This window comes from Elephas maximus, chromosome 7, assembly GCF_024166365.1.
Source record: "Elephas maximus indicus isolate mEleMax1 chromosome 7, mEleMax1 primary haplotype, whole genome shotgun sequence".
NCBI lineage: Eukaryota > Metazoa > Chordata > Mammalia > Proboscidea > Elephantidae > Elephas > Elephas maximus.
This window is the reverse complement of record NC_064825.1, coordinates 122411617-122483705: the sequence shown is the minus strand read 5'-3', so window position 1 is coordinate 122483705 and position 72089 is coordinate 122411617. Positions and strand designations below refer to the sequence as shown.

Sequence of the window (72089 nt, the reverse complement as noted above, 5' to 3'; positions counted from 1 at the left end):
GGTGACATCTTTGCTTTTTAACACTTTAAAGAGATCTTTTGCATCAGATTTGCCAAATACAGTATGACTAACTGACAGACACATGGTAGTATCAGCTAGTAGCTTGTATTTAAAGTCAAACTAAAACAGATCACCTGGGGAAAAAAATAAATGGAAAAGAGGACCTAGGGCCAAGATGCAGCTTGGGTAGAAGTTGGGAAAAGACAAGGAGCAGGAAAATAGACTAAGAAGGAACATCAGAGAGAGAGAGAAGTAAAACTAGGAGAAAATAATTTCCCAGAAACAAAGACAGCAGGGGTTATTGCTAGATGGTAGAAAACAATAATGCCATATATGAAATTTTTCTTCTTTAAAATATTATTTCTAGATAAATCAAATTAAAACTATAATTTTTCTTTCTCCCAACTCATCTCATCACTGAAGTCATCAACAAGTTACTAAAAGATATTCCCTAGGGAAGATGTACCAATGGAATCATCACGATGCAATTTTACTCTTAGGGGCACCATCTTCAGTCATTGTACTTTATGCGTCCCAAGAAGATCTCAGTCATCTCATGGGACAAAGAATGACTCTCTAGCCAGATTAGTTATGAACGTCTCTATTTAATGAAAACTTTAAGTCTGAATACCAGGGGAACTTCAAGGGTGAGTTCTAGGCTATAGAGATGTGATAAGCAAAGCCCAAATGTTACCTTGGCAAAGAAGAAAGAGGTAGGATGGAATATACCCTCAGTCTCACAGTTGATCTGATGAGAATCAGGTCTGGCCTGAGAAGTGTTTCAACATAGTGCCCTGAATCTGCAAGATATATGAATCTAGAATTGGTCAGCATGCCAGCCCAGGGCTCTTCTGAGGACAGATGGACCTTGAGGTAGGTCCCTGGAGTCTCAGTGTTTAGCAAAGAATCCAAGTAAATCTGCAAAGGCTTGCAGTCCACATAAGCAAAAAGCAAGAATCTCCTCCCAGACCCCAAATTTTGGATTAGTCTTTTGCACGTAAGTAAACCAAGCCTTGGGGTGGACGTTAGTCTGGGCATACAGGCTAAGTATGAAGCTTTTTACAGGAAGTGTCATAGTCCAGTCCCTCCACAGAACCAGTGCTTTACACCAAATAGCTTAAGGGGATCTCAAGAATAGACACTGATGGGAACCTTAAAAGATTGTGAGCAGCCATCTAAGATACAGCTATTGGTCTCATCCTGGCTGGAGCAAAGAAGAGTGGATGAAACTGAGGACTCGAAGGAGTAATTAGTCTAAAGGACTGATAGACCACATGAACCACAGCTTACATGATCCTAAGACTAGAAGAGCTAGATGGTGCCCAGCTACCACTACCAACCACTCTGGCTGGGATCACAATAAAGGGTCCCAGGCAGAGCAGGAGAAAGATATAGAACAAAAATCAAATCCATTAAAAACAAAAAACAGATTTACTAGTCTGGTAGAAATCGGAGGAGCCCCCATGACTGGCTTTAAGACACCATTCTAACATGTAACTGAAGCCATTCCCAGAGACCACTTTCCAGTCAAACAATAGAGAGGCCTACAAAATAAACGACACCTAAGAGGAACGAGCTCCTTAGAACAGTTAATTATATGAGACCATACAGGCAAAATCTACCCAAAATCAAAGATGAGAAGGCAGGAAGAGGTAGGAAAACTGAACGAAAGATAATGGGGAACCCAGGGAGGAAATGGGGAGAGTGCTGACACATAGAGGGGACTGTGGCCAATATCTTGGAATATTTTATGTACAAATTGTTGAGTGGGAAACTATTTTGCTCTGTAAACCTTCATCTAAGGTACAAAAAAATATATTTTTTTAAAATACATACTGATAAATCCATGCCCTTCAAGCCAATGAAAGGCAAAGAGGAAGGTCTGTTCAAAATGGTCAGGACATCACACACTCTAGGTCAGGGAAGATGCGCTCCACACTGACCAGTCCTGAAATACACAGAATGGGAGCACTTTCAAGGGGTTCTCTACATTTTTTTTTCAAATGAATCATTCCTAATTTCAAACTTATACAAGCTGAAAAATTAGAAAACGTCAGCTTCTATTATAAAAGGAATGATTAGACAGTTCCTTCGCAGTTGGGAATCCCCCTTATATGATTAAAAAAAAAAAAAAGGTAATCCTAATGACATGCAATTTTTCAAAAGGCATTATTGCATAAAAGATGACATTCCCGTGCTTCCCTAGCATGTTGTCCTCTTAGAACAACACCTAACCAAATTTGACTTGTGCTGTTTTTATTACTAGTTCTCTCATTACATTTTGAGTTCTCTGAACATGGATGCCTTCTTTTGTCCTCCACACTTCTCTCTTTTCACAGAAACTGGAGCTATCTATGCCTTACCTAGAGTTGTTGTTGTTGTTAGGTGCTGTCAAGTCAGCTCCAACTCTTAGCAACCTCATATACAACAGAACACTCCCTGGTTCTGCGCCATCCTCACAATTGTTGTTATGCTTGAGTCCATTGTCAGTTCATCTCATTGAGGGTCCCTCTTTTCTCTAATGACCCTCTTCCAAGACAGATTTGTTCATTATTCTGGCAGTCCGTGGTCTATTCAACATTGTAGGAAGACCAAAGAAGAATTACCTAGAGTAGTGCCTTACTAAATATTTGTTTTAAAAAATGTATTAAAATAAAGATTGTTGATTAAATGAGTCGGTGGTGAGATAAAAAGAAAAAGGGGAGCAAAAGGAAAGATTACAAAATGTGGTGCCTTTATAATGATCTGAGGAAGGCTGTGACACATCACTTCACAGTGAGAGTTTGTTGGTAAAGAACAATTAAAATTAGAGGAATTTGCCTCTGTAAGGCACCAATCATTCAGCCTTGCACATACGACAATGCTCAGTGAGGGACAGTTTATTTTAATGATAGAAACTTAGACTTGCTTCAGAGAAACCTGAGACTTATATGCTTCTTGGTCATTTACTAGCTAGGAAAGTTAGATAAACGCTTTAAGTCTCAATGCACTCATCTGAAAAAAATACTGATAATAAAGGAAACTATTGCATAGGGCTAAAAATGATGAGCCCAGTGGATAGGTCTCAGGGTATGGGGGTGGAGGTAGTGGTGATTCAGTGTTAAGAGTTCTCATCTTCCATGCGTAAGACCCAGGTTCTATTCTGAGCCATCGCACCTCACGTGCAGCCGCCACTGTCTGTCAGTCGAGGATTTTGTGCTACTGTGATGCTGACCATGTTTCAGCAGAGCTTCCAGACTAAGACAGACTGGAAAGAAAAGCCTGGAGATTTACTCCTGAAAAATCAGCCAATCGAAAACATTACAGATCACAAGAGTCTGATCCCCGTGTACATGGAGACACCATGATTCAGGGGCCGGCTAGACGGCAGCTAACAGCAACAACATAGATTTTCAGTAAGTACCCAGTAAATGTTACGCATTATTATGCAGTAGGAGAATAATATCTTTTTGCTGTCTGTCTAAATGTCTCATTTGATATACTCAAAGTACACTTTTAAAGTATTATCTTGAACATGTGAAATTGCCTATGTTACCGTTTTGACCTTCAGAAGCAGCAACTTCATATGGTTCAATATATCAGTACTAGGTGGGAATGTAAAATGGTACAACCATTTTGGAAATCGATTTGGCATTTCCTTAAAAAGCTAAAAATAGAACTACCATACAATCCTGCAATCCCACTCCTTGGAATACATCCTAGAGGAATAAGAGTCCTCACACAAATAGCCGCATGCACACCCATGTTCACTGCAGCACTGTTTACAATATATTAGCAGTAAAAGAATACAGCTTTGGCTCTCCCTCTTTCCAGACGCTGCTTCCAGAAAGTACGCACAAGAATTTCCCCAGATATATTGAAAACGTTATTCAGGAATATCTTATAAGAACAAAATACCTCTTTTGTTTGTGTACCTCTGATGTCAGAACATTTTCTTTGAATAGGTACCAATAGATAGTGCCTGACTCTGCTATAACCGGTATGAAGCCACAGATACCGGTGCTCCTAGCAGGGTTTTAGCTCTGTGACTGATAGTTATAACATTGACCCTTCTCTGTTCATCCCACAACCAAAATCCCCACCTTCATTTCCTTCTTCAAATGACTCTAAATGTATGCTAATATATGTATCATCCAGGTCAAGTAGGTCATATAGATACACCTAAGGTGCAAAAATTTTCTGTAAACAAACTTTTCATAGTAACGGCTGGTTTATGAGTAGATGAAAGAGTGGCCATTCTTCACCCTATTTAAAGAGGGATTCTGAAGTATAAGGTGATATATAAAACCAGTAGTGGAACCAGGTGTGATATAAAATCGCTCCCAAGAAATACCAGACAGGCCTGCCAGGTATCCCATGTACCATGCAATTTAACTCTTGTTCAGTCTCAGGATAAATAATGAAGGAATCAGAGAACCAATATACTTATTAAGCAGTTGATACATGTGTCAGGCGTTCTACTAGGTTCTTTGTAGGTGTTGTTTCATTTGCACTTCACCATAACCTTGTAAAGTAACAAGGGGTTATTGTGAGCAAATAGGGTCTTAGAGAGGGCAATGGACTTCCCAAGATCACAAAGCCAGTAAGTGGCAAAGCTGGAATTTGAACTCACATCATTTAATTCCAGTATAGCCTGCTTTCTATCATCTTTCTTAGAAATATTCTTATTTCTCCCAAATTTTGTATGCCTTATTTATACGTTATATTGTTGCATAACCAAAGACGGAGTTTTATTGACTTTGTTAAAGACTACTCAGGTTTTCCCTCTTTTCTTTGCAGTGTTCAGTAATCTGAAGTTCCTTGCATCTACCTTTACCCCCCTATGATTAAATGTTGCCTATAATTTAAATTGAGAGAAACTGGCAAGAGAGGGGGCAAAGGTGTTGCAAACAGAATCAGAATAAAGGAAAATGGCTGAAGTCTTTTTCCCTTTACTCCAGAGGGTAAATGACATCTGGGACATCTTTGAGTCCTCTAGAGTGCCTGTACTTTAACAGATGCATTAAAAAAAAAAAAAAAATTGACCCAATTATGCAACCTTGGGTTTGCCATTTCTTTATAAGAGACGGACCAGGTGACCTGGTAGAACTCTGACTCTATGGGCATCTGTGACTTTTCTGAGGCCACTGGTCAACTTGTTCAGAAATTACATTAAGGACAAAGAGCTTGTAGAGCCGTTTTCTTGGTTGCAGAATAATAAAGTCTCAAGAGATGATAAACCATCTTTCCAAAGACTAGCTATTCCCTAAGAGTATTTCTCTGGGCCATACCTATCTTAGAAGAAGGTAACTACTACTTTAGTTATTTTCTTTGGAATAATAAGGGAGAAACTAATTCAAGTCAGGATTATGCAGTTGGGAGGCTTGGGGGATTGTATTTTCCTTTGGGTAATAGCCAGTGTATAGTCTAACTCAGCACATCTAAAACTTCTGTTTAAGTACTCTAATTAGGAAGAGAAATAATTTATATTCCTGAGGAGTGGGAGATTAGCCAGAAGTAAGAAACTTCTTTGAAATCCTATGTTTTTATCCCTCAAAATTCATGCAAGTCGTCCTTCTACCTTACACTGTCTCCATGTTTGTTTGGATATAAAATCATCTTTCAAACATTTTTAAGTTAAAATTGACCCTTGAAAAAAGTTATGCCACATTGATACTGTGAGTTCATTTTTCCCAGAACAGGCTTTCTACCCTCTAGATTCTAGAATATACACCTTCCAGTTTAGGAGGCATGCATTGATCAAAATAAACATTACCACCCCTTCAAGTTTGCATTAAAAATGAAATCAGCAAAGCACGCAACTATTTGTTTGCATGATATCCAACTTTTGGTTAATATTTTGGCATTGTATGTTCAAAGTTTTGTTGGGTTGATAATCTATTTGCTATAACAAAAACACTTCCTATGTTCTAGAGTTCATACAGCTTCCAGATAGAATCTAACTTACACATTTACCTTGTCTTTGTTGTGTGCCGTCGAATCCATTCCAACTCATAGCAACCCCATATGACAGAGTAGAACTGCCCCATAAGGTTTCCTTGGCTGTAGTCTTTACTAGAGCAGATAGCCAGATCTTTCTCCTGCAGAGCTGCTGGGTGGGTTTGAACCCCCAACGTTTTAGTTAGTAGCTGAGCACTTAACTGTTTGCACCACCAAGGCTCCTTATCTTGTCATCAGTAACTAACAAAAACAAGCGTGCCTTGCTTTTTGGAATAAATTTAGGCATAGGCCAGGTGTCTTTTTTCTTTTTTTCCAGGTTTAAGCACACAATGTAGGCCAAAAAAGACAACAGTAGTGAATAGACACTGCAGTGTTTTCATTTCTTATTCTTATCCTGCATTTCACAGTATTTCTCCACATCTGAGTTTCCCAACCTTATAATGAAATGAAGCCAATGCAAGCTACCCATTGCTTGAAACACAAGTGGTTTGAGGAGATTAGGTGAATTTATGCCCAGGTGGTAGGGTGGATTTATCTAGTCCAAGTAAGTGGTAGCTAAAGAGAACATGAACAGAACCCATCACTGGGACATTTTATCCCCAAAGTCCTAATGAATTGAGTAATTCATATTAACTGTATCAATCCCAGGCTATTGTCCAGGTTTTGAGACTGGACTCTTGGCCACCAAGAGGCAGGAGCGTAAAACGGCAGCTGCCTGGGGCATCTATGGAAAACTCTTAGGACACCACTCAAGGCTTCAGGACTTGGGTCTCCTTAAATCATGACATCCGTCTTCACAAACTTTCCTAAAGTTTCAATTTTCATGTTTCACAAATGAATTCATACTCTATCAATTTTATAACTTTGAACATCTATAAATTGACTTTATTTATTAGTTCCTTCAACAAATATCTCTTGAAAACCCTGCTATATCAGGCACCATGCCAAGTTTGGCACTGGTATTAAAGCAAAGATCATCAAAGTTCCCACCTCTGAGGCTTTCTCAGTCTTTGATATTTAGGGATGGGGAGGAAAAGTAAGAGGGTGGCGAATTTTAAAAGTTATATAATCAGCTGTAAATGAAATTATGCATCTAAGTGTGGAGGTACCTCAGAAAAGGGCTCTAACATTGAAACAGAGGACTTGGGAAAATGTCACATTAAATGAGAGATGCCTAGAGGCTCACATCATCTTTCCTATTAGCAGATCCAATATGCTACTCATGGAAGGAATAAATAAAACTTCAAAGACACAGTTCTTTTTTTGTCCATTCTCAACTCACTCTGAGGTGCAGATGGTGATTTTTGTGGCCTTCCTGGTGATGTACCTGATCAGCCTCAGTGGAAACGCTACCATTGCAGTCACTGTCCATGGCAACCACTCCCTCCACACTCCCATGTACTTTTTCTTGTCTAACTTGGCAGTTTTGGAAATCTTCTATACATCTTGTATTGCCCCACTGGCTTTAGCTAACCTTCTGTCTATGGGCAAAACTTCTGTTTCCATCACTGGATGTGGCACCCAAATGTTTTTCTTTGTCTTCTTGGGTGGTGCTGATTGCGTCTTGCTTGCAGTCATGGCTTATGACCGGCTTATAGCAATCTGTTACCCTCTGAGATATACCCTTCTCATGAGCTGGCCCTTGTGTGTGGAACTGGTGGCCGGGTCGCTAGTGCTGGGGTTCCTGCTGTCACTGCCACTGACCATTTTAATCTTCCATCTCCCATTCTGCAACAACAATGAGATCTACCACTTCTACTGTGACATGCCTGCAGTCATGCGCCTGGCTTGTGCAGACACACGTGTTCACGAGACTGCCCTGTCTATCATCAGCTTCATTGTCCTAAGTATCCCCCTCTCACTGATCTCCATCTCCTATATTTTCATCGTGGCAGCCATTTTACGGATCCGGTCAGCAGAAGGGCGCCACCGAGCCTTCTCCACCTGCTCCTCTCACATCATAGTGGTCCTCCTGCAATATGGCTGCACCAGCTACATATATTTTTCTCCTAGTTCCAGATACTCTCCTGAGATGGGTCGGGTGGTGTCCATGGTCTACACTTTCATCACCCCTATTTTAAACCCTTTGATCTATAGTATGAGGAACAAGGACCTGAAAGATGCCTTGAGGAAGACTCTGAGAAAGTTCTAGGTAGATGACCCCATGACTTATCATTTACATTGGGACACTTTTGAGAGTGAAATGGGATACTATTAATAATTATGCTGTGGCAACAGGCATAAGCTAGAAATGTCCTCAGCAAACTGAGACATATGGCCCCTGGTTCTGGAAGATCCAGAGAAAGTGAACGCTACTATCTTATTGAAAATAAAGCTGAAACACCTAGGACAACATGATGTCCTGGGGCATGGATTAAAGAGGAGAGTCAACATTTATTGGACACTGTTATGGATTGAATTGTGTCCCCCCAAAATACGTGCTGGAATCCTAAACCTTATACCTGGGGATGTAATCTAATCTAAGATAATCACCTTTCATAATGCAATGTAATCTAATGTAACCAATCAGTTGAGATCATACCAATGTAGGGTGAACCCAAAACTGAATCACTTCTGAGTCATAAAAAGACGAGAATAGACACCGAGACATGCATGCAGGCATAGGGGGAAGGCAAACATTATCTGATGACGGAGGTAGATGAATCTTGAACTCCCAGGAACTCCAAGGATTGCTGGCTACCAGAAGCTGAAATAAACAAAGGAGGACCTCCCCCTAGGGACACACCCTGAATTCAAACTTCTAACCTCCTGTGTTAGTCATCTAGTGCTGCTGTAACAGAAATAACACAAGTGGCTTTAACAAAGAGAAATTTATTTCCTCACAGTAAAGTAGGCTAAAAGTTCAAATTCAGGGCGTTGGCTCCAGGGGAAGGTTTTCTCTCTCAGTTGGCTCTGGAGGAAGGTCTTTGTCCTCAATCTTCCCCTGGTTGAGGAGCTTCTCAGGCTCAGTCAAAGGACAGGCTCTGCTCCGGGTGCCGCTTTCTTGGTGGTGTGAGGTCCTCCGTCTCTTTGCTTGCTTCTATCTTTTATATCTTAAAAGATTGCCTCAAGACACAATCCAGTCCTGTATATTGAGCCCTGCCTCACTAACACAGCTGCTACCCCATCTTCCCTCATTAACATTATAGAGGCATAGGGGAATCATGGCCCAGCCTAATTGATGCACACATTTTTGCAGGGGGACATAATTCAATCCATGACACCTGAACCATGAGAAAATAAATACAAGCCACCCACTTGTATTTCTATGACAGCAGATGGTCACCTACTATATATTAGGCACTTCATGTAGATTATCTCACTTAACCCTTTTAATATCCCTAGAAAGTATCATTGTCTTCATTTTTCAAAAAAAGAAACTAAAGTACCTAACAAAAAACGTGTCCATGTTCCAGGCTTGCTCTGCCAATAGGGGTATGTGTAACCTCAGCCAGGTCTCATCTCACTAAGGTTTAGTTTTCTTATTTCTGAAGTGGCAGGGCTGAACTCAATGATTTCAAATTTCCTTCCAGGGCCATGAAATTATATTCCAAATGTTGGTCATGCAGACACTGAATGGCAGAGAAGGAAGTTTTGCAGCTAGCAAAGAGAAAGGAAAGCCCTTTAAAAAAAAAAAAAATTTTTTTTTTGTTTTGGTAAGCAAAATGAAAACCAATGATGGTGTTCATAACTTTTAAAGAGCACCTAGTAAGAAAATAATAATAATGGAGGAAAATGTTATTTAATTTAATAAGTGAAAATAAAGGAGAGGAAGTCTGTGGGCATCATTGAATCTTGGATTCTTCAAGCACCTCTCCTACAGCATCTCTTAGTCATCCACACTGCATTGGAGCTTACAGCGAGAGAGATCTTTAACTCATAAGATGTTCCATTCCTCGTTGGACAACTCTAGTTATCAAAGTACTGTAAATAATTTCAAGTTAAAGTCTACCAACGACTTCCTCCCACTGGTCCTGTGTTTACCCTCTATAGTTATTTTCTACATTACCACTCTTAAAAAGCAAGTACTCTACCAACTTTTCCTCCAAGGAAATTATATTTGAATCTTCTCATCACAACAATTACTTTGTAAATTTTCTCTACTTCCACATCCTCCATCTTACTAGCCTATGGTGCCCAGTTGTTTATTTCACCCAGAAATAAACATAATACACTGGAAATATTTTGTCTGTCATTTTTTACGATCTGTGAACTGTGTTTTCATTAATTCGTCTTGATCTCTTTAGCCTCATAACTTGGGAATCAAATAAAACTTCTATATTGCTTTCAATTCTGCCTGGCAATATGTACTTTAGTAACATAAATTTTATGTTACTTATTTAGTCTGTATGCTGAGCAAATAATCTGAGAAGCTGGACTATACAAAGAAGAATGGGGCATCGGGGTTGGAGGAAGACTCATTAACAACCTGCGATATGCAGATGACACAACCGTGCTTGCTAAAAGTGAAGAGGATTTGAAGCACTTACTGATGACGAACAAAGACCACAGTCTTCAGTATGGATTACACCTCAACATAAAGACAAAAAAAAATTCTCACAACTGGACCAATAAGCAACATCATGATAAATGGAGAGGATGTTGAAGTTGTCGAGGATTTCATTTTACTTGGATTCACAATCCCACTGCCCATGGAAGCAACCATCACCACTGTCTATTTCCAAATATTTCCATCACCCTTAACTGAAACTCAGTGCCCCCTAAGCAATGAATTCTCTTCCCTGACCCCCACCCCGGGTAAGTACTAATAAACTGGTCTCTATACATTTGCCAAATTCTAGATATTTCATGTAAGAGGGGTCACACGATATTTGTCCTTTTGCGACTGACTTATTTCACTTAGCATAATGTTTTTGAGGTTCATCCATGTTGTAGTATATATCAGGACTGCATTTCTTTCCACTGTAAGTATATGCCACATTTTGTTTATCCATTCATCTGTTGATGGGCATTTAGGGTGTTCATGGCAGCACTATCACAATAGCCAAAAGGCAAAATATAGCTGATTTACCCAATCTGTAATAAAGCATCTCTCCAAGGACATCATAGAATCATATCAAATTCTTTCATACAATTAAAATATACCTCAAAATAAATATAAATCTATTTATGTCTAAATTTAACCATTCAGAAGCCTTATTTTAAGAATGAGGTGCATTTGGCATGATTTATCATGGTTCACTTCATATGGGCTCTTAGTAATCACCAGGTTTTTTTTCAAAATACTTACGAATTACATGTTCAGTCATCCATTTCCAGAATTTTACCAGAGTTTGGCATTGACATTGCTATCTTATTTTTTAGAAACCCACTAAAAAAGCCAAAAACCAAACCTGATGCTGTCAAGTCCAGTCTGACTCATAGCAACCCTATAGGTGGAAACCCCTGTGGCATAGTGGTTAAGAGCTACGGCTGCTAACAAAAGGGTCGGCAGTTCGAATCCGTCAGGTGTTCCTTGGAAACCGTATGGGGCAGTTCTACTCTGTCCTATAGGGTCGCTATGAGTTGGAATCGACTTGACGGCACTGGGTTTGGTTTTTTTGGTTTAACCCTATAGGACAGACTAGAACTGCCCCATAGGGTTTCCAAGTGGCTGGTGGATTTGAACTGCTGACTTTTTGGTTAAGCAGATGAGCTCTTAACCACTGTGCCACTAAGGCTTCAGAAACCCACTAAACCCATATCCTTTGCCATAGAGTTGATTCCAACTCAGTGGCCCTATAGGTCAGAGTAGAACTGCCCCATAAAGTTTTCAAGGAGCACCTAGTGGATTCCAGAAACCCTCTAGTAGGTTATAATTCATTTCTATATGTGTGGTTTCATCTGGACGGGGAAGGAAACACTTCAATATTTGCGAATGCCTTGGGAAGGGAGAGTGTGGTATTCATCTTTGAATTCCTAGCATCAGTACAATGGGCCGAAGCCCCGGTGGTGTAGTGGTTAAGAGCTATGGCTGCCAACCAAAAGACTGGCAGTTCAAATCCCCCAGGCACTTCTTGGAAATCCTACGGGGCAGTTCTACTCTGTCCTATAGGGTCACTATGAGTTGGAATCAACTCTATGGCAGTGAGCGTGGCTTTTTTTTTTTTTTAGTACAGTGGGTAGTGCTTATTAGACTCAACTGATTTGCTATCAAGTGACAAATTACATCTTAATAGACTGCATGATCTTGTCTCATAAAATTCTAATAAAATATATAGTTTTTCATAAAGGGATGTGTTTTGCACTTTTTTGTATCTTTATAACCCTTACTGCTCCTTTCACAATGAGGGCACTCCATAAATATTTATGGAATTGAACAGGACTTTCTTTGGAGATAATTGTTTTCTAGTTTTCAGATTTTTAAAATGTTACTAATAAATATGCATTTTCATAAACAGAATTTTGAAACATCTATTGCTAATACGGAAACCCTAGTAGCATAGTGGTTAAGAGCTACGGCTGCTAACCTAAAATGTCGGCAGTTCAAATCCACCAGGTGTTCCTTGGAAACCGTATGGGGCAGTTCTACTCTGTCCTATAGGGTCACTATGAGTCGAAATCGACTCGATGGCAGTGGGTTTGGTTTGGGGTTTATTGCTAATACCAATTTTTAAATGTTTTATTTTATTTTAGTATCTTATAAACCCTATGTTCCCTAAAACCTATATATAATAAAAATGTAAATAAAAAAATAAAAATATAAATGGAGACTATTAAATATGCATTTGAAGAGAATGAGTAGGTATCATTATTGCATGTGAAGTGAGGATCATACATTTGCTATATATAAAACTCAATTTTAGCAAGGGTTTTTTAAAACTTCAGTCATTTACAGAAAATTCTGAGAATTTATAGCTTTCACTAAGCTTTAGAGCTGGTGTTATTGATGTTGCTCCCCTTTATTCCAATAATTCTAGAGAACTAGATGAACAGACATGCTCTGCAACCATACCCAGAAAAAATCCCCAGACTCCCACTTTTCTTGCCATCTCTTTTATGGTATTACAGTGTTCATGAGCAGAGGAAATAGAAATTCTATTATCCAGGATGGAAAAGGAATAATGGAGAAAAGATGAGTCAGAAGATACCGGAGTAAACAAGACAGGCGAGAGGCAGGGGTAGGGTCAATAGAAGAAAGGAAGGTATTTGAGGAACCACTGTGTTATCGATTGAATCTTACCTCTCAAAAATGTGTATCAGCTTGGCTAGGCCATGATTCCCAGTATTTGTGACTGTCCACCATTTTGTCATCTGATGTGATTTCCCTATGTGTTATAAATCCTATCTCTGTGATGTTAATGAGGCCGAATTAGAGGCAGTTATGTTAATGAGGCAGGACTTAATCTACAAGATTAGGTTGTGTCTTAAGTCAACCTTTTCCCAGATACAAAAGAGAGAAGTGAGCAGAGAGACATGGGAACCTCATACCACCAAGAAACAAGAGCCAGGAAAATAACACATCCTTTGGGCCTGAGGTCCTTACACTGAGAAGCTCATAGACTAGGACAAGGTTGATGACAAGGACCTTCCCCAAGAGCCTACAGAGAGAGAAAGTCTTCCCCTGGAGCTGGAGCCCTGAATTTGGACTTCTAGCCTCCTAAAATGTGAGAGAATAACCTTCTGTTTGTTAAAGCCATCCACTTACGGTATTTCTGTTATAGCAGCACTAGATAACTGAGACACTCTGGGATTATAAAAAGATGAGAGGAGCTATGGGTCACCGCAACAGGCAGCAGGGAGTTGATTGGGCATTGGAGAATCTTCCATTGCTTCTCTAGCAGGGACAGCATGGGACTGAGGCCCAGGAGGCATGGCTTCTAGGAGCTCTGTAATCTTGGGAACGTCATTTTCATCTTTCAGGCCAGAGTTTCAGTATCTAGAAAGCAAGAGCTTGTTAATATTCAAGATAACTTTAAGTGCTAACTTTTACTCATTTATTTAACTCCCACTTCCTATTTACTTCTAGCATTGTGCTAGGTATTTCTCCTCCCATTGGAGAAGCTTCTGGAGGCAATAGTTTATTAGCTGCTTCTTAGCAAGCAAAATAGAACAACTTGGGCATGAAGAAATGGGACAGCAATTTCCCTTCTGTTTTCCTAAATAGGGCAGAAAGACCAAGTACTTCAATGCTATGGGCATCTGATTTGGGAAGAAATGTTCTCCCAAAAGGGGGTTTCATTTGAAGACTTTTGGAAGTTAGATGTTGTCATGTGACTTTTTCGTTATTTGAAAAAACTGGGTGTGACAGTGGGAGCACTGGTGGTTCCGTGGTAAAATTCTTGCCTTCCATGCAGGAGACCCAGGTTCAATTCCTGGCCTTTGCAATTCTTGCATGGCCACCACCCCTCTGTCCGCAGAGCCTTGCATGTTGCTATGATGCTAACAGGTTTCAGTGGAACTTCCAGACTAATTTGGACTACGAAGCAAAACCTGAGAAAGAGAGGCAAGAATATAAAATTGTGCAGAGTCCTAAAATGAGTTGTGCTTATGCATGGAACAAGCAAATATCTGAATCATTGATCTCAATATTTGGGAGTCAACCTGCTTTATTTTGATGTGTGCCAAGTCTTTGCCTCTGATGATTGTCTGAGCTCTTTGTTAGAGTTAATTGCATACAAATTTAACTTTATACTTAAGTCTGATGATTACACCGTAAGGTCACAGTGTCATTTGAGAATTGTTATAGCATGCCCACATAGATATCCCTAAAGGTTCTAGCTTCATCTAATAAGACCCAGGGTAATGAATCGGAGGGGTAGATAATTATCAAGCTGAAGCCTTGGTCTCCTGACAAATATCTTGTTCTAGTGTCAAGAGTCAAAACTCCAACTTCCATTTCTGGTGTCTGTCCAGGTTTTGAAACTAATTATTTTTCTTTCTTTTTTCTTTTTTTTAATACCCAACGCCTCTTATTCCCTTTACCAGCCCCATTTATTAAGTGGAAACAGGAGTCTATTCCATGCCTCTAGATGACTGGCCTCTTTAAACATCAAAGTAATAGTCTTTTCCAAGTGTACAGTGCTTTTCCATATACAAAGCTGTCCCCCAAAATTAGCAATTTTATCCTTTTAACAGCAGATCCATGAAACTGAAATTATAATAAACATTTGTCAGACTGGGAAATGGAGGATCAGGGAAGTTAAAGGATTTCCCAAAGTCCCCCTGTAGTATATAGCAGAAATAAAACTTCAACTTAAATCTTCTAAGCCCAACTCACACTGAAGGCAGCCTACAAGCCTCCAGAACGACCTGTTTGTGTATATCTGCATGGTTCTAAATGTGAAACTTGATGATCTACTCTGACACTTGCTTTGTATAAACTTGGATCTCACATTTTAATTGGTCCATTTCTCCTTACTAAATTTGCCATAGAATATGAATATCATCAGGACACAATAAACAAATCAAGCTAACAACTGAGCAGATGCTGGCATTATTCCTTCTGGGAAAATTACTTATTGGTTCCACGGTTTTAGATCAGTCAGTTTGCCATCTATTGTTTGTCATAGACGGACAACCCTTAAAGATCAGCTAACCTGGCCTCTTAACTTTGCAAATAGGAAAATGTAGGCAGGATTCTCAGGTCACAAGGCTAGTTAGTGGCAACACCAGAACTAGAATTCAAGCCAGCCTGATCGTCAGCCCAATGTTTTTTCCCATTGTCCACATGAAATTAAAGAATGAGACATTTTCCCACAGCCTGCTATTCAGAAAATGCCATTATAGATATCAACCTTCAGGTTCTAACTAGGAATTTGGTCTCAGAAACAATAATAATATTTTACAATTGTATAGCAAGTTTTTATTTACAAAATGTTTTCACATATACACGACCCTTAAGTCCAAAATTTTCCTAGGTTGGTATTATATCACCCTCATTTGGCAAATAGGAAGTACACCACAATTCTGTGAGTATGAGAGTGATTTTCTCAAGGTCTTCTGAGGACAAGCATGTTGTTTTTTGTTTTTTTCCTACTTTTTTATGCTTTCTCTTTAGTAAGCTAGTAATAGGAAAGTTGGAGAATATCTCGTATTCAAATAACTAACCTGACTTGCCCAGGGTTTAAATTTAACATCATTAGTTTCATTATAAAGCTAATTCATAATTATTAAAGAGTTTCATGTTTAAAGAAAATACTTACACAGAAGACATTATACCAAATAGTATTGCAGTAATGAATGAAAGCATCTCAGATAAAGTAAGAAATGCTAAATTTACTCAGATATTTTATATACAATGCCTAATGTAAACCAGAAAACCCTGGTGGCGTAGTGGTTAAGTGCTATAGCTGCTACCAAAAGGCCAGCAGTTCAAATCCACCAGATGCTCCTTGGAAACTATGGTGCAGTTCTACTCTATCCTATAGAGTCTCTATGAGTTGGAATTGACTCGACAGCAATGGGTTTGGGTCTTTTTTTTTTTTTTTTTTTTTGGTTAATGTAAATCATGTGGAAGAGATACTGTGAATTTACAAAATGAAAGCATTTTTCTATGAAACCTATCAGAGGAAATTTTCTAGTCAATGACATAACTAGAGGAGGAATACTAACATTTTTAGTAGACTACTTACAAGATCTTAATCCAGACAAAAATAATTTAAGTGGATGTGAAATATGACAATGGCACACATTTGTATGGAATACATGATAGGTCGCAATGAAAGATCCTCTAAAATAGTCTAGATCATTCTAGAGTGAACAATGTAGCAAAATTCTCTTTTGACAACAGTGACTTTTTAAATCATCCAAGAGATACAAAACTGTTTCTCAATTCCAACAAAACCTTGGAATGTACTGAAGACATACGTACTAAATACAAGTCTGAGGCTGTGGTCAATACATACTAGACAAGTTGGCTTGCCATCATGCCTCTAAAAACATAATAGAGGCAGTAGACAACGCTGTTTAAGAAACTGCTGAAGACAGTAATAAGGATATAGTTTCTAGAATGCAAGCCCAAGGTGTACTTTAGAAAATATATACTCTCAAATTCATTTTGTTGTGTTATAATTTGGCATGATATTTTACGTAAATTAATCTTTTAAGCAATATGGTGCAGGCACCAAAATTCAGTGTACATAATGCCCTTGAAAGCATTGAAGGACTAAGAAATTCTTTCAAGAAAAATAAACCATGGCAAAATATTATCAATGCCAAGTAAAATTTTCAGTCTCTGAACCTGATGGCAACTTCTCCAACCTAGAAAATTAAATACATAAATACAGAGTAAGACTCATTTCAACTGTGAATCCCACAATTAGCTCATCTCTTATCTAAAATGTAATCTCAAGTCTACAGGGCAAATAATAACACACGAGAGGAACGTGCTTCATAGTTCAATCGTGTGCATAAGACTAAATGGGCACACCAGCCCAAAAGGAAAGATGAGAAGGCAGGAAAGAACAGGAAAACTGGACGAATGGAAACAGGGAACCCAGGGTGGAGAAGGGGAGTGTTGACACAGCACAGGGTTGACAACCAGCGTCACAAAGCAATTAGTGTATTAATTGTTTAATGAGAAACTAATTTGCTCTGTAAACTTTCACCTAAAGCACAATGAAAAAATAAACGTAATTTCAAAATCAATTTATTGTTTTTCTTTATTGAGTATAACAATATTACTTTTATAAGAAAGGTTTATACTATAACAGAATTTCATGCTTTTTCAGCATCCTAGTTGATATGTACAATTTGAAGAATTAGGAAGTGATTCATAATCACGACTGGCAGCTATATGTAAAAATTCATAATTGAAATTGACTGACGAACACAATAAGGAATATAATATTGATGGAAACTCAATGTATGAAGAATTAAAAACCTTAGTTTCCTAAAATCTTGTATGAGATTAGTATTGAAGTAGTGCTACATGTTTGCAGTAATAAATTTACTGAACATATTTCCAAATACTATCTCTCATGATATTTTCAATTTTGCAAATATCAGTGGCTAGTGAAGATCAAAGCGTCTCATATTTAATACTTGTTGAAAACTTTAAGGTCAACAATGGTATAAGAGAGATGACTATCAAATTTAGTGATGACTTCTAGATAGCACCACTTTTTTTTCTATAGAAAATGAGATGTTAGAGTTAGTAAGCTCACAGATGCTCATTTTATGAAATGCTCATAAAAACTTCAATTCCATGAAATCAGGAGCAACAGCGACAAGGTTAATGCCATTTATCTCTGGGCAGGGACCTAGGACACCTGAGAGATTGGCCCCAAAGGTCCTTAAAAAGGTTGTAAAGGCTTGAGGATTGAGGGGACTCTTTAGAAACAACATTTGGATTAGAAGGCTGGTTCTTTCTTCTAGAAGAAGGTAAGTTCCCAGCCAATTCCAGCATCTCTCTTAGCTGCCTTTTAGGGTGTCAGATTCATTATCACTGTGCTCAAGAGCTAACTATGAAAACACAGATTATAGCAAAGCATATACACCATTAGAGTTCTTGATAATATCAAGATGACCCTAATTATCTCTTAGAATAATAAAAATTCTGTCCTTTTTGGCTTCTGAAACATCTGGAAGACTTGGCAGCACCACAGAATTTTGATCTGTTTTTACTTTCTATGTAGATGACCAGTGACACCTGATCGTAGAGTGTTGTTCTTACAATCTAGTCCAAGTAAAGACAGGCAAAGGGTATCAAAACATTTTACTATACATTGAACAATTTTCAATGTGGGTTCAGAGCAGAAAAATATCTGACAATTTCAAAATAAAGAGAACTAATCAGCTATGCATCTAGTCACAAGAATGGCAATGACTGTTTTGTGGGCAATTACCATGAATACGAATTGACTCAAAGGCAACCAACGACAACTCCTGTAAATCCCATTATTTAACATAAATCTATGTGGTCTTAAGGAATCAGACAAAAATTCTTTTGGCTGTCGCTCCAAGATTCACAGGATGTTCTGGAAAAGTTCCCTACTATTCTCATTTCTTAGTAAGACTGTAATAAGATCTACATTGGACTAGTCCTTGCTACACTGCTGTAGAGTCGATTTCGACTCACGGTGGCCCTACAAGACAGAGTAGAGCCGCCCCATAGGGTTTCCAAGGCTGTAGTCCTTATGGAAGCAGGCTGCCACATCCTTCTCCCATGGAGAGGCTGTTGGGTTCCACCTGTCGACATTTTGGTTTGCAGGTGAGCACTTAACCACTGCACCACCAGGGCTCCATAATTAAACCCAAAACAAAAATCCATTGCTGTTGAATCGACTCCAACTCATAGCAACCCCACAGAACAAAGTAGAACTACCCCATAGGGTTTTCAAGGAGCACCTGATGGATTCAAACTGCCAACCTTTTGGTCAGCAGCCATAGCACTTAACCACTACGCCACCAGGGTTTCCCCATAGTTACAAGGACCTTAAAATCTCCCAGATGAAGCTATACGATATAGTATGTACTTTCTCCATCCTGTGCATATTCAAGTAAGAAAACAGTCATTCGTCCATGCATTCATGCATGCGCTCTTGTCTCCTGTGTTCAGGCGCTATGAGAGGTGCTGGGTGTACAATGGCCTGCATGACATATGAGAGTCACAGCCCTCTTGGATAAAGTGGACTAAAGGGAAATACAATATAAAAGAATTCATCAATTAGATTAATTAAAATCCAGAAAAGTAAAGATCTTTAGTCCAGGTTACACAGGAAACTTCTGACAGAGTTAGGAACACCTTTATGGTCATTGGAGTCCCTGTGGGGCTAAATTGTTCTGGTTAAAATTGGAATAATAACAATTCCAGGCCAACATGCTTACACTTTGTCCTACGGAGATAATTAAGTACAGGAAGACATGTTGTTGCACATAAAGACCTGAAATCAGGAAAAATTATAATAGGGGATTTTATACATCGTTGTATCAGAATAAGCGCTCACATAGTCTATGGATAGACTCACACAGGGCCATTCGTACAGTTTTTTTTTTTAATCAACCATAGTAATATCTAGCCTTTAATGAATATTTACCAACACCAGACACTGCACAAAACACTCTATAGTCATTACTTCACTTAATCTTTACAACAGCTCTATAAGACAGATGTTAATATTATTCTCACCTTGAAAACGAGGAAACTGAAGTTCACAGGTATTAATTTTCCAAGATCACACAGCTTGTAAATGAGTCAGGTGATGGTCCCAGGTCTGTTGGATTCCAGTGCCCAAATTCTTAACCCTGCTAAGCCTTACTACCAACTTTATCAACCAATCAGTCGTGCCGATTGTGTTTTCAGTGAACGGTAACTGGTATATTTGGTGCCTGTAAACCACAACTTCGGTTCTAAATATATCTGAGCTTCTTTCAGGCTAAGGCAAGTCTGACCCATGTAATTTTGATTTGAATTAGTAGGACTTTTTGAGTAGTCCCCAATGCTATAGGAACCTTGTGTGCCCAAGGGATTAGCTAGGAGCCTTAAGTGGAATTCTTTTTATCTTCTCCTCCAACATCATTAAGATTGTTTTTTCATGTCCATGAGAACCCCTGCCTGGGGGAAGCCATTTGCTGGTTTGTCCTGAGTTTATTGGGAGTGTTAGTGATGGGACGATGTTGATCCGTAGTCCTGTAACAAGAAACAAGATGAGGTTAATGTAATCATTGCTGAGGGCCAGAACATCTAAATTCCAGCCTGTCTTCCACCCCTAAATCACTGTGAGATAATAGGTAAGTTAATTAACCTCTCTGTGCCTCTACTACAAAATAAAGATATTAATATCTATCTTCCCACCTGCTGAACACCTCAAGAAAACTAAATGAGACAGTGGATCATAAATACATTTAAAAAGTATGAAGTGGTGTATAATAAATTGTCCTTTAGTTACTGGACATCCAGTAGCTCTCCAAGGTTTATGCCCGGGTCATATTATTCTCTCTTCCCACATGCGCCACCAGTACCAGTTGCCATTGAGTAGATTCCGACTCATGGTAACCCCACACCTTGCGGAGTAGAACTGCTTCATGGAGTTTTTAAGGCTGTGAGCTTTCAGAAGTGGATCACCAGTCATTTCTTCCAAGGTGCCTCAGGGTGAGTTTGAACTGCCAACTTGTCAGTTAGTAGTCAAGTGCTTAACCATTTGCACCAATCCCATATGCATCTACCAACCCAAACCAAGCCCATTGCTGTCAAGTCAATTCCACTCATAGCAACACTATAAGACAGAGTGGAACTTCCCTATGAGGTTTCCCGGGAGCAGCTGGTGGATTTGAACTGCCAACCTTTTGGTTAGCAGTCAAGCTCGTAACCACCGTGCCACCAGGGCTCCCTCATATGCACAGTGCTCTAAAGTTTCCTCTCTTTCCAAGGCCTAACAGAGAAGCTGAACTGAGTCTGATAAATAAAATCAGGTAAGGTGCTATTGAAAGATACAATAGTATTATTTCTGATCCTCTAAATTTAAACTGTCTACCCCCATCCATCCTAGCTCCCATTTTCATATTAGCTGGGTACATTTTCGTTTTACAAAAAGAAAATTTTTATTTTTATGAATGAGGGCCTTTATAGGACCCTTCAAATCCTACTTATAAGAATGGGCCTGATTACATACATATTTGTATATGCAGCATTTATATTTACATATATAATAGAGCACACCAGGGGCACAGTCATAGAAGCTTCCTAGACACAATAAAACACCTCACAGAACCAAGTTGCTGGGACTGAAGGCTGGGGACCATGGTCTCAGGGGACATCTAGGTCAATTGGTATAACATAGCTCAGAAAGAAAATGTTCTAAATCCTACTTTGTGAGTAGCGTCTGGGGTCTTAAAAGATTGAAAGCAGCCATCTCAGATACAACTAGTGGTATCATCCCATCCAGAGCAAAGAAGAATAAAGAAAACCAAAGACACAGGAAGCAATTAGTTCAATGGACTAATGGACTGCATGAACCACAGCACTACTAGCCTGAGACCAAAAGAACTAGATGGTGCCCAGCCACCACCACCAACAGCTCTGACCGGGATCACAACAGAGGGTCCCAGAGAAGGAGAAAAATGTAGAACAAAATTCAATTTCACAAAAAAAAAGATCAGACTCACTGGTCTGACAGAGACTGGAGGAACCCCTGAGACAATGGCCCTCCAGACATCCTTCTAACTCAGAACTGAAGTCACTCCTGAAGTTTGCTTTTCAGCCATATATTAGACAGGCCTATAAAATAAACAATAAAACCAGTGAGGACCATGCTCCTTAGAACAATCAAGTAAGTATAGGAGACCAAATGGGCAATACCTGCCCAAAAGCAAAGAGGAGAAGGCAGGAAGGAGCAAGAAAACCACACGAATGGTAATGGGGAACCTGGGGTGGAAAGGAGGAGAGTGCTGACACATTGCAGGGGTTGCGCTCGATGTCACGGAACAATTTGTATATAAATTATTGAATGGGAAATTAATTTGCTCTGAAAACTTTCACCTAATGCACAATAAAATGTTAAAAAGAAAAAGAATGGGCCTGACCTGGTTCCAAACTGTAATTAACAAAACACACGAGACTTTGAGTGACTTTCTACCTAGTGACTGCTGGGTAGGGGGAGTGTTAACAGAAGCATCTGTAACAGCATTCTGGTTGGAGGGTCTGCTCTAGCCTGCTCTGCCCCCAACAGTCCAGAGAATGCTCTGCATTCAGTGCCCAGTGCCTTTCAGTGTGAGGCCCCAAGCTGGGCAGTGCCCAGACAGGAATACTCATCAGCCTGATCTCCTCCAAGCAGAGATTCAAGGAGATGGAGAGAGGAGATATTTTCCTCATACAGGAAACCAGTGTGCCATTTGAGTACTAAATTATTTTAAGTCAAAACCAAACCCACTGCCATCCAGTCAATTCCGACTCATGGCAACCCTGTGTGTAACAGAGTAGAACTGCTCCATAGGGTTTTCTTGGCCGTAACCTTTATGGAAGCAGATCATTGGGTCTTTCTTCCACAACGCCACTGGGTGGGTTCAAACTGCTAACCTTTAGGCTAGTAAAAAAAAAAAAAAAAGCCATCGCCATCAAGTCGATTCTGACTAATAGTAATCCTATAGGACAGAGTAGAACTGACCCATAGGGTTTTCAAGGAACAGCTGGTGAATTGGAACGGCTGACATTTTGGTTAGTAGCTGAGCTCTTAACCATAGCACCACCAAGTACCTGTAGTCCAGTGAAAACAGTTTGCGCTACCTAGGGACCTAATACGTACTAATAAGATGGGTAAAATTTCAGCAACCATGTTTTCTTAATACAAAGGTATGAAGTTATACCAGGCCTGTAAAAGGGATGTTTTCCTCCTGTGAACCCTTAGGTTATTCTCTACAAGACCATGTGCTCTGCCTAAATGAAAGCCTAGTCTGATTGTGAAAGAGATCTATTCATTTATTCATTCATTCAATAAACATTTATTGACCAGTCTCTAGGTGGCACAAATGATTAAGTGCCAGCCAAAGGCACCTCGAAAGAAAGGACTAGCGATCTGCTTCTGAAAAATCAGCTTCAAAAACCCTATGGAGCACGGTTCTGCTCTGACACACATTCCATATTGGAATGGACTCGAAGGCAACTGGTTTGATTTTAGCTTATTCTAGGCACTAGAGGGGAAGGAATAAGATACAGTCCTTGCCCTGCAGAATATTATAAGAAAAAAAAGACATATATAAAGCCAAATACCATAAAAGCAAAATAATCATTTTAGAAAAGTTTTCAAGACATTCTACTTATTACTCTACCACACACATGGAAGAATGTATTGTGCGATTGTGAAGAGGAGAGGAATTTATGAACTGTCCAAAACTAGAAGTCTATATTTTTGTTGTTTATAAAACTGCTGTACTTCTCTTAACTCTTGGTTAGGAGCACAGGGAAAAGTTATACAAGGTGTGGAGAGGTTGTGGCTACAGTTAAGGGTCAGTGTACTAGAGGCTAAGAGCTAACTCTGCAACCACAAACCAGTAATGAAGTCATCATGCTTAGTGCTGCAGAACTGGCACAGCCTGATCCCTTTTTCTAGGAAGGCAACCCTTCAAAGAAAAGTGAAGGAGGACTCTTTGTATAGGACAATGTGACCCTAATGCATAAAACAGGCATGGAAGCCCGATCATTGTGACTTCATATTTGATGGCCAATAGATTATTGGTAGGAAATGTTCAGATTTAGAAGCTCAGGGGTTATTAGTTCAGCTGATTCTTGTAAAACAAAAATGAAGTCAAAGTCCTCAGCTCGATTGCCACACAGGGCAAATTTACTTGGCTCCTACTCAATGTCGTAGACTATAGTTAACTCTAGCCAATGCTCTTGAAAACGTGAGTGAAAAACACTAGGTAGAATAGGGGGTGGCTTGCATAGCATAAATTCATCTCTATAATTATAAAAGTTATAGGTGGTAAAACATTGCCATCACCTCCATTCTAAAGATGCAGAATTTTCTTTCCTAACATATTTTCTCTTTTGTTCTAGAAAAATCCAATGTGCCAATGCGGTTTTATGAGGGATGAAAACCAAACTGGAGAGATCCAGTTCCAGTTTCAGCCATTTTCACCCATCCTGGAGGTACAGATGTTTATTTATGTGAGTTTCCTGTTAATGTATATTGGCAGCCTCATTGGTAATGCCACAATCTTCCTTTCTATCTGGGCTGTGCGTTCCCTGCACATCCCCATGTATTTCTTCCTGGCCAATCTGGCAGTTCTGGAAATCTTTTACTCTTCTACTGTTGCCCCTCTGGCCTTGGTCAACCTCCTGGCTATGGGGAAAATACCCATCTCTTTCACTGGCTGTGGCACACAGATGTTCTTCTTTGTCTTTCTGGGCAGTGCTGACTGTATCCTCTTGGGAATCATGGCTTATGATCGGTTTGTCGCTATTCAGGATCCCTTGTCTTACAGCCTCGTCATGAGATGGCTGCTGTGTGCCCAACTGGCTGTGGGAGCCCTGGTTCTGGGTTTCATTCTAGCGTTATTACTGACACTTTTTATTTTCCATCTGCCATTTTGTGGCCACAATAGAATCACTCACTTCTACTGTGATGTACTCCCTATTTTGCGGTTGGCATGTGGAGATACTCAAATGCCAGAAGCCATGATCTTCATCACCAGTGTCATCATCCTTACCATCCCCTTTTCCCTCATCTCCATCTCATACATCTTCATTGTGGCTACCATTTTGAAGATCCGCTCGGCAGAGGGACGACATAAGGCCTTCTCTACTTGCTCTTCTCATCTGACTGTGGTTCTCCTTCAATATGGCTGTTGCAGCCTTATCTATTTACGCCCGAGCTCTAGCTACAACCCAGAAATGGGACGTGTAGTTTCTGTTGTCTACACCTTTGTTACACCCATCTTGAATCCTTTAATCTACAGTATGAGGAACAAGGAGCTGAAAGATGCACTAAATAAGGTAATTAAAAGACATGTATTGATCTAGGAAATGTGGAAGTTTCTGGATTCATGTAAATGGCAGGAAATAATTCTTTGGAAAATGATAAACTCGAGGATTAAATGATCTAAACAAGTAGGGGATTGGATTTTCTACCTCATCAAGCCCAAATTCCTATTTCTAGCTCCCAATTATAGTGTAAGTTCCTGAAAGGTGAATATTATCATTTAAAATAAGAGAGAGTGAATTCCTGATGGACAGGTATTTTTTTTCTGTTTTGTTCACTGATCCATCCCCAGTGCCTAGAGCCAATGTGAACAATCAGTACATATTTATCGAATTAATGAATTCATTCAGGTGATGGCAAAGAACTTTCCTTTTTTTTTTTTTTGATGTCTCCACACAACACTATATCTTTGCACATACTGGGCATTCAATAAATATTTGTAGAATAATCAAAAGAGGTCCCCTCTAAGAGCTCTAATGCTTCTTCATGTTTCCACCCAGAAACTCTTATTTTTCTTCCCTTTATTGACTGAGTCTTGGGAAATGTTTATCATACCGACCAGTTTTGAGAAGTTGTAAAACTATAATGCACAAATATCTGGTATAAACTGGCATTTTAAAAAGCATAATTGGTGATGCTTCAAAAACAAAAACAAGGTCTTTACACCATTTTCTTCTCATTCATTATGGGAAATTTCAAGAAGGGGTGAAAGATTAACGATTGTATGGCAGAATTGGTATGAGAACATCCTTTCCCCATTCTGCCAACCTATCATATTATGTTTCTATTTTTTATAAATAATAACATTTCTACATTTATAAGTATAGTACACATCCATTACAGAAAAATTGGAAAATATAAAATTAGACAGAAAAAAAAGTTTTAAAAAATCACCTGTAATCCCACCAATTAAAAGGACCCTCAAATGGAAAACTTGGTGGCATAGTGGTTAAGAGGTATGGCTGCTAACCAAAAGGTTAGCAGTTCGAATCCACCAGGTGCTCCTTGGAAACTCTATGAGGCAGTTCTACTCTGTCCTATGAGGTCACTATGAGTCAGAGTCAACTCGAGGGCAATGGGTTTTGTTTTGTTTTTTTTCCTTATAAGAATGACAGAAAAAAAAAAAAAGGATAGCTGCTGAGGCTGCTTATGTACTATCAACACCTCCTGGGATTTGGTATCTTGGTTTGGAGGTTTAGGGTCATGGTTTCATGGGACATCCCAGTTAATTGGCCTAATAACATGTTTAGTACTTCTGCTCTACCTCCTAGTTTGTTGTGCAGTGGTGCCTCGGGTCTTAAAAACTTAAATGTGATCATCCAAGGTACCTTTGGTCTCTATTTACCTGGAACAACAAAGGAAGGAGAGTCAGGAATAGGAGAAGGATATGGAATGTGTGGCTAATTGCCTCCATGAACAGCTGCCTCCTTTGCCATAAAACCAGAAAAACTGTATGGTGTCCAGCTACCATTACTGAACATTTGATCAAAGATTCCATAGAAGAATTCTGATCAAAAAGGGGAAAATTCAGAACAGAATTTCAAATTCTCATGAACTCTAGACTTTGTGGAGCCATGGGGGGGTGGATGAACCCATGAAACTATTGCCCTGAGATAATCTTTAAAGCTTAACCAAAAATATTCCCTGAAGTCATCTTAACTTAACTAGTGAAAAAGGCCTGCCTCAAGCATTATGCTTTTTTTTTTTTTCTTTCCTAACACTATGCTCTTTTAAGGGCTATGTGGGATTGAAGTGACAACAGCAACTCAAAAGAGTAGATAGAAACCTTAGATGGCAGTGAGTTTATGTTAATGAGGGAGAAACAACTCAGAAAAGGAGGGTGAGAATGGTTGCACAACTTGAAGAACGTAATCAATGTCACTAAATTGTATATGTAGAAACTGTTGAATTGGTGTGTGTGTGGCTGTGTATATGCCCAACAACAACAAAATAAATAAAATTTAGGGAAAAAAAAAAGGAACCTCAGATAGGATTTGGGTCTTTATTCATTATGTATATCATGAAGAGCCTTTATATCCTGCTTCATTCTCTAACCTGTAACCTTCTAAAACATAATTTTGCCAAGATGTATCTATTTCTCTTTATTGACATTCAGATGGCTACCAATTTTTCACTATTGTAAGTATCACTGTGATAAATATCCTTGCATATAATTCATTGTGTATAACTCTGATTACTTCCTTAGGGTTAAAATATTTTAGACCCCTAGATAACACATTACTAAACTGCATTCCAGAAAGGCAACTTATTTATACTCACACAAAGTATTTACAAAAGTATTCACCTCATAATGTCATCACCAATGCTGGGTTCCTTTTTTCCTTCTTCCTTCCCTCCTTCCTTCCTTCTCTTCTCAAAACCCAGTGCCATCCGACTACTCTGTCAATTTGATAGTTTTACAATGGCACCTATTTGTCTTAATTTACATTTATGGAGATGAGTCAGAATTGACTCTACTACTCTTTGTCAATTTGATAGTTTTACAATGGCACCTATTTGTCTTAATTTACATTTATGGAGATGAGTTGGCAGTGGGTTTGGTTTTGGTTTTATCTTTTTACGTATTTCACAGCCTTTTGTAAATTATTTTTGTGGATTTTTCTGAAGTGTTTCAAGAATTTTAAGATTTACTTTTATGCCTCTGTGTTTTATTTCAACACTTTCTCTGTAACACATGTGGAAAATATTTTGATAGTTTGTTAATGATTTTATGTGTAATATGTTATTACATTTTTGTTATCATTATGTAATTTAGTATTCCAATTTCTTCTTTGTGATTTTTCCATTTTTATTCCAAAAAGTCACAGTCTTGAAAACCCTAGGGGGTAGTTCTACTCTGCACACGTGGGCTTGCCATGAGTGGGAATCCACTCAGTGGCAAACAACAATGATTTGCACATATCACATGTGGTAGACTGAAATGGCCCCCCAAAGATATCCTCGTCCTAATCCCTAGATCCTGGAACTATTTTACGTTACATGACAAAGAGGACTTTGCAGATACGGTTAAGGATCTTTACAAAAAAAAAAAAAAAAAAACCCAGTGCCGTCAAGTTGATTCCAACTCATAGCGACCCTATAGGACAGAGTAGAACTGCCCCGTAGTTTCCAAGGAGCACCTGGCAGATTTGAACTGCCAGCCCTTTGGTTAGCAGCCGTAGCACTTAACCACTATGCCACCAGGGTTTCCTAGGGATCTTTAGATGGGAGATAATCCTGGATTATCTGGGTAAGCCCGAGGTAAACACAAAAGTATAAGAGGAAGAGTAAACACAAAAGTATAAGAGGAAGATAAGAGAAAAACAAATGACAAAAGATGCAGAGAGCAAGCAAGATTGGAAGATGCTACTCTGCTCTGCTCGCTTTGATGGTGGAGGATGGAACCACAAGCCAAGGAATGCAAACAGCCTCTATTGTTGTGTATCAATGAGTCAATTTCAACCCTATATGACAGAGTAAAACTGTCCAATAGGGTTTCCTAGGCTGTAATCTTTATGGGAGCAGATCGCCAGGACTTTTCTCCTGCATAGCCACTTGTGGGTTTAGACCCCCAACCTTGCCATAAGCATCCAAGTGCTTAACTACTGCACCATCAGGGCTCCTTAGACAGCCTCTAGAAACTAGAAAAGGCAAGGAATAGAATTCTGCTCTTAAGTCTCTAGAAGGAATGCAGCCCTGTGGCCCATTTGGGACTTCCGACCTCCAGAACTATGAGAATAAATTTGTGTTGTTTTAAGCTAGTAGATTTGTGGTAATTTGTTACAGCAGCAATAGGAAGCTAATATACCACAGTTCGGGACTTAGCTCATATCCAATAAACTACCTGGGCCTTGTTCATGACATTTTATATAATAGATTCTCAACAAATATTAATCAAATTGAATTGAGTCCTCTTCAAAAAAAAAAAAAACAACTTTAATGTAAACAATACTTTACCAAAGTATAATTTTCAAAAAGTTAAAAACATGACTCTTATTCACATATACTGTGAGCATATGCCAAACATTCATTTAACTCATCAACGAGAGAACCAGCAGGATGGCAAAGCTGGTTCAAAAGAAGATATAAGAAACTATGAACTATATACACAATGAGTCAAAAAATGCTCCAATAAGACTCAAAAGTTAAATGACTAATGTCCTGCAGGGCAATAAAACTGGCCCCTTTGGGATTATCTTTTCTACCAAGATGAAATTATCTCTACTGAAAAAAGTAATTTGCAACATGTCAACCTTCTATAAGTTAACATGGAACTTTACAGAGTCTGAGACCTCATTAACAGCAAATAGTAAGTCAAACACAGTTCCCTTCCCCTGGAACTTCAAATGATCCTTAGGCAGGCTTGTCAGGTAATGCTTTGTTATGACATTGAAAGAGAGTACACAATAATCTTTTTCCCCCTCATTTCCAAGTTTTGTATAATTTTTCTAAACAGACTTGTTCCAGTCATCTATTCCTGAGTAATAAATTACTCCAGATTTTGTTGTTGAAAATCACATTTTGTGCGTCAGGAATTTGGGCAAGGCTTGGATGAGTAATTCTTCTGCTGTGCTTGGTGTCAAATGGGGTCACTCAATAGTCAGTTGGCAGCTTAGCTGGTATGGAGAGTCCAAGACAGCTTCACTCAGATGCCTGCTGTCTTGACCAGAGTTGTTGGTAAATTAGATTCTGCTGGGCAGTTCTCCTTCTCTGTATAGTCTCAGGGCTTTTATGATCCTTGCAGCAAGATAACTGAGTATCTTGTATGGACTCACACTGCCAATCTTCTTAAAGACTAGATCCAGAAGTGGCATGGCATCACTTCTCCCATCCTTCATTGGTCAAAGTCCAGTTCAGATTCAAGGAGAAGGGCTCACAGAACGCACCTCTTAAGGGCAGTACTGTCAAAGCATTTGAGGCCATGTTTAATCCATCACAAGCTATGTTTTGTAAATTTCGATTTTCATTATTTGGGTAATCCTTTTTGTCCTAACATCTATTGCACCAAGGGTCCCCATTACCTTCTGGAAGGTTCACCACAGATTTCTTGGTTACATGAAAAATGACCCAGCGGCCACTCCAGAACTCTTCTTCTCCTTCTCTGTAGCCCTCTGCAAGCACTCACAGGCAATGCTTTCAGAGCAATGGTTCTCATAGTACTGGACCCAGCAGCATCAGCATCACCTGAATGCGAAGCTCTGGGGGTGGCATCTAGCAGTTTGTGTTTTAACAAGCCCTCTTGGTGATTCAGAGGCATCCTAAAGTTTGAGAATCACTATTTAGAGATGTATGTTACTTAATAAAAATTATTATCATTTGAAACTAGTCCCACAAGAATTCACAGAGCCTGTAAATAACACAATGGGTTATTTACAGCTTCTGGGGAAAGGACACAATGATGCCAAATAAAGCCTGGTGTAGTGGTTTTCTCTAATAGATGGCCTCTCTCAGTTATCAAAAGCCTCTTCCACCAACCTGGAATTTAGGAGACAGCTCTCTTCTTCCACCCACTCAAGGGATACTCTCAGCAGGGCCATACTTTATTTCTAAAGAATCTCTTGTGAAAAGAACTAGTGCCTTCTCCATCTTATAAAATCCCAGTAAACCACTCAAAAAAATTTTTCTCTTCAAGGGAATCCCATAATCTCCCTCATAGACCAGTGTCTTAGAGAAAAAAGGGGAATTTTTTTTTTATTATATGAAGAAGAACTCGGCATCAGGATTGGAGGGAGACTTGTTAACAACATGTAATATGCAGATAACATAAACTTGCTTGTTGAAAGTGAAGAGGACTTCAAGCACTTATTGATGAAGATGAAAAACTATAGCCTTCAGTATGGATTACATCTCAACATAAAGAAAACAAAAATCCTCACAACTGGACCAATAAGCAACAAAGAAAATACTGAAGTTGTCAAGGATGTCATTTTACTTGAATCAATAATCAACGTCCATGGAGGCAAAAGACAAGAAATCAAACAATAGATTGGATTGGCAAATCTGCAAATGACCTCTCAAAAGTGTTAAAAAGCAAAAATGTCACTTTGAGGACCAAGGTGCACCTGACTCAAGCCATGATATTTTCAATTGCCTCATACGCACGTGAAAGCTGGACAATGAATAAAGAAGACTGAAGAACTGACGACTCTGAATTACAGTGTTGGCGAAGAATACTGAATATACCATGGACTGGCAGAAAAAATAAATCTATCTTTGAAGAAGCACAGCCAGAATGCTCCTTAGAAGTGAGAAGCGAGAGATTCGGTCTCACTTGCTTTGGGTGTGTTATCAGGAGGGACCAACCCTTAGAGGTGGACATCATGCTTAGCAGAGGGTCAGTGAAAAAGAGGAAGATTCTTAATGAGATAAGTTGATACAGTGGCTGCAACAATGGGCTTCAACATATCTACCATTGAGGATGGCACAGGACCAGGCAATGTTTCCTTCTGTTACACACAGGGTCCCTATGAGTCGGGACTGGATGGCAACTAACAACGAAAGGGGATCTTATAATCTCCTTATAGACAGGTGTTTCATGAGAGAAAACAGGAATTTTTGTTGATCTTCTCTATATCTTGTTTCCTATTTTCTTAATTTCTGCTTTTATCTTCATTCTTTCTTTCCTTGGGTTTATCCTATAGTTCTTATTTTCAGGCTTCTCTAATTTCTTATATAAGCTGCTTTACCTATATCCTAAAAGTTTTGGCATGTTGCATTTATCATTCATTTCTAAGTATTTTTGACTTTCTATTGTGTTGTCTTAATTGGTCCATGAATTAGAGGTTTTATTTTAATTTTTTAATTTCTGAAAGTATAGGGTTTTTTTCTAACCTATTTTTAATATAATAATGAGAAAATATGGTGTGCAATATCAAGAATCAGAAAGCTTTTTTGCAAAGAGCCAGATAATAAATATTTTCAGCTTTGCAGGCAATATAATCCTCATTGTAAGTACTCAATTCTGCCATTGTAGCACTAAAGCAGGCAAAAACAGTATGTGAATAAATGAGTGCAGCTGAATTTCAGTAAAACTTTATTTATTAAAACAGGCAGCTGCCCAGATTCGACCTATCGGCCATAGTATACTATCTCCTAGTCTACCATTTCGGTGTTAACTGTTGAGACATGCTGTTACCCAGTACACGAAATTTTGTAAAGTTCTATGCATGCTTGAAAACCAATTATCGTGCTATCCCAGGCCTGCTTGCACTTCTTAAGGTTCAGGCCTGGCCCAGGTAAACATTTGCTTTTATCCTGACACAGTGATCGAGAGATTGGGCTTTTGGAATCAGAGAGACCCAGGCTACCCCTACCTACTTAGCCACTGGGTGACCTGGGGCAAATTACTGAACCTCTCTAATCCTCAGTTTTCTCATTTATAGAATGGACAAAATAATAGTATGTACCTCATGGGGTTGACATAAGGATTCAATGAGATAAGGACTATGTAGAGCACCTAGCAGAATGCCAGGCAGGCTTCAACCATTATTAGTAGTAGTAGGTTCAATCATTGTGTCATCGAATCACTTACTCCATCCAACAAACAGGTATAATTATACCCATTTTACAATCAAAGAAACTAAGGCACAGAGAAGTTCAGATTAACTTGCCCAATATCTCTTAGCCAGTATCAAAGCATTGATTCTCACCCTGAACTACTATTCCCAAATGCAACGTTCCCCATACTCAGGCTGATTAATCCGGTCACACTAACAAGTGAGGAATTTACTATACGCCACTCCTAGGCGAGGCTGCATTTTAAGAGACACCCAGAGAAAGGAGTTGAGAAAAGGGTTGCGAAACGCACAAGAATTAATTCCCAGTCGTGCAAGTTTAGTCCTTTACGAGGAAAGAGATGGTTCAGTAAAGACAAACGGGATTAAAGAGCAGTAAGCAGCCACCAGACTTTGGAAGCTGGGTGCCAAGGTTTATAACCCGGACAAAGTCTTTTCTGGACTTGATCCTCTAACGGAGCGGTGTCACCCAGCGGCGCCCCCAGGCTCCTCGGCCTCCATGACCTTGCTGTCGTCCCACCAGGAAGGGAAACGGCGGGGCTGCCCTCTGCGGTTCTCCACGTGCCCGAAGCGCCCGGCGCCTAAAAATACCACCCTAATTCAACCGCCGGAACATGCCTTCGGCTTTTTACAAAACGGGGCAGTCATCACTTGAAACCACATAAATCACAGCCCTGGGCTGCTGTTGATTCTGCGGGTAATGCGCCGCTGACAGTGAGACACATTCTGCCCTTTACGATGACTATGAATTTATCTTTTCGCTCTCTGCTTGGCGCAGATCGTATCGTGAGGACACCGAGCAGTTGGGGAAGCTCCATTTCTCCCAGCCCAGACTAAACCCGGGGCCCTTCACAGCCATATCCTGTGACAATCACACGGGTTTCCTCCGCCCCGCAGCTGACGGAAAACTCGTGACTGTCTTTCAGCTCCGAGGTGAGCGCGGGGCGGGCAAGCAGAAACAGGGGGCGGAGCTGCAAGTCCCCGACTCGCAGGACGCCCCCGATGGGCAGCGCCTGCGCAGTCTCTCGCCACGGGACCTCCTTCCCGCCGCCAAGACTAGGAAGCGGGACGCCAAATCTGTCCCTGCGCAGCCGCCGCCGCCCTGCGCCCAGCGGGGCGGCCGCCCTCCCCCAGGCGCGCCTGCGCACGTTCCCACGCACGCTCCGGGCGTACGGCGGCGGCCAGGGGTCGCGAGCCGGTGGAGGACCCGCTCGCGGAGAAGCCCGGAGAGTCAGCGTTTCTTCCCTCCCTCCCCTACTCCCCTCCCCGCTCCCTCCCCCCCCTTCCCAAGAATGTTCCGCTACGAGGTGAGCTGTTGCGGCCGGAAGTGACCCCTCCCTCCCTCACGCGCCCCTCTTCCTCTCGCCCCCCCCCCGGGCGCGTCCGTCCCGCGCTCCTGGGTGGGGGTTAGGGGACAGGTGGCGGGAGCCGCGGGACAGCGGAGCACCACCACCGGGGGTCATCGGTCTAATCCGAGGGCTGTGAGCCGGTCTCGGGGGGTCGGGACTGCCCCATCAATTCCGCTGGGGAGAGCTGGCCTCTGTTTTGCGGTGGGGAGGACCCGTTAACCGCTGTAACCAGACTCCTCCACCTCTGTCCCGGGAGGAGCCCAGGAGGGGACCGGTGTGCATCAACCCCGTGACCATTCCTGAGGAGGTAGAGTCACCCGGGGACGCCCAGAGACGCGTTTCCCGCCCTGGAGTCTGCACCTCTTCTCCCCCGGTTACTGACACTCACCCATACACACTTAACAACCACCCGGTCAGGGGAGCGGGGACTTGCCGTTTGACTGGGGCCCTGACTGTTTACTAATGAGAGCCCAGAGTTGGGAGGGGGGCGTGTCCAGCAGAAGTTTTCTTGAGTGGAGGGAGACCTGGGTTTGGTGACGGATGCCGGGAATGTAGCAATAGTTCTGACCGTGTCACTAACCCACTGTGTGACCTTCAGTGACTCCTTATTTTTGGGCAAAGGTTTCTGTATTTGTGAATGAAAGGCTTGTCTGGATTCTTTGTGATTCAGAAAGGCGGTGATTTGGTTAAGTAGATCTCTGTGATTTGGAAGGGCGTGCTGCTGGAAGTTGCCTCTGATGTGGAGGGAATTGCATGTCTGCTTTATATAAGTTTGGGAGGACTTAGAGATGGGTAGAGTGGCCCTTTGGCCTAATCATTCCTTTAGGAACAGCGTAGCTAAGAGGTAGCCAGGCAAGATCATTGTCAACCTACTTACTGAGAGATTGTGACATTCCAGTTCGGAGCCTTTGGAAATTGTGAACAGATGAGCTCCATACTTGATGGGAGAGGTCCTAGACCAAACTGATCTTATGTAAACATAAAGAGATGATGGGATAAAGTGGGCAGAAGTTGCCAAAAGAAAACATGGAGAATAAATCTATTGAAGAGTGAAGTGGAAGGGGAAAATGTTTAAAATGGAGCACCAAAACCGATACAGTGATATCTAGCATTTGTTCAGCAGCCCATTGCTACTGCTTTTGATGCTAACAACTCTCCAAGATAGGTGATACTGTACCTGCACTGCAGTTTAAGAGACTGAGGCTTAGAGCCTGAAACATCATAGGTACTCAGTCAGAAAGAACATGACTTGTGGGACCGGAACTTGAATTTGCCATGTTGCAGCTTTTTCAGAATTCACTTACTGGTTGAAAATTTAGCCTTCTGTTTTGTCACTAGAATTTGAGCCTGTAGAAAAAAGAAGAGAGAAGGATGGAAAATGCAGAGAAAGCTTTACAAGAGAGTAGCAGTTGAAAAACACAGCATGGATGTAATAAGGAAAATGAGATTTTGGTTGAAAAAAGATGTATAATACTCAAGCAAAATAATGAAGCATTTATTTTCATTCTCATTTTACTCCAACCAGTGATGTAAAGAAAGTTTCAGGCCTAATTTCTGGTTACGTGGGGAAATGTTACTATTAAATTCTTGATAAATTAAAGAAATGAAACACTTGGGAAGCAAGATTAAATGAAGTAAGGAACAGGAAATAGTAAATGAAAGAAAGGAGGATACTGGAATCTTCCAAGTCAGGCAAATTGGGAAGTGGAGGAAATGCCATCTTCACAAAAAGTCATAGTAAGGCTATTATGATCATTGGGAAGAGAAAATGAACATTTTTAAAACAAGGATGTAAACTTGATGAATAGCTAATACCTTTTCTCCTCTTTTTCAGTCTTTGGAGGATTGTCCTCTAGATGAAGATGAAGATGCATTTCAGGGCCTAGGAGAGGAAGATGAAGAGATTGATCAGTTCAATGATGATACATTCGGGTCAGGTGCAGTTGGTAAGTGGCATCTTTCTTTCTCATATCATCTTGGTCTCTTACTCCTTTATCAGTGCTTTGTCTTCATAGTAGACCTTCATTCGCTAATTTGGCAAGACATCTTCTATTCTTAGAATAGTTCGGTCTTCACTAGAAGCATCTACCCTCCTCCTCTGGGCCTCTTTTTGCCTCACTTTTTTTTTAATAAAACCAGGTATTCTCTAAGGCCTGTCCCTTCTAGCTATATGACCTATAGCTCAAGGTTGACAGTATATAGTTACAGAAGTAGACATTTGAAAGAGGTTTGAAATAATCCTAGAAGAGAGAAATTTTTATGTGTAGAACACATAACTTAAGTGAAGGGAATATACAGCGAACTAGAAGAAAATTCAGGTTCTGGGGTATGTGTGAGTTTCTTTTAAAATTCAGTCTATCAGTAACATATTGCTTGGCCTCACTGTTGTCTTATATTATTTTTAATAAAATAGAAGCTTTTTATCCCAAGGAAACCCTGGTGGCATAATAGTTAAGAGCAATGGCTGCTAACCAAAAAGGTCCACGGTTCAAATCTACCAGGCGCTGCTAGGAAACTCCATTGGGCAGCTCTACTCTGACCTGTAGGGTCACTGTGAGTCAGAATCGACTCAACAGCAATGGTTTGGTCTTTTTTTTTTTTTAATCCCAAAGAATGCTGACGATAAGATTTCATGAGTTTAAAAAAAAGTTTTGTACGCAAATGAAATTTTTCCATGTTTGTTTATAGAATAAATATTTTTAGAATTGGAAAAAGTCAAAGAACCAGATTAAACTTACAGGACACAGTGTTTAACAGTTGCTGAGATGGGAAATTTAGGGAGCAAGCTTATATGGTTAAATTTGAGAATTCGAGATCCTAGAACAAGTGAACTGCTAAGACTTAAGTTAGACTTTTTAAAAAATGCATAGGTAAGAGTCAGTGCAGGTATTTTTGCTTCCCTGTTGATGTTGGAAGACACCAATAAGAGTGTTTGTGTTGGGATGTGTAAATAGGAGTGGCTATTTTTTTGTAATTGCAGCATTTCTGTGTATGCAACAAATAGGTAAAATTAAGTATTAAGGAGGAAAAGGAAATTTAGCAGTAGTAGATAATCCCAAGATGTTATGTATCAAAAACAAATGAGAGGTCTTAAAGTGTTATAATGATTACTGCTTTTGTAGTGACCTAAACGCCTTAAAGTTATTAAAGCTTAGGCTGAATTGAATAAACGGGCAAAAATGAAAAAGTATATTGCTGTCAGTCAGGGTTTACAAAATTCATTAGGGAGCTAAAACTGCCATTATTAGGAGCAACAAGAAAAGTTTTTGAGGTAGAAGCTAGACCCATTATGGCAGGGAGCCAAAGTCTTTTGGATTATAGCCATGGTTTAGGAGATGAGATCGTCCAAAGGATGACATGATCTAAGACACTGTTGTCTCTCTCCATGGAGATCACAGGGAAAGGGAAGTAGAATAGAATTACAAAGCAGGGAACTGATGTGAATTGCAAATTGGATTTGGGAGTTAGTTCTGTAACAACCACTACAACACCATAGAAGCCACAGACATGGTATACATATTTCTAGAACTCTTTTTCTAATAAAATATTGTAATGAATGTTAATATTTTTTTCAACAGGTCCTCAGTATTAAAATGATTCAGTTGACTTATATATATTACATTAAGATGAGGCAGCATAGTAAGTATGTCCTCAGTTTTAAACCTGAACAGAACGTTGACTTCCAGAAGTGCTATGGGCAGTCTTTTTGGGTTTCTGTGTCCTTACAAAACGGGAATAATATTGCCTTATAAGGACATTAGTGTGTGCAGATGGGGAAACTGAAAAGTACACACACACTGAAATAGCCCCTAGGGGCTGAAAGAACAGGCTGTAGAAAGTAAGCCAGTGAAACAGCATATGGTTAGCCTGCTTTGTATCCTAGGGCAAAAGGGTGATTAAGAAGGACTTCTTGGTCAGCAAACTTTATAACAGAGAAGAGATTTCCAAAGGTGAGCCCTTTCCATTGAGAACATAATATACTTGAATTGTAAAGTTAAAATCTTAATTCCTCCTAACATCTTGGCATAAATATTATAAATACACTATATGTATATACATACACACATGTATATATATTATGTATACATACACATGTATGAAACACATAAAATATTGCATAGATGATACTGTGTATGTAAAAATAAAATTGCTTTCTAAATCAACCTGTGACTTGTTTGATACACCTCTACCGATAGAGATACAACTGGTATAGAGAATTTAAACCAAAAGGAGATGAAATGTCAGACCTTTCCCATATGTTTTGGTTTGATAGTTTTTAATTCAAGGCATGGGTGTCTTGAATAATACCTGTTGGTATAGTGGATTTTTTTTTTTTTTTAAGAAACTAGTCACTGTCTTCTGCATGAATTAATGTTTGCATCACCTTAGAGCAATAAATGGTGTAGAATAATCCCAGCTCATTCGCTGATAGTAAAAGCTTACACTACATGGTGCTTATTATATGCTAGCCACCATTCTAAATTTTGTACATATATTACTCGTCCCCACAGCAGCCCTGTGAGTTAGGTACTATTACTATTATCCTCATTTTACAAATGAGGAATCAGAAGGTGAGGTATAAATAGGTTATAAATACAGTCAGTGAAGCCTACTGGTTGTGTTAAAACAGTCTTTAGGCAATTTTTGGAAATCTCCTGTCTCCATCTGAAAGGGCTGCCCATTCTTTCTACTTCCCTTTTTTTGATAGCTGCTAAACACTTTAGGGACTGGAAGTGCCTTAAAATTAAATCGACTTTTCATTCTGTTTTAAAATATCCCTGAGATGGACTTCAGGGGCATTATTACAACAAGTATGATTTTGTGGAAGCACCCAGGAATTCAGTAGCCCACGTCAGTGTATAGGTTAATTGGTTGGAGGAAAACAGGTATCTCTGTCCCTTCGTTTCTCTGTTATTCCTTTGCCCATGCATTATCATTGTGACTGATGTGGATTGAGATCAATCATCAACATATCTAAAAAACTGTATTTTTAGGTCATTTGAAAAAGGTACAGGATGAAATATCCTGTTACAGTGAAGGCATGAGATCTCCCACAGGACCTCAGCTGATTTTTCACAAGAGCAAGAAAAATATAAAATGATGATGGTATTTTCTGGTGTAGATGCTTTTACTTACATATCTGAAAAGTAACAATTCAAAAACATTCTAACAGAATTTAACCTGCATTTTTAAAATTTTAGTGTTAAGGGCAAATAGACTATCCATCTTTGATGGGACCTGGTAAAGTTAGCAAACATGAGCATAGGAAGCGGTCAATGAAAACAAAACAAATTAGAACTCTGCTGCTTCAGAACCCATCTCACAACAAACGAACTTCTTAAATTTGAGAAATAAAGGTAAAAAAAAAAAAAAGAATCCCCTAATTCAAGATTATAGACTCACATTCTTTGGCATTGCTGAGTTAGTGAAATGGCAAAGCAGAATTTGTCCTTTAAAGACTTGCCCGGCTTACTCTTTCTTACCAAGGATGGCACAAGCCATTCATGTCACATTTGATTTTTAATTACACTATTCTCTAATTTTTTTCAAATTAATAAGACTCGTCATTTAAATTAACACTGTAATTGTCATCTAAAGTAGTTTTTTCCCTTTTTTAAGCACATCAGGGTACGCTTATCAGAGACCAGCATACTGAAATGACTACCTTAAATTCTTTTCTGTAAGATGACATTTCGGTGGAAGAGTGCCACTTGCTCGTCACGTGGGTAAGAGGAAGCTATTGGGCAGGGAAGAGAATCCCAGTGGTTAGGAAAAAAGACCCATGTCCTGGAGGCTTAGGTAAGGGTATTTTTATAGCCACAACCTTTATCCCAGTGAAGACAGAATAATCCACAGTTTAATGGATCCCTTTACCAAACTAGTGTTTAAATCTACTGCAGTGCCCAGAGACTAGAAAATGGTTCTGATGCCAAAATTATAAGTTTGGGAGACCCACTTCCCTCATTTTTTGGATCACTAGTTTTATTTCGTACATAGTTATGTGATAAAAATAGTAAATTTTAAGTGTTTATAATCTGAGTCTGAAAAGGACTTAGCCTACAGAAATATTTGCCTAAAATGTTAAGATATGTTTTATGTTCATTACAATATTAATCATTATACTGAAAATTGTAAATAATACAAAGATTAATCAGTAGAGGGTAAATTAAATTACACTTTATCAATAGAATTGAATCTATATAGATAGTAAAAAGAATGAGATAATATTATTAATAGTTTTATATGTATACATGCATGAAAAGATGTTCAAGACTTTAGAAAGAAAGCAAATTAAACTTTATAGTTTGCATTCTTAAAAACTTAACATAGCTGATAGAATTATGGGGAACTTTCACTTTCTAAGTTACATATTTCACTGATTTTTTTAATATTTTAATGAACATGTGTTTTTTTTTTTGTAAGCAGAAAAAAAAAGATATTTCACAGAGTTACACATGAGCCTCTCAGAAAAAAATAGCAGCTACCCTCTACCATTTATTACACCCTTACTGTTTACTTGGCACCATTTTTTTTTTTTTTTTTTAATGATGTCTCCAATTCTTCCTTCTATTTGATTCTTTTAATATGATGTATAAAAAGACCCCAAACCAAACTTATTGCTGTTGAGTCGATTCTGACTCATAGTGACCCTATAGGACAGTGGAACTGCCATACAGGGTTTCCAAGAAGCAACTGGTAGACTTAAACTGCCGATCTTTTTGGTTAGCAGCTGAGCTCATGACTACTGTGCCACCAGGTCTCCTTAAAACCAAACCCATTGCTGTCGAGTCGATTCTGACTTCTAGTGACTCTAAAGGACAGAGTAGAACTGTCCCATAGGGTTTCCAAGGAGCGCCTGGTAGATTTAAACTTCCAACCTTTTGGTCAGCAACTGTAGCTCTTAACCACTATGCCACCAGGGTTTCCAGGTCTCCTTAAGGTATATAAAAAACACCAAAACAAACCTGTTGCCATTGAGTAAATTCTGACTCTTACCAACCTATAGGACAGAGCAGAACTGCCCCATATAGTTTCCAGGGAGCGCCTGGTGAATTTGAACTGCTGACCTTTTGATTAGTAGCCTTAGCTCTTGACCACTACACCACTAGGGTTTCCTTAAGGTATATAGAAAAGTTAAATTGGGGGTATTGTCATTACGAACAGTTTTTCAGAATTCTGTGTTTCTGTTAGCTATAAAGGGAATTACATGTTATCTATCCCTGCCTGTTACAAACATATAACTAAAATACAAGTAAAACATATAGCATATACAAAAGAATACTTGTTTTTTTGTGTGAGTTAGAAAGTATTGCTTGTTTAGATGAGATGGAGGTAGAATTAAATGAAAGGATTATTTAGGAAAAGCTTCAGTGAGGAGGGAGAGGTGAGAGCTTTTTTGATGGAAACAGAATGGAATGATTAGTTTGGGGAGCACCAGAATGAGAGAATTGATAAAAGTAAGAAGGTCTGGTTCTAGAGGGACTGACAAAGGGTTCTGAAATATTTAATCTATGCTATGGTGGGACTTAAAAATAATGCTGTGTCACCATAATAAACAAGAAAAGAGCCTTGGCGTTAATGCTATAGACTGTTGAGTAGTATACAGAATAGCAAAGACATAATTAGAAGAGGAATTGACCCTGGTTCAAGTCACCATCACTTCTCCCCCAATTTACTATAGTAGCCACCTGACTCAAAAAAAAAAAAATCACCGTCGGGTCGATTCCAACTCATAGCAGCCCTATCGGACAGAGTAGAACTGCCCCATAAGGTTTCCAAGGAGCTGCTGATGGATTCGAACTTGACCTTTTCATTAGCAGCTGTAGCTCTTAACCACTGTGCCACCAAGGCTCCAACCACTCTCCATAATTCCAAAATTCGCTACCCCTGTTTTCAACACAGTGGCCAGAATGATCCTTTTAAAAAGTTAAGCCACATCAAGACCTCCAGTGGCACCCCATTTCAACCAGAGTAGCCCAGAAGCCCCTGAATGAGCTATCTATTCCTGCCTCTTTGACCCTAATTTCTTCTCTTTCCCTCTTGCTCATTCCACTCCTTGTTGTTTCTCAAAACCGTCACTCTTGTTCGTACCTTAAGACCTTTGTATCCCTCAGCCTGTCATGATCTTCTCCCAGACATCCACGTGGCTACTCTCTTACTCATTGTCGCTTTCTCAGCATGACCATCCTATTTACAATTTTAGTCTGCCTGCCTTCCTCTATACCCCTATAGCATTTTCATCTTCTGCTATAGTACATAGGAGTCCCTGTGTGGCACAAATGACGAAGAGCTCGACTACTAGCCGAAAGGTTGGTGGTTTGAACCCACCCAGAGGCGCCTCAGAAGACATACTTGGTGATCTGCTTCCAGAAGGAAAGCAGCATTTTACATGTTGAAAACCCTATGGAGCAGTTCTGCTATGCACACATGGGGTCGCCGTGAGTCAGAATCGACTCAGCGAGCAACTAACAACAATATATAGTATGTAATTTACTTACTCATTATGTTCGTTATTTATTATCTATTTCTTTCCCACTTGAGTGAAAGCTGCAGGAAGGCTGGGATCGTTGTCTGCTGTGTACACTGCTGTAGCCCATGCACCCAGAACAGTGCTTGTCAAGTAATAGGTGCTCAACAAATAGTGAAATGAATGGATTCAAAAGCCTGTAAAGAATTTGACAATTATAAACTAAGAGAAGGTTGTATTCTAGTGCAGTGGATTTTCAACTTCCCTTTAGAGTTTTTACCTGAAATGAATAAAATCTTAAAACCAGTAGGTAGTAGTACACATATCTATCGCCAGTTTAGAAATGAGTTTCTGAATACAGCTTGAACACGATCAATAATATATTAAGCTATTAATCTAAATGCTTAAATGTTGTTCCTTGTATAATATTATTTGTTCATACTGGTCAAACCTTATTTTGTGTCTGTAAGTGAAAACCTGACTTTTCACCTGTCTTCTGGAGTTGGATTTGTTCATTTGATTAACAGAAGACTTTTATAAGACTTTTTAGTTCCAATATGAACTGTATTTCTTTTCTGTGATTTCCTCATAGATGATGATTGGCAGGAAGCACATGAGCGCCTGGCTGAATTGGAGGAGAAGCTGCCAGTGGCAGTTCATGAACAAACAGGCAATGGAGAAAGGGATGAGATGGACTTGTTGGGTGACCATGAGGAGAACCTGGCAGAAAGGCTTAGTAAGATGGTGATTGAAAATGAATTAGAAGATCCAGCTATCATGAGGGCGGTGCAGACCAGGCCAGTTTTGCAAGTGAGTAAGTTACTCTGATTTGAGAACTGTGGCAAACTATAAGTAAAGTATTGAGCTTTGCCACTTATTTCGTCTATAATGAAAGAATTGCATTTGGAATAGAAAATTGATAAAATAATTCCCGATGATAGCAAATCTAGAAATGAAGTTGGGATAACATTTATTCTGGAACACCACAGTATTTTACCCTCCAGCAGTGGAGGCACTTTTGGACCCTCATTCACCAGTAGCAGCTCAGTCACCCAGAGAGCCCACACTATTCCAGACTGTGTGTGTGTGTGTGTGTGTGTGTTTTCCTTTTTTGTTAGCCTCAATCAGGAAGTCTCAATTCCAGCATCTGGGATGGATCTGAAGTTCTGAGGCGAATCCGAGGACCACTGCTTACTCAGGTATTGAGCATTGCCTCTTTATATAAAATTCGTAAGATGTGAAGTTTTCAAGTTGCCTCCTATAATCATGCTTTTCTCACAGAAAGAATGTATAAGTGTCTATCATTTGCCAGTATTTTGTTGATTGCTGCATCCACAGCAGTGCTCATTTGATTCCATTTATTTTGAGAAGTTTGAAAAGGAGCCACTGGAACTGACATGTGTCAATTTACGATTTGAATTACTTGAAAAGTCTTTTCCAGGCAAGACTATAGGGCTGGAGAGCAGATCAGTGGCCTGGGGTATTGGGAGGGGTTGACTACAAAGGGACAATACAAAGGAATTTTGGAGAGTGATGAAACTCTTCGGAATCTTGATTGCAGTGGCAGATCCATAACTATGTATTTATCAAAACTCAGAAAACTATACACCAAAGAGAGTAAATTTTACTATGTGTAAATTAAAAGTAAATAAAAATTTAAAAAGTAATTTCTCAAGATATTTTGCAGCTACAGAGATGATTAAAACATTTCCAGTTAGCTAATTTCTTTCTTTCTTCTTTTAAACTACTTAGGAAATGCCTACAGTATCTCTACTAGAATATGCCTTGCCCCAGAGGCCTCCACAGGGTGCAGAAGACGATCGGGATCTTTCCGAGCGTGCGTTACCAAGGCGGTCAACTTCACCTGTCATTGGGAGTCCTCCTGTCCGAGCCGTCCCCATAGGCACCCCACCTAAGCAGATGACCGTACCCAGCTTCAACCAGCAGGTACCTCTCATTAACAAGCACTCAGCCCAGGATATTGGGAGTCTGGGCACAATCATTTGGGAAACTGGTGATGCTGGGAGGGGGGTCGAAGTTTTGGGTAGGCATTAGATTAGACAGAAAAATAGCCAGTTGGAGGAGAAGTTAGTGCAAATCAGAGACACATCCCCTAACACCCTTTCTCGCTGCTGCTGTTGCTGCTACTGCCATTGAATTGGAGGAGAAAAGGGTAGTTAACCACATTTAGTGTCTATATCCTTTTTAAAGTATTTTGCTGCCTCCCAAAACATTTGCAGAGAGGTAACTGAAAGCTGGGGGGAGTGGGAACACACAGCATTGTCCACATCCTTTTTACCTTTAAGATATCCCTGCTTTCCCTAGAGCCTGTGCAGTCCTGTTCCATAGACTTTCCTCCACCTGAAACGAGCAGCTGAAAAGGAAGGCCAATTTGGAAGGTATGGGGGGAGGGTGGTGTTGGTATGGCCTACTTAGGCTCACTGTCTTATGAAAGGTGGAGTCAATGTACCACAAAAATGCTGAGCATGGCGGCCATATCACAGGGTCTTCGGAACAGGATTTAGTTAATCCTCCAGCTTTCTTATCATTCCTTCTCCTTCACTGCTACCAAAATATATCCTCTTGGAGAGAATTTGCAAGTCAGAATATCTGCTGGTACCTTTCTCAGATAGCATGGAAGGGTGGGGATAACTGGAGAATTAGCTAAATATTCCTCAGTTAAAACTGGCACTTTACTTGATATTTGTGAGAGGAAGTGACCAAAGGTTCCGAATTTGAACCCATAGCCATAGCAATTTGCTTAGAAGTAGGGCTTGGCATTGAGTTTCGTGTCTCTGCCAGTACTTGAGGGGAGGGAATTTAGATGGAGAAAAAACTGACTTAATTGAATGTAGTTGTATATACGTTTGTCTTGATAGATTCTGTGTCCGAAGCCTGTCCATGTTCGGCCCCCAATGCCACCACGTTATCCTGCTCCCTATGGTGAGAGGATGTCTCCAAACCAGCTCTGCAGTGTCCCGGTATGTCATTTCACCAGTTAAGGAAATTGTGCAGTATATATTCTCTGATGACTACCTGTGTGAACACTACCATTAAATATTCTTCTTTTCGTTAGTTGCCATAGATTCAGTTCCAACTCAGGGAGACTCCATGTGTTACAGAGTAGAACTGTCCACAGGGATTTCTTGGCTGTAATCTTAACAGAAGTTGATTAGTTTTGAACCACTGGCCTTTAGGTTAGCAGTCAAGTGCAAGCTGTTTTTGCCACCTAGGGACCTTCATGAGTATATTACTTCTCCTAAGTTGTACATCTTTATTTATCTCCACAGTTGACTATCTGATGGTCCCCAGTCCAGAGGACATGGTCCATTGTACTCAATTTTATACCACAAATCTTTCTCATCATGAAGAAATCTAAATTTGTAGTGGGATTATATGGTCTCCTGCTACTTCAGTCCCTCATTCTACTGCTTGCTTTTTCACATTACCCGATCAGAATGCTTCCTAATTTCTAGCATTACCCTTTTATGTTCCCTCAGTGGAAAGCTTAACTTGGCAACTTTATAGAGTTTTTATATCTGAGTTTATTCTGCATTTTTACTGAATTCCTTTATTAGATTGATTTATGTTTCATAGTATAATTTTTTTTTTCTTTCTTTTTTTTAGAACTCTTCCCTCCTAGGTCATCCGTTCCCTCCTAGTGTTCCTCCTGTTCTCAACCCTCTTCAGAGAGCACAGCTTCTTGGAGGAGCACAGGTAAGCCTGTGATTAGCCGTGTCCATAAAGAGCTCTCCTGCTTGCCTAAGGTTCATTAGATGATGTTGTGAACCATCGAGTGTGACAGAGCAGTACTGCCCCATAGGGCTTCCTAGGCTGACATCTTTGCCAGGTCTTTTCTCCTGTGCAGCTGCTGGTGGGTTTGAACTGCCGGCCTTTCAGTTAGCAGCCGAGCACTTAACCATTGCACTACCAGGGCTCCTTTTATTAGATAATATCACCCCTTGTTTTGCAGCGAATCATACATTATTGCCTCTCATTTTTTTTTCCTACACTTTTTCAAACAAAGTTTTGGTGGAAACAGTATTCACTTTTCTGCAGGTAAAAGCAGGGGGACTTACCCCACTGGGGGAAAAAAAGAAAAAACCTGCTGCTGTTGAATTGATTCCAACTCACGGTGACCCCATGTGTAACAGAGTAGAGGCGCTCCATAGGGTTTTCTTGGCTTTGATCTTTACAGAAGCAGATCTTCAGGTCTTTCTTCTAGAGTAGCAACCAAGCACAAACCATTTGTGCCAGCCAGGGATCTGAGGGGCTTGCAGATTAACTAAATCTAAGGTCTTGTTCCTCTTGTAGCTACAGCCTGGACGGATGTCTCCCAGCCAGTTCCCCCGGGTCCCTGGATTTGTCGGTAGTCCACTTGCTGCCATGAATTCCAAGTTGCTGCAAGGGCGAGTCGGGCAGATGCTTCCCCCAGCACCAGGCTTTCGTGCCTTCTTTAGCGCTCCACCCCCCGCTACACCGCCTCCTCCACAGCAGCACCCTCCTGGCCCAGGACCTCACCTGCAGAACCTAAGGTACGCTAAACAAATCCACTGTTTTATCCCTTGTCAGCCAGCTGTCCTCATCATTGGTGTTTAGTGGTATAATACAGAAGTCCCTTGATATTTGCAGGTGACGTATTTTGAATTCTTACTAGGTCCTCAAATTGCCAAACACAGAAATGTTTGACAGGCTCCAGGCTTTCTCATGAATCACATTTCCCTCAAGAGTCACTTGCCTCCTATGCACATTCTCACAAGTTAATCGCCTCTTTTATTTTTTCTTAAAGTTTGCTGTGTCTCCCTCATATCCATTTTACAGACACACTGACGTAATACGCGCAGTGCCTGTCACTTAACAAGAATTACCATATCCTCAAGGAACAGAGGCAGAGATGCTGAGAAGTCAGCTAAGTTGCTTGCTTTTGCACTCTGGTTTTATAATACGAGGGGTTCAAGTTCCTGCTTCAGCAAAATAATGTTTTATTACCTATCATGTATTTCTTATGTCATTCCCAGATAGTTGAAACTGAGACTATTAAATGTATTTAAAGACTTCTGTTAAACTGGAGCAGAAAGAAAATCATATTCCCTTACTGCTAATTCACTGACATTTTATGGTCACGCTCTTAGGAATTGAGAATTGGCCCTTGTGGAAGACATGTAAAAGCGTGGCTATCTTTTTCTTTAGAGCCTGGCCTCCTTAGGCTAGATTTTAACAGTCCCTTGGGTAAACCTGTATGAATTGACTATACTTACAGCATCCTGAAAAACTGCAAATCTTGAGGATGACTGAATTGAGATCCTTGATCCTTTTTTCTTAGATCTCAGGCCCCAATGTTTAGACCAGACACAACTCACCTTCACCCACAGCACCGCCGCCTCTTGAATCAAAGGCAGCAACAGAATAGAAAGTAAGTACTGGTCTCACTCGTTTGTGGTTTCTTAATTCAGCTTTTAATTTTGACAGTGTAACAAGGTGTTGCTAATTACATTTACCTTTTTGGTTAATTAGTATTGAGATTGCTTTGCTATTAAAATCAAATTATGGGTGCTGTCATTTTATGTTTTTAGTGCACTAGCTTTAAATGACAAGATTTTATCAACTAATTTCCAAACTACTGTAATTATATTGGAGCCCCAGTGGCACAGTTCTGAAGCGTTCGGCTACTAACCAAGAGGTCGGCAGTTTGAATCCACCAGCCACCCCTTAGAAACCCTGTGTACAGTTCTACTCTGTCCTGTAGAGTTGCTATGAGTCTAAATCTGCTTGACGGCAGCACGTTTTTATATTGATCATAAATCTTAATTAAAATTTAGATCTGATTTTTTGTTTGTTTAGCTGACATTTTATCCTCACTTCTTACCAAGTTCTTATTGTACCCTTAACAGCCTTTTGTTTACCATCTGCGACATTATATTTCAAGATAATCTCTGAGCTCAGAAATAATCTTGAAATATAGTGCCTAGCCTTGCATTTGGGGGTTATATGAAGCCAATGGTCATTCTTTATTGCTGTTTCTAGTTATTTGCTGAATGAAGATTAAAGGCATAAATAAAGAATGATTAACTGTCCATAGCATCCCCGATGGCACAGTGGTTAAGAGCTTGGCTGCTAAGGTTAGCGGTTCGAATCCACCAGCCACTCCTTGGAAACCCTATGGGGCAGTTCTACTCTGTCCTATAGGGTTGTCGTGAGTTGGAATTGACTTGATGGCAAGAGGTTTGGTTTAGTTTGGGGTTATCTATCTGTATAAAATTTGCTCCAGTTGTGTGCCAGGCACTGATAAGTTTTGGGGATAGAAAGAAGAGCGTGTTGGATAAAGCTCCTGCCTTCATGGACCTTATATTCTACAATAATTCATCTGCATAAAATAACGAAACAAAATATATCTGTGAAGTGGTTTTCATCCTCTCAGTTTTATGGTTCTGTGAGTGTACATAATTCCTTCTCACTTTTAAAGATGTTCCAGGATATTTTTTACAGGGGAAGAACCGCAGTATGGGCCCTTAAGACCCAAAAAGTACAAACCGTAAAGGGAAAGATTAATACATCTGCATTAAGTATTAAACTTCTATGTGACAAAAGGCATCACGCACAAACAGGCAACTCCCAGTAGAGGAAACCAGGTGGTTCATAATCATGAAAAGATGTTCAAGCTCATTCATACTCAGAAAAGTGCAAATTAAGATAGCCATTTGACACCATCAGATAGGCAAAGCTTGAAATGTCTCAACCCTGCCCAGGAGGGAGTATACAGCCTCTTGAGAGCAAATTTGACTATATAAAAGAAGGTTGGAAATGTGGACACATCACATCCTAGCAGTTGGGTATGTTATCAACATGGGTAAATACAAGAAACATAGTGTTCAGTGAAGAAGCAAGGAGCATTGTGTCTAGTGCCATGCATACAAAATAACACTGTAGTATTTAAAGATATACACAGTAATAAAAGTAGAAAACTGTTTTGGTGGATACGTAGTAAAGGCAGGATGGTAGTTCCCCTAGGAAGGAAAGAATGCTAGAAACTGGGATCCAGGGATTAAAAAGATCCTTCAGATGTGTATGTAACACTGTGTTAGTTCTATAACCCACCACCTTCGAGTCAGTTCTGACTCACAGTGACCCTATAGGACAGTAGAACTGCCCAAAGGATTTCCAAGGCTATAATCTTTACAGAAGTAGACTGCCACTTCTCCCGCAGACCAGCTAGTCAGTTTGGACTATCAACCTTTTGCTTAGTGGCCACGTGCTTTAACCACTGCATCACCAGGGCTCCCCGTTACTGTAATAGTACTGCTTTAAAGATCTGAGGCAAATCTGGCCAAAAAAATATATTTATCATTTGTCATTAAATCTAGATGGTGAGTAAGTAGATATTATAGTGTTTGCTCAGCTGTAATTATGTTGATCATGCATCTCAGTAAAAATTTAGTGGTATAATACAGAAGTCTTTTGATATTTGCAAGCCATATGTTTTGAGATTTTATTGAAATACTTTACAATTTTCAGAGTTAAAGAGAGTATATAGTCTTTGGAGTCAAATTAGCCTATGTTCAGATCTCTCAACTTTGCCACCAGGTGTATGACTTTGGACAAGTTACTCGATCTCTCTTGCCCTCAGTTTTTGGTCAGGAGAAAATAAAACGATGTACTTCATGGGATTATTCAGGGCCTATCTGAAAGTCCATAAGTGCTAAGCATATGGCAGACACTCAGATGATGGTTTTATTTCTTTAATTATGTTGTTATACAGCTCTTTTCCTCTTAAATTCCATTAAGACAATTCTTGTTTACTCCCTTCTAACAAAAACAAAGGGGACTTCTTTTTTTTTTTTTTCTGTATTCTTATGCAAGAAAAACCAAACCCACTGCCTTCAAGTCACTTTCGACTCAGCGACCCTATAGGACAGGGTAGAACTGCCCCACAGGCTTCCACGGCATGCCTGATGGATTCGAACTGCTGGCCTTTTGGTTAGCAGCCGAACTCTTAAAGGTTTCTGTGTTGTTATAAGGCATCAGTAACGTAACCAGTTGGAGTGAATGTGGCATTTGTTTGTTTTCAGTCAGCATCGGAATCTCAATGGTGCAGGAGATAGAGGAAGTCATCGGAGCAGTCATCAAGATCATCTTCGAAAGGATCCTTATGCCAATCTCATGTTGCAGCGAGAAAAGGATTGGGTCTCCAAAATCCAGATGATGCAACTGCAGAGCACTGATCCCTACCTGGATGATTTTTATTACCAGGTAAATGCCATATGCTAATTTTAAGAAAATAAGAGTTTGGCCCTTTGCTCTAGTTGGTAGGATTTTCTTTTGAGAAAGTTTCCAAGTGGATAAGAGTTGACCAAGCAAATTTTGCCCTCCTCTCAAGCTGGGGAGCCTCTTATTCACTAAATGGGTTGCTTATATACGTTTTACTTCTTTTATATAGAGGCTCTCAGATCAGCATTTATCAAATCCCTCTGGCATCAATAATCTGGTTCTTTCTATTGGCAGTCAAACTTTAAAGATGTTTCTATTGATTACTAACTTGTTGAAAAACTGAAATTTTTTGATAAAGTAAGTTGATAGCAATCTAACAAAAATTAAGAGATCAGAACATTTCTAGAGTGGAAGTTGTGTTACTGCTGCTGGCATAGGTTAATTATTTAGTGGTGAAGAGCAATCATGTTCTGTGCTTGTGTTGCCACTCAAGTCATCTTCTTATGTGGTAGAATTACTTTGAGAAACTGGAGAAACTGTCAGCTGCTGAAGAAATGCAAGGTGACGGCCCTAAAAAGGAGCGCACCAAGCTCATTACCCCTCAGGTGGCCAAGCTGGAGCATGCTTATAAGCCAGGTAAGGTCCTTATCCACATGCCCATGAGAGGAGACACTCGAGATGCTGCCGATGTGATAAAGCATAAGTAACTATACATACAGATGGACAAATAGAGATGTTTGAATCTGATTTACAAACTACCATTGCCCTTAATAAATGCAAAGATCAGCCTTTACTCAGGCATGGACTGAGTGGCTCACTGAATGGCTTTTGGGTCCTTTTCTGCTGGAGACTCCATGATTTTTTAAACCTGTTATAATTTCTAGTACCCCTAAAATAGATAAGGGGGAAGTACTTTAGATTTTTATCTTTATGATTATTGTGACCAAAAAAATAATGGGGAAGGATAAGTTTTAATAAGGGATTGCTTTAGATAAGATGTAGATTTTTTTTAGATAAGATGTAAATTTTTGTAGTGAATTATCAGACTGTGAGTAAAGAAAAGAGAATGTAAAGATGTTCTTTGAAAACTTTCTGCCTGAATTGTTGAGTGTTTATTTTGTTGTAACTTTTGTGCCCTTGCAGTGCAGTTTGAAGGCTCTCTGGGAAAGCTTACTGTCTCTAGCGTGAATAATCCTCGAAAAATGATTGATGCTGTTGTGACATCTCGGAGCGAAGATGATGTAAGTGTTAGCAGAATTGTATGCTTAAAAAAAACTGGTCATTACCACTTGTTGTCACTGTGGAATGGAATTTGGGATGATGAAGTTGTTTCTGGCCTAACCCGGAGCTTCCCAGCTGACATTCCATGGCCTTCTAGCTTTCCACACATATGCTGAGATGTTGACACCCACATCTCAGGCAGCCAGGCGGGGCCTGGGGTGCAGGAATATTCCATCCGGGTAGCACTGCCTGCAAACAGAAACATACGTTTACTCCAGTTTGCTGTTGAAAGAAATGATTGTTTCTGTGTGCTTTAAGGTTTTCCTATGACATCTTCGTCTTCTTCAATTACCTTTTGCCTATCTATGAATTCAGTTCAATAGTTCAGATGTAGGTTGATTTAATCATCTCCGTGATCTTTGTCTACATGAACGTTGGTTTAGCTCATGAACTTCAAGAGAGTGTAGTATTCTCAAAGCATTTTCAGAAATGAACCTATAGATACACACTTAGTAAATTATATTTAACAGCAGTAAAGAATTTATGTTGAATACTCTTGTCTTTTCTTAGGAGACAAAAGAAAAGCAAGTTCGAGACAAGAGACGAAAAACCCTTGTCATAATTGAGAAAGTAAGTTATAAACCCATTGCTGTCAAGTTGATTCTGACTCCTAGCGTCCCTGTAAGACAGAATAGAGCTGTCCAATAGGGTTTCCAAGGAGCAGCTGGTGGATTCAGACTGCTGACTTTTTGGTTAGCAGCCAGGCTGTTAACCACTGCACGACCAAGGCTCCAATAGTTTGTTTCAGATAAGAATTGTCAAATGTGTGTGTAACCAAGAGTGAGCGGCCAGCCCGTGCTCTGTGATCTTAATTAACGACTGTATTCTTACGAAGTGCCTATTGTGTACTTTCTTTAGAACACTCTAGAAAGACTGTGGTATACCTCACCTAGGGCATTGTGGGAAGAACACTGCACTTAAAGTTAGAAGTTCTGGCTCTTTGTCCAGGCTTGTTCAGTTAATAGCCAGGTGTCTTTGGGCAGGTCACCTTTCTAAGCCTGGTAAAATGAGAATAAAATTTACATTGTTGTGACTGGGATTAATTAGATCAGTCAGTTCACAGATATTTATTGGGTAATGGGCACCGTGCTGGGTTCTAAGAAAAATGAGGTCCTATATAAGCAAGTGGTTCGTAAAGGGCAACGCCGTGTTGCGAGGCCCTAGAGCATGGTGGTTAAGAGCACAGACTCTGGAACCATTTCTAACTGAGTGTCACCTGGGGCAAGTTATTTTACCTTTCTATGCTGTCCTCGGTTTCTTCATCTCTAAAAACAGGGACAATAATAGTATCTTTCTCACTGAGTTCTAAGTACTCAGTGAATGCGTACATGCAAAGTGTTTAGAACAGTTCCTGCCACCCAGTAATGAAATTAACTGTTATTTTCATAATTTTTATAAATATAAGGCATTACATGTAGCGATATGTATTGTTTATTAAACGGTGCTATTGTTGCTGCTGGAAAACTTGGATAGCTTGTAATCATTTTACTACCATATCTTCTGGGTTAGAGGTGAAGGAAGAACAAAGAATGGTGTTGGAAGACTTTTTTGTGTTATTTCACTGTGTTTTTGTATTTAAAGGGGCACCTTTTTTCCCCACTCCCAGTCTTGGTACGATGACTTTTCACTCTTAGCTTTACCTGGTAGTCCTAAACTGTGAGGTTGTTCCTCTGATACGCTGTGATCCTGACTTAGTGTGCCATGACCTGCTTTGTGTCTCGCTTAGACATACAGTTTACTCCTTGATGTGGAGGATTATGAAAGGCGTTATCTCCTAAGCTTGGAAGAAGAGCGGCCTGCCCTGGTGGATGAAAGAAAGCACAACATTTGTAGCATGTATGACAACTTAAGGGGGAAGTTGCCTGGACAAGAGAGGTGAGAATTGTGTACTTTGAAGAAAACCTGAGACTAGCTGGACTTCCTCCTCTGCCAGACTGAGCTTACACCTTTCGGCCTTTTTGGAAACCCTTGTCTACCATCTCTGTAATCTCAGAGTCTATCCTTTTGGCCCAACTCAAAGGCTATTTCATATAAAACATTTCATAATCCTCCCCAGCCAGGAAGACAACAATCCCTCTTTATTCTCAATATCTAGAAAAAACCAAACCCGTTGCCGTCAAGTGGATTCCAATTCATAGCGACCCTGTAGGACAGAGTAGAACTGCCCCATAGGGTAATCCCCATAGGCTATAATCTTGACAGAAACAGACTGCCACATCTTTCTCCCACAAAGCAGCTGGTGGGTTTGAACCACCTACCTTTCGGTTAGCAGCTGAGCAGTTAACCACTGCACCACCAGGGCTCCTTTGAATATCTGTAGTAGCCACTTATTCAAAAGATGTATACTCAGTATCTACTAGGGACTGTGTTAGCTGCTAAAGATTCAGTGAAGAGTATTATTTGGTTTCTAACTTTAAGTTTATTGATTGTACCTGGCCTATAATTACTAGCATGTTCAACCTTGTCATCTTTTATGTGTATTTTCTTTCCTATTAAGATGGGAAGTGTAAACATTTATATTCCCTTGGGGTTTCCATAGCATACTCATGTCAGTCTCCTACTAGGGACTAAGCTTTTTAAAGACTTAAGTCTTTTTCTCTGTATCTCTGTCATCTCTTCCCTACCCAGTAACTGGAACAGAATCTTAACTAATGGTAAATGTTCTATAAACCACAAATATTTATTTGACAAATGCAGGAGGATTACGTCTCCTGATAACTCCCCTTATCCCTTGCCCATTCAGGAGAATTGCTGATTCTTCTAAATCAGGCCATGAACAAATAAAACAGAATGTGTAAGAACAAGACATTTCTGGAGTTGGGCTGACAAAAAGGGGCTGGTTGAATAACTGTGGTTTATCTATAGACTGAAATTCTATGCAGCCATTAAAATGTAATTGAAGAATATTTATTGACATGATAGTGTTCACAATAAGTTGTTGAGTAAAGAAAATTAAGTTACAAAGCTGTATGAATTCTATAGTGCCATTTGCGTGTGTGTATGTTTATTGTGGTACCAGAATATTGGCCATTTTAAGTCTTCTCACGTACGGCTCATTGACGTTAAATATGTTAGATATGTTCATCACGTTTTTCAGCCATCCCCATTTACCGTTCCCAAATTTTTCCATCACCCTTTAGGCACATTTATTTATGAAAGAAGAAAATATATACAGTACACAACAAAAAGGCCTTTTTTAAGTGATAACGCTAGTAAAATTATCTCCAGGATTATTAATGTTCTTTTTTTTTTTTTTTGCTTATATATATTTTTGGATTTTGCTGCATTAATCATGTGTTATTAGTGTAATTACTTAAAAGATAAGAAAGGAAATTAATGCATATAGTTTGGCCAAATTTTTTAACTTAAAATTTGTGCAGTGGTGATTTTCTGTATTTGTGAAACTTGGACAATGACTTTATTATTCAAGAGAGAGTTGGAGAAGTAATTCTGACCATTTCGTAGTTCAGGTAATTGTAGAGTGAAAGAAAATGCAGTGTAGTCTTTCCATAACATCATCAAAGGGAAAAAAAAATGAGGGTTTCTGAGGTTGCTCTTGCTGACCCGAGTTGGCATATTTCCTCCCCTACAGGCCAAGTGATGACCACTTTGTGCAGATCATGTGTATCCGCAAAGGGAAGAGAATGGTTGCCCGTATCCTTCCTTTCCTCTCCACAGAGCAAGCAGCCGACATTCTCATGACAACAGCCAGGAACCTCCCTTTCCTTATCAAGAAGGATGCACAAGATGAGGTGATTCTCAGCGCGGGGCGTCTTTCCCTCAGGTCTCCGTAGCTGATAAGATTTCTAGAATCCAGACTTGTTTCACCACCACCCCTCCTTCTTATGCTACTTTATCTGACCTTTGGAGGTATGGTTTGATTGTTCAAAGCAAAACCTTAGCTACTCCAGGCCTGCTTTTAATTCATTTCTTGGTTGAATAGGCTGTGTAAAGTAAACATGAGGAAAGCAACAATTCCGTCCTGCTTGACATAATTGTAAAGGTGTGTTTGTAACAGCTCATGTCAGAATTACTTAGGAAGCAAATAATTTAGCTCTACCCCAAACATGCGGAATTAGAATTTGCAGAGAAACGATCAGGGCTTCTGTATCTTTAGAACCCTGATGGTGCAGTGGTTAAGAGATCGGCCGTTCCTTGGACATCGTATGGGGCAGTCCTACTCTGCCCTATAGGGATGCTATATGAGTTGGAATTGACTCAATGGCAGTAGGTTTGGGATTGTTTCTTTTTTTTTTTTTTGGTTTTCTGTACCTTTAGTAAAGTCCCCAGCTGAATCTGACTCTTGTTGAAGTTTGAAAACTGGTCTCAGCTACTTTGCTGGATATAAAGTATCACTCACTGGGCTGTTATCAGTCGCTTAATATTAGCCTGTAGAATTAGTTGAATGGTGTCCCACAGGAATTGGGTCAGCGCTTTTAAATAATTTTTATCATGCTCTAAACTAAGCTAGAATTTGAAACATGGGTATCTAGTTTACAGGATAACTCTTATTTAGAGTTGCTCTCCGCTTACCTCTGTCATAGCACTTGAAAGATTAGCAAAATTTAAAATAGTTTGGGAAGTCCAAAGCAAGGAAGTGATAAGGATAAGACAAGGGGGTAGTATTAATGAGTATGAGATTCATAATAATAAAAACTGTGGGAATAAAGCTGAGAGTTCTATTAGACTACAAGTTGAATAATGACTATGTGGTAATAGTCCCCAGAAAACAAACAGTGTTGGGACATCTTATAACTAGTATGACATGCAAAAGTTGGAAATTATTCCTTCTGTAACCAAACTAAACCCAAACCCGTTGCCATCACGTTGATTACGACTCAGCGACCCTGTAGGACAGAGTAGAACTGCTACACAGGGTTTCCAAGGAGTGGCTGATGGCATCTTCAGAAGAAATGAATGAGAAGTCTAGGTCTCATCCTTGGAAAAAGTGAAGTGGGATGAGTCAAGTACATTTTTGAAAGGTTCCAAGAATGAAAAATGGATTGGAGGAAAGTTTGAAGGATTTGAGGTTTAGCCTGCAACATAGAATACCATACTAAAAAATGACAGCTACTTTGGAGCATGTAAATTGTTGAGGCAGTGAGGCAAGTGCTGACTCATCATCATTGCAGAGAAACTCATCAATTGAAACAGGCTTGAGAGAGCTATGTTCACTCAGCAAACATTTGTTAGACCCTATGTACCAGGCACTGTTTTAGGTGCTTGTTGTTAGGTGCCATCGAGTCAATTCATAGCAACCCTGTGTACAACAGAGCAAAACACTGCCCAGTCCTATGCCATTCTTAAAATCGTTGCTATGTTGTTAAGTCCATCATTGCAGCCCCTGTGTTAATCCATCTTGTTGAGGGTCTTCCTATTTTTTGCTGACCCTCTACCAAATATAATGTCCTTCACCATGAACTGGTCCCTTCTGAGAACATCTCCAAAGTGTGTGAGACAAAGGAGAATTTTGGCTGTACTTTTTTCTTCCAAGACAGATTTGTTCGTTCTTCTGGCAGTCCATGGTATATATTCAGTATTCTTTGCCAACAGCATAATTGAAAGGTGTCGATTCTTTGGTCTTCTCTATTCATTGCCCAGTTTCACATACATATGAGGTGATTGAAAATACCATGGCTTGGGACAGGTGCACCTTAGTCTTCAAGGTGTCATCCTTGCTTTTTAATACCTTAAGTCTTGCAGCAGATTTGCCCATGGTTGTTTATTGTGGATCCAAGTAAAATGAAATCCTTGACAACTTCAACATTTTCTGTGTTTATTATGATGTTGCTTATTGGTCCAGTAGTGAGGATTTTTATTTTCTTTGTGTTAAAGCATAATCTGTACTGAAGGCTGTAGTCTTTGGTCTTTGTTAGTAAGTGCTTCAAGTCCTCTTCCCTTTCAGCAAGTAAGGTGGTGTCATCTGCATATTGCAGATTGTTGAGTCCTCCTCCAATCCTGATGCCCCATTCTTCTTCCTGTAGTCCAGCTTCTTGGATTATTTGCTCAGCATACAGATTGAATGAGTATGATGCTAGAAACTAGGAATACAAAAATGCCTGTCTTTTTGGAGCTCACCTGCTAATGAGAAAAATTTGGTTAAATATAAAGAGAAAGTTCTTACCTATACATGTTAAAAATTGATAGATCACACCTCTAAATACCATTTCTTTGAGCTTTGGAGTAATAACCGATTCCATATCTGAGGCATGAAACCTACCAGATAACCCTGGAATATCTTGTGCCAGAAAACATGTTAAAACGTTACTTGGGTCCTTGTTAAAAGATGCAGAAGGCAAGGCGGAGCCAAGATGGCGGACTAGGCAGACGCTACCTCGGATCCCTCTTACAACAAAGACACGGAAAAACAAGTGAATCGATCACGTACATAACAATCTACGAACCCTGAACAACAAACACAGATTTAGAGACGGAGAACGAACTAATACGGGGAAGCAGCGATTGTTTCCAGAGCCTGGAGTCAGCGTACCAGTCAGGTACGGCACAAGCACAGAGAGCGGCTCCACCCCCCTGAACTAACCCCGGGAGGGGAACCAGCCGGTTCCGCGGGCAGCGTGGGACGCAGCCGGTAGGAGAAGTCCCCGGGAGGCAGTGAATGGTCTTGGAGCAGGAAGAGCAGCGTCCCAGCCAGGGAACCATCCCGCCAGGATTTGGAGTGGACGCAGGTACGGCATAAACACGGAGAGCTGCTCCACCCCCCTGAACTAACCCCGGGAAGGGGCGCAGCCGGGTCGCGCGGGCGGCATGGGACGCAGCTGGTAGGAGAAGTCCCCGGGAGGCAGCGACTGGTATTGGAGCGGGGAGAACAGCGTCCCAGCCGGGATACTCGGTCACGGCACAAGCACGGGGTGCTGCTCCACCCATCTGAACTAACCCCAGGAGGAGGCCCAACTGGTTCGCGGAGGTGGCACGGCCAAGCGGCTGGAGGGACGAGAAGTCCCCGGGAGGCAGCGACTGATTTTGGAGTCGAGAGTGCACCGCCCCAGTAGGGGAGCCTTGACACTGGGCGTGGGGCTGGAAGCGGAGGATCTGACCTTGACTCCAGCGGGCCAGACCCCCCGGGGGCAACCTCCACACAGCCAGCACACATAGGCGACGCGCCCCGCAGGAATCTCAGATATAATAGTCATTCCAAGCAAGACAAGCAACTCTGGCTATATTCTGAGGTGCTACTCTCCTATCTCTCTGTTCCCTTCCCCACCCTCCCCAGGCGGCTTCATTAACATCTGAATAGCCTGAGCCAGAGGGAGAACTCTGATAGGGATCTGACTGCATTTTTTTTTTAGCTGATTTTCTGGAAAAACTAGTTTCCCAGTGATGGCTCGGAGACAACAATCCATATCGAACCACTTAAAGAAGCAGACCATGACAGCTTCTCCAACCCCCCAAACAAAAGAATCAAAATCTTTCCCAAATGAAGATACAATCCTGGAATTATCAGATACAGAATATAAAAAACTAATTTACAGAATGCTTAAAGATATCACAACTGAAATTAGGATAACTGCAGAAAAAGCCAAGGAACACACCGATAAAACAGTTGAAGAACTCAAAAAGATTATTCAAGAACATAGTAGAAAAATTAATAAGTTGCAAGAATCCATAGAGAGACAACATGTAGAAATCCAAAAGATTAACAATAAAATTACAGAATTAGACAACGCAATAGGAAGTCAGAGGAGCAGACTCGAGCAATTAGAATGCAGACTGGGACATCTGGAGGACCAGGGAATCAACACCAACATAGCTGAAAAAAAATCAGATAAAAGAATTAAAAAAAATGAAGAAACCCTAAGAATTATGTGGGACTCTATCAAGAAGGATAACCTGCGGGTGATTGGAGTCCCAGAACAGGGAGGGGGGACAGAAAACACAGAGAAAATAGTTGAAGAACTCCTGACAGAAAACTTCCCTGACATCATGAAAGACGAAAGGCTATCTATCCAAGATGCTCATCGAACCCCATTTAAGATTGATCCAAAAAGAAAAACACCAAGACATATTATCATCAAACTCACCAAAACCAAAGATAAAGAGAAAATTTTAAAAGCAGCCAGGGAGAAAAGAAAGGTTTCCTTCAAGGGAGAATCAATAAGAATAAGTTCAGACTACTCAGCAGAAACCATGCAGGCAAGGAGGGAATGGGACGACATATACAGAACACTGAAGGAGAAAAACTGCCAGGCAAGGATCATATATCCAGCAAAACTCTCTCTGAAATATGAAGGCGAAATTAAGATATTTACAGACAAACACAAGTTTAGAGAATTTGCAAAAACCAAACCAAAGCTACAAGAAATACTAAAGGATATTGTTTGGTCAGAGAACCAATAATATCAGATATCAGCACAACACAAGGTCACAAAACAGAACGTCCTGATATCAACTCAAAGAGGGAAATCACAAAAACAAACAAATTAAGATTAATTAAAAAAAAAATACACATAACGGGGAATCATGGAAGTCAATAGGTAAAAGATCACAATAATCAAAAAGAGGGACTAAATACAGGAGGCATTGAACTGCCATATGGAGAGTGATACAAGGCGATATAGAACAATACAAGTTAGGTTTTTACTTAGAAAAATAGGGGTAAATAATAAGGTAACCACAAAAAGGTATAACAACTCTATAACTCAAGACAAAAGCCAAGAAAAACATAACGACTCAACTAACAAAGTCAAACACTATGAAAATGAGGATCTCACAATTTACTAAGAAAAACGCCTCAGCACAAAAAAGTATGTGGAAAAATGAAATTGTCAACAACACACATAAAAAGGCATCAAAGTGACAGCACTAAAAACTTATTTATCTATAGTTACCCTGAATGTAAATGGACTAAATGCACCAATAAAGAGACAGAGAGTCACAGACTGGATAAAGAAACACGATCCATCTATATGCTGCCTACAAGAGACACACCTTAGACTTAGAGACACAAACAAACTAAAACTCAAAGGATGGAAAAAAGTATATCAAGCAAACAATAAGCAAAAAAGAAGAGGAGTAGCAATATTAATTTCTGACAAAATAGACTTTAGACTTAAATCCACCACAAAGGATAAAGAAGGACACTATATAATGATAAAAGGGACAATTGATCAGGAAGACATAACCATATTAAATATTTATGCACCCAATGACAGGGCTGCAAGATACATACATCAAATTTTAACAAAATTGAAAAGTGAGATAGATTCCTCCACAATTATAGTAGGAGACTTCAACACACCACTTTCAGAGAAGGACAGGACATCCAGTAAGAAGCTCAACAGAGACACGGAAGATCTAATTACAACAATCAACCAACTTGACCTCATTGACTTACACAGAACTCTTCACCCAAGTGCTGCAAAATATACTTTTTTTTCTAGCGCACATGGAACATTCTCTAGAATAGACCATATATTAGGTCATAAAACAAACCTTTGCAGAGTCCAAAACATCGAAATATTACAAAGCATCTTGTCAGACCACAAGGCAATAAAACTAGAGATCAATAAGAGAAAAACTAGGGAACAGAAATCAAATACTTGGAAAATGAACAATACCCTCCTGAAAAAAGACTGGGTTATAGAAGACATCAAGGAGGGAATAAGGAAATTCATAGAAAGCAACGAGAATGAAAATACTTCCTATCAAAACCTCTGGGACACAGCAAAAGCAGTGCTCAGAGGCCAATTTATATCGATAAATGCACACATACAAAAAGAAGAAAGAGCCAAAATCAGAGAAGTGTCCCTACAACTTGAACAAATAGAAAGTGAGCAACAAAAGAATCCATCAGGCACCAGAAGAAAACAAATAATAAAAATTAGAGCTGAACTAAATGAATTAGAGAACAGAAAAACAATTGAAAGAATTAACAAAGCCAAAAGCTGGTTCTTTGAAAAAATTAACAAAATTGGTAAACCATTGGCTAGACTGACTAAAGAAATACAGGAAAGGAAACAAATAACCCGAATAAGAAACGAGAAGGACCACATCACAACAGAACCAAATGAAATTAAAAGAATCATTTCAGATTATTATGAAAAATTGTACTCTAACAAATTTGAAAACCTAGAAGAAATGGATGAATTCTTGGAAAAACACTACCTACCTTAACTAACACATTCAGAAGTAGAACAACTAAATAGACCCATAACAAAAAAAGAGATTGAAACGGTAATCAAAAGACTCCCAACAAAAAAAAGCCCTGGCCCGGACGGCTTCACTACAGAGTTCTACCAAACTTTCAGAGAAGAGTTAACACCACTACTTCTGAAGGTATTCCAAAGCATAGAAAATGATGGAATACTACCCAACTCATTCTATGAAGCCACCATCTCCCTGATACCAAAACCAGGTAAAGACATTACAAAAAAAGAAAATTATAGACCTATATCCCTCATGAACATAGATGCAAAAATCCTCAACAAAATTCTAGCCAATAGAATCCAACAACACATCAAAAAAATAATTCACCCTGATCAAGTGGGATTTATACCAGGTATGCAAGGCTGGTTTAATATCAGAAAAACCATTAATGTAATCCATCACATAAATAAAACAAAAGACAAAAACCACATGATCTTATCAATTGATGCAGAAAAGGCATTTGACAAAGTCCAACACCCATCTATGATAAAAACTCTTACCAAAATAGGAATTGAAGGAAAATTCCTCAACATAATAAAGGGCATCTATGCAAAGCCAACAGCCAATATCACTCTAAATGGAGAGAACCTGAAAGCATTTCCCTTGAGAACAGGAACCAGACAAGGATGCCCTTTATCACCGCTCTTATTCAACATCGTGCTGGAAGTCCTAGCCAGGGCAATTAGGCTAGACAAAGAAATAAAAGGTATCCGGATTGGCAAGGAAGAAGTAAAGTTATCACTATTTGCAGATGACATGATTATATACACAGAAAACCCTAAGGAATCCTCCAGAAAACTACTGAAACTAATAGAAGAGTTTGGCAGAGTCTCAGGTTACAAAATAAACATACAAAAATCACTTGGATTCCTCTACATCAACAAAAAGAACACCGAAGAGGAAATCACCAAATCAATACCATTCACAGTAGCCCCCAAGAAGATACGACATACTTAAGTGGAAAAACATACCCTGCTCATGGATAGGAAGACTTAACATAGTAAAAATGTCTATTCTACCAAAAGCCATCTATACATTTAACGCACTTCCGATCCAAATTCCAATGTCATATTTTAAGGGGATAGAGAAACAAATCACCAATTTCATATGGAAGGGAAAGAAGCCCCGGATAAGCAAAGCACTACTGAAAAAGAAGAAGAAAGTGGGAGGCCTCACCTTACCTGACTTCAGAACCTATTATACAGCCACAGTAGTCAAAACAGCCTGGTACTGGTACAACAACAGGCACATAGACCAATGGAACAGAATTGAGAACCCGGACATAGATCTATCCACGTATGAGCAGCTGATATTTGACAAAGGACCAGTGTCAATTAATTGGGGAAAAGATAGCCTTTTTAACAAATGGTGCTGGCATAACTGGATATCCATTTGCAAAAAAATGAAACAGGACCCATACCTCACACCATGCACAAAAACTAACTCCAAGTGGATCAAAGACCTAAACATAAAGACTAAAACGATAAAGATCATGGAAGAAAAAATTGGGACAACCCTAGGAGCCCTAATACAAGGTATAAACAGAATACAAAACATTACCAAAAATGATGAAGAGAAACCCGATAACTGGGAGCTCCTAAAAATCAAACACCTATGCTCATCTAAAGACTTCTCCAAAAGAGTAAAAAGACCACCTACAGATTGGGAAAGAATTTTCAGCTATGACATCTCCGACCAGCGCCTGATCTCTAAAATCTACATGATTCTGTCAAAACTCAACCACAAAAAGACAAACAACCCAATCAAGAAGTGGGCAAAGAATGTGAACACACATTTCACTAAAGAAGATATTCAGGCAGCCAACAGATACATGAGAAAATGCTCTCGATCATTAGCCATTAGAGAAATGCAAATTAAAACTACGATGAGATTCCATCTCACACCAGCAAGACTGGCATTAATCCAAAAAACACAAAATAATAAATGTTGGAGAGGCTGCAGAGAGATTGGAACTCTCATACACTGCTGGTGGGAATGTAAAATGGTACAACCACTTTGGAAATCTATCTGGCGTTATCTTAAACAGTTAGAAATAGAACTACCATACAACCCAGAAATCCCACTCCTGGGAATATACCCTAGAGATACAAGAGCCTCACACAAACAGATATATGCACACCCATGTTTATTGCAGCTCTGTTTACAATAGCAAAAAGTTGGAAGCAACCAAGGTGTCCATCAACGGATGAATGGGTAAATAAATTGTGGTATATTCACACAATGGAATACTACGCATCGATAAAGAACAGTGACGAATCTGTGAAACATTTCATAACATGGAGGAACCTGGAAGGCATTATGCTGAGCGAAATTAGTCAGAGGCAAAAGGACAAATATTGTATACGACCACTATTATAAGATCTTGAGAAATAGTAAACCTGAGAAGAACACATACTTTTGTGGTTACGAAGGGGGGAGGGAGGGAGGGTGGGAGAGGGTTTTTTATTGATTAATCAGTAGATAAGAACTGCTTTAGGTGAAGGGAAAGACAACACTCAATACATGAAAGGTCAGCTCAATTGGACTGGACCAAAAGCAAAGAAGTTTCCGGGATAAAATGAATGCTTCAAAGGTCAGCAGAGCAAGTGCGGGGGTCTGGGGAACATGGTTTGCGGGGACTTCTAAGTCAATTGGCAAAAGAATTCTATTATGAAATCATTCTGCATCCCACTTTGAAATGTGGCGTCTGGGGTCTTAAATGCTAACAAGCGGCCATCTAAGATGCATCAATTGGTCTCAACCCACCTGGAGCAAAGGAAAATGAAGAACACCAAGGCCACACGACAACTAAGAGCCCAAGAGACAGAAAGGGCCATGTGAACCAGAGACCTACATCATCCTGAGACCAGAAGAACTAGTTGGTGCCCGGCCACAATCGATGACTGCCCTGACAGGGAGCACAGCAGAGGACCCCTGAGGGAGCAGGAGATCAGTGGGATACAGACCCCAAATTCTCATAAAAAGAGCAAACTTAATGGTCTGACTGAGACTAGAGGAATCCCGGCGGCCATGCTCCCCAGACCTTCTGTTGGCACAGGACAGGAACCATCCCCGAAGACAACTCATCAGACATGAAAGGGACTGGTCAGCGTGTGGGAGAGAGACGCTGATGAAGAGTGAGCTAATTATATCAGGTGGACACTTGAGATTGTGTTGGCAACTCTTGTCTGGAGGGGGGATGGGAGGATAGAGAGAGAGGGAAGCCGGCAAAATTGTCAAGAAAGGAGAGACTGAAAGGGCTGACTCAAGAGGGGGAGAGCAAGTGGGAGTAGGGAGTGAGATGTATGTAAACTTATATGTGACAGACTGATTGGATTTGTAAACGTTCACTTGAAGCTTAATAGAAGTTATTAAAAAAAAAAAAAAAAGATGCAGAAGCAAACCCAAAGGGGCTCCTATTGGCCACAAATGGGTTAATTTACATCAGAAAGAAAAATTGAAACAAATCAAATATAGTTAATGAGTTTGTTATGATATAAAAAAAATTTTTTTGATCACCTTTGGAGATTGCTGGACCATCAACTCATTATTCTGAAAATTGGTAAAGGAAAAAAGAAGCATTTCATTCTGCCTTTCCAGTGTGAGCCAGATTTCTTCGTAACCAGAGAGTAACGATGTGCAGTTTTTCTTTCCAGTTAATAAATGCAAAGGAAATGATAAAATCAGAAAACCACCATTCTGTAGCCTCTAATGGAAAATCAGTCAGTGTGGCTGCTAAAAGCATTAAAAAATAATAATAAATAAGGGTTAATGTGAGACTTTACAGTGGATAGAGCAGGCTGATAACACTTGAGCCCTGTGATCATTCAAAACACCAGTAGGAATGGGGCAACCAGACAAGATGTGCTTCTTGGTGTGTTGAAATAAAAAGCACACAGCCGTACCAGGAAGTTTTCTTGCCCTACCCCGCCATTTGAGCCTGAATCTAATCGAACATCTAGCTTTGACTATCCATCTATGGGAAAAGCAGGGCATAGAGGAATCTGTTAAGTGGCCCCACAGAGAAGCAGTTAGCCAGACCCAAACTATGGGATAAATGACCGGTTTCTTTAACGAGTAAATGACACAAGGAAAGGGAATGGGCAGTGACATAGGACCTGTTGAGATTTAAAAAGTCTCATCCACCAAATGCAATCTGTGGTTCTAGTTTGAATCATTAGAACACATCAACTGCTAAAAGACACTTTTGAGATAATTGGAGAAATTTGAACTTGGAGTAGATATTGGATGATACTAACAGATTATTGTTAATTTTATTAAGTGCAATAGTATTTTAAGAGGTTTTCATTTTTTTTTAAGTATTTTTTGTTAGAGATACAAACTGAAGTATTTATGGATGAATGATATGACATGGAAGGGACATAGGTTTAATGAGATGGGCGAAATGTTGATAATTTGATCAGTGTTGAAATTGGGTGAGGGGTATATGGGCTTCGTTATACTATTCTCTGTACTTTCATGTATGTGTAAAAATATCTATATATCTATAGTAAAAACTATGTTTAGACCACAAAAAGTGGTCTTTCTGTTCTCCATCCTTGGATGCCATTTAAAGTAAAACCAACAGTCACTTTTTATACCATAGGTGTTGAGTGCCTGGAAGCACTCTTGATTTCTTTTCATGTGTTTGAACTTCCTTATATTGGGAGCTGTGTATTTTAACTTTCCCGTCTGGGTCACAGGGCAAAAAGAAAAGAGTGACTAGAAGGCTAGAATTCAAGTCATTGGGTTCTGGTTCTAGCTACTAGTTATGTGACTCTGGACACATCATTTAGCTTCTCTGATAATCTGTAAAAATTGAATAATGATTTATCCATTTTCTCAGTGAGCTGTTATAAAGATAAAACGGGACACAGTTAAATCTGGAAGCACTTTTCCATTAAGTTTGTAGCACTCTGAGCTGACCTATTTTAGAGTGCTTCTCACAATATATTGAGATTTCCACTTTACCTATGTCTTCCCCACTATACTTTTAGATCGCTGAGGGTCTGTGTCCTATTTACCACTTGTTTTTAGCCCATAGTGCCTGGCACATTGTAAACATTTAAATACTTGTGGTATAAATTGAAATATTGATGTTTTGTTATTATATGAGTCTTGCTATATATTTGAAAATTGATTTTACACCTTTGATTCGCACAAGTCATGAGGTTTCCAGAGCAAATTGAGATGAGAAAGTTCTCAGTAGACACTCTAGAATCCATTGTTGAGACCCTAATAGTATCTGGTAAACCTGTCGCCTCTCTTTTGTTAGACCTTGCTTCAGGTGGTTGAATACACAGCCAAGTGTCCTTCCATCCTTGCCCTCTGATGGAGGGTATTGTTTTAGGAAGTAGCCGTTGCCAGGATGTAATGCTTTTGTTTATTTTTTTGCAGGTGCTGCCATGCTTATTGAGTCCCTTCTCTCTCCTCCTTTATCATCTTCCATCAGTGACTGTCACCAGCCTTCTGCAACAGCTAATGAACCTACCTCAGAGTGCAGCTGCACCAGCACCCCCCAACCCTCACCTCACTGCTGTGCTCCAGAACAAGGTGGTCTTGCCCTTTTGTATCCCTGCACTTTGCGAGGTTCTACATATGAGTTATATAGAGTCTGTATAACGGCTGCTATAGTCATAACAGCTTGTAAAAAGGCTTTTTTGAGTCAGGAATTGCATTATACCGCTAGCGTCAGAGGCTGGAAAAACAGTGGCTTCAACAAAATAGAATTTTATGTATCTCGTGAAATCTAGTATAGTGACTCCACAGTGTCATCAGGGACCCAGGCTTCTTCAGTTTTCATCTCTGCTATCCTTAGCAGTGACTCCCATGCTTATAATCCCTCATGGTCCAAGGTGGGTGTAGAATTTGAGGTTTCGCTTTATATTAAGAAAGGGAGCAAGTGTGAAGGGCAAGATGTTAGCTGTCTCCCCTCCTTATTTGGAGCTTTTCCAAAAGTTCTAACCAACGGCTTCTACTTAATCTCAATCTCAACAGCCAGGTCTTAGTCACATGGTCTCACTTAACTGCAGGGCAGGCTGCAAAATGACTTGCCTTTTTAATCCATTACTATGCCAGTAAATAAAAGAAAAGCTTAATCCCATGTTGTCTATGGCTGGTAAAAATTGTTTTTTCATCTCAGGGTGGGGCGGGGAGAGGCAGAGAGGTCTGTAGACACGTGACTTTCTGTTGCCTGTTGTTGTGCATGGCTGGTCGCTTCTGTACCAGTAGTAAAGCCAGGAGAAAGACACAGCCTCCTAGTTCATGACTGTCAGCTCTTTGCCTGACTTCACAGAACATGCAGCAGCAGGGCCGTTTTGATTTAGTGCCATTCCCCGTTTAATGCCGGGATCCCCCCAACAGGGGTGGAGGAGGATTAGATACAGTGTTGAGTTTGATTTCTTCTGTCTCTCCTTGCAGTTTGGCCTGTCACTGCTCCTCGTTGTCCTGAGCCGTGGGGAAGACCTACAGAGTTCGGACCCTGCTACGGAATCAACACAAAACAACCAGTGGTCAGTCTGTGCTATATTTCGTCTCTTATTTTAAGTTCTTTTAGGTAATTGGTCATTCTTTTATGGTTATTATCGGTTTTCCCTATCAGGACAGAGGTGATGTTCATGGCAACCCGAGAACTTCTACAGATTCCCCAAGCAGCCCTGGCCAAGCCAATCTCTATACCCACAAACCTAGTATCCCTCTTTTCACGCTATGTCGATCGACAGAAGCTGAACTTGCTGGAGACAAAACTGCAGTAAGTTCGAAACAGGACCACATCTCACTAAAGTTGGCACTTTAGAAGTTATGATGAAAAGGTGGGGAGAGGGGATAAAGCTGAATTTAGTAGAAAAGATTGAAGACTTTTACCCAATGTTTGAGTAGTTACTAGATATAAAACACTGTGCTGGGTCAGTGGCACCTTCACAGAAGTTGACTAAATGCTAAGAGTAGAGAGATGTTGAGTATTTTGTTATGAGAATTCTTATAAGGATGTAACTTTAATGCAAAAGATTACAATCTGTCTTGATTTATTTATACAAACAAGTTTCCTTTCTCTTTTTCCTTATACCCATAGGCTAGTTCAGGGGATACGATAAAAGATCTCCAAATGCATCCTGTACCTCCTTTTGGCTGCCACCTGCACTGCTGCCATCACCAACGGAGTGTTTTTAATGAGGGAGGGAATGTAGCTTATTCCCCAAAGCAGTCTTGTGGGATCGATGCCCGTTTACAGGGATTGTCTCTAAATCCCAGGAATTTCCCCACTGCTCTGTGAAATTTGGCTGGGTGATACTTCTGCTGGTTTCTTCTTACCTTCTGTGTTACCATTCTGCATGCCCTACTTTGACTCAATTCTTCTCAACTTTACATTTTCTTTGCCCTAGAGTCACAAATATAATCTCTCCCTTTTTCCCACCACCACTACTCCAGTTCGGAGTAGATCGTAGCCTGCCAAAGGATGCCTTCCCTCATCCTATCAAAGTCTTTTTTCATTGCCTCCTGTTAATGTGACTGTAGGAGAGCCAATTAAGTAGAAATTGATACACATCTGTACACACACAGGCAACACTCCCCTGTATGTACATTGCTGTGATCTCCAGAGGGTCTGTAAAGAATGAGTTTTGGATTGGAAAAATATTTAGTGACATATCCCTCCTCTAATAACAGGTTTTTTTAATGATAGTATTTTTAATCTGTTTCTATTCCATCTTATAATCAATTTGGTGGGTTCTGCTTACTTTAATATAAACACAGGATATGCAGTACATTTAATAAAATCTGAACTCTTAATTGGCCAATGCCCAGCTCTAGGCTGAGAAGTCCTTATTCTCTAACGCACTTGTATTTCTTTGGTTTCTGTCCACCTCAGTAGAAACACCACACGGTTAAGCCTTTTCTTAATTACTACAACCACAGTGTACTTGAGCCTGTCCTCTCAAGTGCACACAGAGCACCCAGGATGGTGCTCACTTAGAGCCTGCCTTCACAGTGTAGCTTTTTGCACACTCACCTTGTCTTCCTGAGACTACTTCAGCAAGCCATGCTTTGACTTCTCTGTTCCTCATTTTTATTTGGTGTCCATGGGTAGAAACCCCCAAAATGTAACCATAGAAGCTAAGTTTGGCCTGCTTTGCCCCTCATCTCCACACCATGAGCAGGACTGCTGTCCTTGCTACACCATCTTACCCACGTCCCACTCCCAGGCACCCTGAGGCTTGGGTTTGAACCCTAGCAGGGCAGCCCACCATGATGCTTTTCACTTGCCCTCTCCCATTCACCAATCAACCAGGATAAGGGATTTTGATCCCTAGTGATTACAGCTCTCAAGAAAATTAAATCTGAATTAATTTTACCTGACTGTCCTAATCTCTCTGCTGTTCTCACCTTTTGGAATGTAGTGGAGAGGACAGGTTATGATATTTAAAGAGAATAAACATTTTGCACATACTCATATTGTACAACGGTCAAACCCTCCGTTACAACCAGTTCTCTTTGTTCTCCATGCTCTCTCTTCTCTGTCTCCATTTCTTCCCATTCTGTAGCCCCAGGCTCCACCTGCCATTCTCCAGTGACCTGACCTAGCTTCCCTCTGGCGTCACCTACTGACTCCTCACCCTCACAGCTGATCAAGTGACTACTTGATTACTATTTCTCCCTCTCTGTGCTTTATCTTTTTTGTTCAGTTCTAATTAATGAAAATAAAAGTTTCTAAATTTACATTTTTATAGGGTATTGTAAATAAAAACAAATTGTATACTTGAAAAAAAAAGTGTCCTTGCATTTCTACTTTCTTGTTGCTTCTGAACATGATTTTTAATGTGTTTCTAGCATGTTTAGATAACCTGGCTAACCTCTTGGTGTTTGGGATTGGTAAGGATATTTCTGCCTAATGTTTTTACCTTTTTAATTTTGTTGTGAGGGAGACAGCGAAGATCTTATGATAACTTTCTTTAAGAAACAAAGTAACTTTCTTTAAGAAACCTAGGATGTTTTCAGTCCCCACCCCCATTTTAACAACAAAATAGAATTGTGCATTTTAGTAGATCCACTATAGTTCATCTTCTCCGTCCATCTATCTCTAGGCATATGGGAATTTTTTCCCTGACGTATACACATGGGGTTGCTATGAGTTGGAATCTACTCGGTAACAACAGGTTTTGTTCTGTTTGTTTGTTTTTTATATAGATTTTACTATTTAGAGCAGTTTTGGGTTTTACAGAAAAATTGTGCAGGAAGTACAGAGTTCCTGTATGCCCCTCTCCCCACATACGCTACTTCTGCAATCATTAACATCTTGGATTCCTGCAGTGTGTTTGTTACAAATGATGGCCTGATACTGATATGATACGTTATTATTAAAGTGCATAGTTTACATTAGGGTTCACATTTTGTGTTGTGCTGTCCTCTGAGTTTTAACAAATACATAATGTCATGTGTCCATCATTATAGTATCATATGGAATTATTTCACTGCACCAAAAATACCCTGTGCTCCACCTGTTCATCCCTCCTCCATCCCCCGGAACCCCTAGCTACCACTAGTCGTTCACTGTCTCTATAGTTTTTCCTTTTCCAGAATGTCATATCGTTGAAAGTATGTAGCTTTTTCATAGTGGCTCCTTTCACTTAACAATTCACCCCCTTCTCATTTATCGACGTAGTTAGGTTCCAAAGACCAGGTCATTATGGGGAATTGGTGTTAGGCAAAAATGAAGCATGACCACATCAGATCACAAAACAATAACTACATTACTACATAACTGCCAAACCACTGAGAATCATGGCCCAGGCAACTTGACACATCACCTTAACCA

General features: G+C 39.9%; 3 protein-coding genes across 3 annotated transcripts; all 3 read left to right on the top strand.

The window, feature by feature from the left end:
- The first annotated feature begins 7162 nt into the window (after positions 1-7162).
- LOC126080888 (olfactory receptor 10V1) lies at positions 7163-8092 on the top strand. The gene has a single exon (XM_049892085.1). It carries the CDS (start codon positions 7163-7165, stop codon positions 8090-8092), a length of 930 nt encoding a protein of 309 aa, XP_049748042.1.
- A 16308-nt stretch (positions 8093-24400) lies between these two features.
- LOC126080885 (olfactory receptor 10V1-like) lies at positions 24401-25339 on the top strand. Its single transcript, XM_049892084.1, has one exon. It carries the CDS (start codon positions 24401-24403, stop codon positions 25337-25339), a length of 939 nt encoding a protein of 312 aa, XP_049748041.1.
- Positions 25340-33878: 8539 nt separating this feature from the next.
- PATL1 (PAT1 homolog 1, processing body mRNA decay factor) lies at positions 33879-71003 on the top strand. The gene is made up of 19 exons (XM_049892068.1): positions 33879-34119; positions 35996-36107; positions 43221-43438; positions 43747-43827; positions 44381-44575; positions 45508-45609; positions 46256-46345; positions 46943-47163; positions 47952-48041; positions 50695-50875; positions 51346-51469; positions 51977-52074; positions 52625-52684; positions 53841-53989; positions 55707-55866; positions 67676-67831; positions 68699-68790; positions 68880-69029; positions 69351-71003. The coding sequence occupies exons 1-19, from the start codon at positions 34105-34107 to the stop codon at positions 69370-69372; spliced, it is 2316 nt and encodes a 771-aa protein (XP_049748025.1). The 5' UTR covers positions 33879-34104; the 3' UTR covers positions 69373-71003.
- Positions 71004-72089: the final 1086 nt, after the last annotated feature.

Coding starts and splice junctions, on each gene's coding strand:
- LOC126080888 (XM_049892085.1), top strand. CDS start 7,163: ATGGAAGGAATAAATAAAACTTCAAAGACACAGTTCTTTTTTTGTCCA.
- LOC126080885 (XM_049892084.1), top strand. CDS start 24,401: ATGAGGGATGAAAACCAAACTGGAGAGATCCAGTTCCAGTTTCAGCCA.
- PATL1 (XM_049892068.1), top strand. Junction 43,439..43,746: donor AGACCAGGCCAGTTTTGCAA/GTGAGTAAGTTA, acceptor CTTTTTTGTTAG/CCTCAATCAGGAAGTCTCAA. Junction 44,576..45,507: donor TACCCAGCTTCAACCAGCAG/GTACCTCTCATT, acceptor TTGTCTTGATAG/ATTCTGTGTCCGAAGCCTGT.